The 72,089-nt window shown below is 45.8% G+C and overlaps 1 protein-coding gene across 1 annotated transcript; it reads right to left on the bottom strand.

Annotated features, from left to right (window-relative positions):
- Nucleotides 1-47,328: 47,328 nt before the first annotated feature.
- LOC120024499 (thrombospondin-1-like) lies at nucleotides 47,329-69,607 on the bottom strand. Its single transcript, XM_038968759.1, has 22 exons — nucleotides 69,445-69,607; nucleotides 69,066-69,147; nucleotides 68,249-68,808; nucleotides 67,888-67,963; nucleotides 66,685-66,777; nucleotides 66,383-66,492; nucleotides 65,605-65,730; nucleotides 64,848-64,944; nucleotides 63,195-63,368; nucleotides 62,717-62,893; nucleotides 62,195-62,368; nucleotides 61,610-61,890; nucleotides 61,088-61,306; nucleotides 60,731-60,838; nucleotides 59,570-59,729; nucleotides 59,183-59,301; nucleotides 50,314-50,548; nucleotides 49,935-50,162; nucleotides 49,512-49,783; nucleotides 49,326-49,423; nucleotides 49,073-49,212; nucleotides 47,329-48,918 (listed from the first exon to the last, which is right to left on the bottom strand). Exons 2-22 carry the CDS (start codon nucleotides 69,127-69,129, stop codon nucleotides 48,911-48,913), a joined length of 3,519 nt encoding a protein of 1,172 aa, XP_038824687.1. The 5' UTR covers nucleotides 69,130-69,147; nucleotides 69,445-69,607; the 3' UTR covers nucleotides 47,329-48,910.
- Nucleotides 69,608-72,089: the final 2,482 nt, after the last annotated feature.

Raw genomic sequence — 72,089 nt, 5'->3', positions numbered from 1 at the left:
CAGTGATTCTCCCTCCCTCATAGTGATTCTCCCTCCCCCACAGTGATTCTCCCTCCCCCACAGTGATGCTCCCTCCCTCACAGTGATGCACCCTCCCTCACAGTGATGTTCCCTCCCCCACAGTGATTCTCCCTCCCCCACAGTGATTCTCCCTCCCCCACAGTGATGCTCCCTCCCTCACAGTGATGTCCCCTCCCTCACAGTGATTCTTCCTCCCCCACAGTGATGCTCCCTCCCTCACAGTGATGTTCCCTCCCCCACAGTGATGCTCCCTCCCCCACAGTGATGCTCCTTCCCCCACAGTGATTCTCCCTCCCTCACACTGAGGCTCCCTCCCTCACAGTGAGGCTCCCTCCCCCACAGTGATGTTCCCTCCCTCACAGTGATTCTCCCTCCCCCACAGTGATTCTCTCTCCCTCACAGTGATTCTCCCTCCCTCACAGTAGTTTGGGCTTTGGTGGTTAAAACAATGCTTGGGATGACATGCAGTCAAAGCTATGTAGACTGAGACTCCAGACTCCAGACTCCTCCAAAATCAAAAACTCCCCTTTATTTTCAACTGCCTATATTTTAATTTGCCAAAAACAAGTCTACAAAAGGACTGTAATCTTTGAACTCTAATCTTTTTAAAAGCATATTATTAACATATAAAGATAGAATATCTTGTCATGACATGAGGTCGTCCGTGCATAACCTTTTCTCTCTGCTTCACTGTCTCTTCTATAAACTCTTCTATAACTGGTCCAGTTAGATTTTTCCTAAAAGATACAAAAACATATTTTTGAACAGGCATAAGGCTGGCTAAAGCCCCTAGAACAAGGACCCCACTGTTGGAATATCCTCTCTGACATGGCAGTAGCCTCTAAGAACTCACAGGAATGTATGTGATTAACTCAGTAATCACTAGCTTTAGGAAATATGCAAGAAAACATACTTTATCGCATTGGGAACGTCTCGTGTTTGCACTGTTCCTGAGCTGTTTAAGGGTCTTGAAAGATGAGGGCATTGTAATGTTAAATCAGCAACATGTCTGAATGTTTTGCACGGCGGTGTGAGTGTGCTAGTGAGTGTGTGTGTGTGTTCGTTTGTGATGTGTAGGGCTGGTAGCGTCTGTGACAGACCACAGAGAAATGGCACGACACACAGAGACATAATTATGCACACCCGCAAGCGCGCACACACACACACGCACACTCAGACGCACGCGCGCACACACACGCACACACACATCTATGTAAATGTACCATTGGAAGAGCCAAACATCCCGAAATGACCACAATGTTCAGTACACAACAAGATAAACATTAAAACCCCCTCGAGTCGCCCGGTGCGTCACATAGTAACGTCATTGTGAATATCTGCGTTAGTGCTAGGGACAACATTTTTTGTAGTGGGCTGCAGCGCAATCTTTCCTGCTGATATAAAGTTTACGCCTATTCCATTACGTGGGGATTGTGAAAGCCCGGACAAAAAAAACAACGTCACGAAATCTTCTGTAAAACCCGAAACCGTGTGAGCTACAAACTAACGAGTCACCACCATTGAAAGATTAGACACTCACGAATACGACAGTGTCGGTTGTTTGACTCAACGACATCCACAAGAGCTGAACTCTCTGTCGCGGGAAAAGTATTCCACACAAAACCGACTGTCCAGACTGAACCGTTGGCGCTACAAACTAATATGTCACCGATATTGAAAAAGGGGAGACTCTCACAAACACAAAAGGTGTTGATTCTACTGCTCTACGATATCTCAAAATATAGGACACTTCAAAACCTCTCTCTTTATGATACCGTTTTTGACTTGTCTATTTTGCCATGTACACGTGTTATTCAATGCATTTCTATGGGCTATAACAGTAAAGGCCAGATTCAAATAGTTTTAGGGTCCTAAAATTCTACAGGGGTCATTAAAATTCCAAATCAAATGGCTAAATTATCTAGTTTATTACCATCTAGTTTATTACCATCTTAAAACAATGAAATGTGTTAGCTTAGTAGATATTGTTATCTAAGGTCTTATTAACCCTTGTGTGGTGTTTTGGTCTGTGGGACACATTTTCAATGTTTACTCAAATAAAAATGATACAATTAATTATTTTTTCAACCTGAGGTGCAAATTGACTAATTTTCTGTGAAGAACTTGTAATATAACACATTTTCATCGAGTGCACACATTTATAGTACATCTCTGGTGTTCTGGTCCACTGGACCTAAGGATAATAGAAGTGTGGAAAAGTGTGTGTGTTGGTGAAAACAAGGAAATTTAAACTTGCTGTGTGCCTTCACTCTGTCTTCCTCCTCCCTGTGCCTGCTGTTTCAACATAGCACTCCCTGCCTGTCTGCCTGTCTGCCTGTCTCTCTGCCTGTCTGTCTGTCTCCTTGTCTCCCCGCCTGTCTGTCTCCTTGTCTCCCCGTCTGTCTCCTTGTCTCCCCGTCTGTCTGTCTGTCTCCTTGTCTCCCCGTCTGTCTCCCCGTCTGTCTGTCTGTCTGTCTCCCCGTCTGTCTGTCTGTCTCCCTGCTTGCCTGTCTGGCTGTCTCCCTGCCTGTCTGTCTCCCTGCCTGTCTGCCTGTCTCCCTGCATGTCTTGTCTGTCTCCCTGCCTGTCTGTCTGGCTGTCTCCCTGCCTGTCTGCCTGTCTCCCTGCATGTCTTGTCTGTCTCCCTGCTTGCCTGTCTGGCTGTCTCCCTGCCTGTCTGTCTCCCTGCCTGTCTGCCTGTCTCCCTGCATGTCTTGTCTGTCTCCCTGCCTGTCTGCCTGTCTCCTGCTTTTCTTGCACTCTTTACCCTTTGTAGTGTGTGAAACTACACAGTGTCTTGTGGGAACCTGCACAATGTTATTACAATATATTATATTGATACGTTATTTTGATACATAGTAAACAATTCAGAGTTCTCCCACACTCTACCCCAGCCAGGCACCAATTGGGGGAGGGACACAACAAATAAATAGATTTGCATGTGTGGCTCCTTACCACAATCAATCAATTTGGCAAAAATAATCTCTGCTCAGAGGGCCTTAGAAAAAGCTAGTGTGGAAGGAACGTCTTCCACTTTGGAAAATAAAGAATTTTCCAAACATGAGGATCATGTCTCTGTCAGTTCAGAGTCTGACAGTGAGTTGGAAGAAGAGGTTGAGATTGATCCTCAGCCACCCCCAGGACCAGCCCGTCAGCAACCAGGACCAGCCCGTCAGCAACCAGGACCAGCCCGTCAGCAACCAGGACCAGCCCGTCAGCAACCAGTACCAGCAACCAGGACCAGCCCGTCAGCAACCAGGACCAGCCCGTCAGCAACCAGTACCAGCCCGTCAGCAACCAGGACCAGCCCGTCAGCAACCAGGACCAGCCCGTCAGCAACCAGGACCAGCCCGTCAGCAACCAGGACCAGCCCGTCAGCAACCAGGACCAGCCCGTCAGCAACCAGGACCAGCCCGTCAGCAACCAGGACCAGCCCGTCAGCAACCTGGACCAGCCCGTCAGCAACCAGGACCAGCCCGTCAGCAACCAGGACCAGCCCGTCAGCAACCAGGACCAGCCCGTCAGCAACCAGGACCAGCCCGTCAGCAACCAGGACCAGCCCGTCAGCAACCATGTCATCAGCAGCCTGCAGGAGGAGAAATATGGATGTCAAACATTTTTTAAATTGAATGGTCTTCTTGTCCAAGGAATGAGCCACCCCGCATGGCTGCCAATGTGATAAGGATGCAACCAGGGCCAACCATCCGCGTGGATGGCGGTTACTCATGTAACAGGACATAGTCTTCTTTTGAACTGTTCATCCCAGACACCATCCAGAAAATCATTCTGAACTGCACTAATTTGGAGGGAAGGTATGTTTTTGGAGAGAGATGGAAGGAGATGGACCAAACTCATTTACATGCATACTTTGGGGTTCTTATCCTTGCTGGTGTTTTCAGATCCAATGGAGAAGCCACAGAATCCCTGTGGGATTCAGAAACTGGCAGAGGAACTTTCTGTGCAACAATGTCTCTGGAAAACTTCCACATTATTTCCAGAATTAACCGAGACACCAGACCAGCTTGGCGGGCAGAGAGACAAGCTAGCTGAAATCAGCTCAGTGTGAGACAAGTGGGTAGACTGTGATGCTGCTTCCTCATATACGTGGAACTTGCAAGTGTATACGGGGAAGCCAGATGGAGGAGCCCCTGAGAAGAACCAAGGGATGCTGGTTGTCCTGGATGTGACACAGGGACTCCGTGGCCACAACATCACATGTAATAACTTTTTTACTTCACACAAGCTGGGACAGGAGCTCCTCAAGAGGAAGCTGACGATGGTAGGAACAGTACGAAAATACAAGCCAGAGCTTCCACCTCAGCTGTTGAATATACAGAACAGGCCTATAAATTCCTCTAAGTTTGTGTTCATGGCAGACACGTCCCTAGTGTCCTACATGCCAAAGAAAGGCAAAAATGTGGTACTCAAGATTACTCTGCATAGGGATGGGAGAATCTGTGGCCAGGAACATCAAAAAACAGAAATCATAATGGATTACTATGCCACAAAAGGAGGGGTGGACAATTTAGACAAGCTGGTGACTGACTACAGCTGCAAAAGAAGAACCCTACGCTGGCCACTTGTGTAACGGTAGTCCTCCTCCTCTTCAACCGAAGAGGAGGAGTAGTGATTGAACCAAGGCGCAGCGTTTTGGAATGACATGATTTAATTAGGACAACGAAAACACGAACTTGACTATAAACTAACAAAACAACAAAACGGAGTAGACAAACCTGGACATGTGAACTTACATAAAACGCAGAACTCACGAACAGGAAAATGACTACACAAAAGACCGAACTCACAAACAAACCGAACAGTCCCGTATGGTGCGACAAACACTGACACAGGAGACAACCACCCACAACGAACACTGTGAAACAACCTACCTAAATATGACTCTCAATTAGAGGACAACGCAAAACACCTGCCTCTAATTAAGAGCCATACCAGGCAACCCTTAAACCAACATAGAAACAGAAAACATAGAATGCCCACCCAAACTCACGTCCTGACCAACTAACACATACAACAAACTAACAGAAATAGGTCAGGAACGTGACATAACCCCCCCCTTAAGGTGCGAACTCCGGGCGCACCAGCACAAAGTTTAGGGGAGGGTCTGGGTGGGCATCTGACCACGGTGGTGGCTCAGGCTCAGGACGAGGTCCCCACCCCACCATAGTCAATCCCAGCTCGCTAATCCCCCTCAGAATGACCACCCCTCTATTCCACCCACCTAATATATGCAACACAAAATAAAGGGACAGCTCCGGGACAAGGTAGCTCAGGACATAGAGGTAGGTGAGAATAGAGAGGTAGATAGAGAGGTAGCTCAGGATAGAGAGGTAGCTCAGGATAGAGGGGTAACTCCGGACTGAAAGGCAGCTCCGGACAGAGAGACAGCTCTGGACTGAGGGGCAGTTCTGGATTACTGGCAGCTCCGGACTGGCTGACGGCTCTGGACGCTCATGGCTGGCTGACGGCTCTGGACGCTCATGGCTGTAGGGCAGCTCATGACTGGAAGGCAGCTCATGACTGGAGGGCAGCTCATGACTGGAGGGCAGCTCATGACTGTCTGACGGCTCTGGCAGATCCTGTCTGGTTGGCGGCTCTGGCAGATCCTGTCTGGTTGGCGGCTCTGGCAGATCCTGTCTGGTTGGCGGCTCTGGCAGATCCTGACTGACGACTGGCTCTAGCGGCTCCTGACTGACTATCGGCTCTGACGGCTCGGGACAGACGGGCGGCTCTAATGGCTCGGGACAGACGGATGGCTCAGACGGCGCTGGTGAGACGGATGGCTCAGACGGCGCTGGGGAGACGGATGGCTCAGACGGCGCTGGGGAGACGGATGGCTCAGACGGCGCTGGGGAGACGGATGGCTCAGACGGCGCTGAGGAGACGGATGGCTCAGACGGCGCTGAGGAGACGGATGGCTCAGATGGCGCTGAGGAGACGGATGGCTCAGACGGCGCTGCGGAGACGGATGGCTCAGACTGATCCTGTCTAGCGGAAGGCTTTGGCTGCTCCTGTCTGGCGGAAGGCTCTAGCGGCTCCAGTCTGGCGGAAGGCTCTGTAGGCTCATGGCAGACGGGCGGCTTTGCAGGCTCATGGCAGACGGGCAGTTCATGCGCCGTTGGGCAGACGGCAGACTCTGGCCGGCTGAGACGCACTGAAGGCCTGGTGCGTGGTGCCGGAACTGGAGGCACCGGACTGGAGACACGCACTTCAAGCCTAGTGCGGGGAGCAGGGACAGGGCACACTGGACTCTCAAAACGTACTATTTGCCTGGTGCGTGGTACCGGCACTGGTGGCACCGGGCTGAGGGCACGCACATCAGGACGAGTACGGGGAGAAGGAACAGTGTGTACAGGGCTCTGGAGACGCACAGGTGGCTTAGTGCGTGGTGCCAGAACTGGAGGCACTGGGCTGGAGACACGCACCATAGGGAGAGTGCGTGGAGGAGGAACAGGGCTCTGGAGACGCACTGGAAGCCTGGTGCGTAGTGTAGGCACTGGTGGTACTGGGCTGGGGCGGGGAGGTAGCGCCGGAAATACCGGACCGTGCAAGCGTACTGGCTCCCTTGAGCATTGAGCCTGCCCAACCTTACCTGGTTGAATGCTCCCCGTTGCCCGACCAGTGCGGGGAGGTGGAATAACCCGCACCGGGCTATGTAGGCGAACCGGGGACACCATGCGTAAGGCTGGTGCCATGTATGCCGGCCCGAGGAGACGTACTGGTGGCCAGATATGAAGGGCCGGCTTCATGACATTTGGCTCAATGCCCAATCTAGCCCTACCAGTGCGGGGAGGTGGAATAACCCGCACTGGGCTATGCACACGTACAGGAGACACCGTGCGCTCTACTGCGTAACACGGTGTCTGCCCGTACTCCCGCTCTCCACGGTTAGCCTGGGAAGTGGGCGCAGGTCTCCTACCTGCCCTTGGCCCACTACCTCTTAGCCCCCCCCCCCAATAAATTTTTGGGTAGTACTCACGGGCTTTTCGGGCTTCCGTGCCAGACGCGTCCCCTCATAATGCCGGTTCCTCTCTCCCGTTTCCTCCGCTCTCCGAGCTGCCTCCAGCTGTTCCCATGGGCGGCGATTCACCTCCACTTTAGCCCATGGTCCTTTTCCTTCCATGATCTCCTCCCAAGACCATAAATCCTGCTTCGTGCGCTGTCCGTACCTCCCGTTACACCGCTGCTTGGTTCTGGTTATTTGGTGGGTGGTTCTGTTACGGTAGTCCTCCTCCTCTTCAACCGAAGAGGAGGAGTAGTGATTGAACCAAGGCGCAGCGTTTTGGAATGACATGATTTAATTAGGACAACGAAAACACGAACTTGACTATAAACTAACAAAACAACAAAACGGAGTAGACAAACCTGGACATGTGAACTTACATAAAACGCAGAACTCACGAACAGGAAAATGACTACACAAAAGACCGAACTCACAAACAAACCGAACAGTCCCGTATGGTGCGACAAACACTGACACAGGAGACAACCACCCACAACGAACACTGTGAAACAACCTACCTAAATATGACTCTCAATTAGAGGACAACGCAAAACACCTGCCTCTAATTAAGAGCCATACCAGGCAACCCTTAAACCAACATAGAAACAGAAAACATAGAATGCCCACCCAAACTCACGTCCTGACCAACTAACACATACAACAAACTAACAGAAATAGGTCAGGAACGTGACAACTTGTGATATTCCTCAACATCTTGGACATCTCGGCGTACAACGTGTTTGTCATCTGGATGGAGTTGAACCCAGATTGGAACAGAGGGAAGCTCCAGAGGAGACGGCTCTTTCTCGAGGAGCTGGGCAAGACATTGGTAAGACCTCAAATCCAGAGGAGGCAACATATCCCAAGGACCCCAGCTTCTACAGCCATCGTGAGGAGGATTCAGGAGGAGGATGCAGGTGCCCCATCCTCCCAACCCACAGAACCAACAACTCTAATACCGGAAGTAAGTGTGAGTGATGTTGTTGCATGTGTGTCTGACTCTCCTACCTTGGCCTGCTGTAACTATATATATATGAGTGAGTGAGTGAGATGTTAGTAAAATTCCTGAACTAAGTGTTTTCATAATTCTAGACTGCAGCCGGTAGCAACAAGAAGAAGCGCTGCTGTAACGTTCGTCATATTCCTCCTCCTCGGACGAGGAGGAGCATGGATCGGACCAACACGCAGCGAGGTATGTAGACATAATGAATATTTATTAAAGCAAAGACGAACATACGAAGAACACTTGAATAGAAAACAAAACAACAAAACGACGTAGACAGACCTGAACTTGAGAACTTACATAGACACGAAGAACGCACGAACAGGAAAGACTAGCCAAACGAACGAACAAACGAAACAGTCCCGTGTGGTGCAAACAGACAATGACACAGGAACAATCACCCACCAACAAACAGTGAGAACAGCCTACCTTCATATGGTTCTCAATCAGAGGAAGCGTCAAACACCTGCCCCTAATTGAGAACCATATCAGGCAACACATTTAACCCAACATAGAAACACATAACATAGACTACCCACCCAGCTCACGTCCTGACCAACTAAACAAAGTTCAAAAACAACGGAAAACAGGTCAGGAACGTGACAGAACCCACCCCTCAAGGTGCGAACTCCGGGCGCACCTCTAAAACTCAAGGGGAGGGTCTGGGTGGGCATCTGTCCGCGGTGGCGGCTCCGGCGCAGGACACCACTCCACCATTGTCTTTGTCCCCCTCCTTAGCGTCCCTTGAGTGGCGACCCTCGCCCCCGACCCTGGTCCAGGAACCTTCACCAAGGCCCCTCCTAAATAGCGGAGACAACTCAGGACAGAGAGGTAGCTCAGGACAGAGAGGTAGCCCAGGACAGAGAGGTAGCTCAGGACAGAGGGGCAGCTTAGGACAGAGGGGCAGCTTAGGACAGAGGGGCAACTCCGGACAGAATGGTTGCTCCGGACTATATGGCAGCTCATGACTGGAGGGCAGCTCATGACTGGAGGGCAGCTCATGACTGGAGGGCAGCTCATGACTGGAGGGCAGCTCATGACTGGAGGGCAGCTCATGACTGGAGGGCAGCTCATGACTGGAGGGCAGCTCATGACTGGAGGGCAGCTCATGACTGGGGGGCAGCTCATGACTGGCTGGCGGCTCTGGCAGCTCCTGACTGGCTGGCGGCTCTGGCGGCTCCTGACTGGCTGGCGGCTCTGGCGGCTCCTGACTGGCTGGCGGCTCTGGCGGCTCCTGACTGGCTGGCGGCTCTGGCGGCTCCTGACTGGCTGGCGGCTCTGGCGGCTCCTGACTGACGGACGGCTCTGGCGGCTCCTGACTGACGGACGGCTCTAGCGGCTCCTGACTGACGGACGGCTCTAGCGGCTCGGGACAGACGGGCGGCTCAGATGGCGCTGGGCAGACGGATGGCTCAGACGGCGCTGGGCAGACGGATGGCTCAGACGGCGCTAGGCAGACGGATGGCTCAGACGGCGCTAGGCAGATGGATGGCTCAGATGGCGCTGGGCAGGCAGGCAGCTCAGACGGCGCTGGGCAGACGAGCAGTGCAGGCGGCGTTGAGCAGACGAGCAGTGCAGGCGGCGTTGGGCAGACGGCCGACTCTGACCTGCTGAGGCGCACAGTAGGCCTGGTGCGTGGTGCCGGAACTGGTGGTACCGGACTGGAGACACGCACCTCAAGGCTAGTGCGGGGAGCAGGAACAGGGCACACTGGTTTCTCAAAGCGCACTATAGGCCTGGTGCATGGTGCCGGAACTGGTGGTACCGGACTGAGGGCACGCACCTCAGGGCGAGTGCGGGGAGAAGGAACAGTGTGTACAGGGCTCTGGAGACGCACAGGAGGCTTGGTGCGTGGTGCCGGAACTGGTGGTACCGGGCTGGAGACACGCACCACAGGGAGAGTGCGTGGAGGAGGAACAGAGTTCTGGAGACGCACAGGAAGCTTGGTGCGTGGTGCCGGAACTGGAGGTACTGGGCTGGAGACACGCACCATAGGGAGAGTGCGAGGAGGAGGAACAGGGCTCTGGAGACGCACTGGAAGCCTGGTGCGTGGTGTAGGCACTGGTGGTACTGGGCTGAGGCGGGGAGGTGGCGCCGGATATACCGGACCATGCAGGCGTACTGGCTCCCTTGAGCACCGAGCCTGCCCAACCTTACCTGGTTGTATGCTCCCCGTAGCCCGACCAGTGCGGGGAGGTGGAATAACCCGCACTGGGCTGTGTAGGCGAACCGGGGACACCATGCGTAAGGCTGGTGCCATGTATGCCGGCCCGAGGAGACGCACTGGAGACCAGACGCGTTGAGCCGGCTTCATGGCACCTGGCTCAATACTCAATCTAGCCCTGCCAGTGCAGGGAGGTGGAATAACCCGCACCGGGCTATGCACACGTACAGGAGACACCATGCGCTCTACCGCATAACACGGTGTCTGCCCGTACTCTCGCACTCCACGGTAAGCATAGGGAGTTGGCGCAGGTCTCCTACCTGACTTCGCCACACTCCCTTTTATCCCTCCCCCCCCCCCAGGAAATTTTTGGGCTTGACTCTCCGGCTTCCAGCCTCGCTTACGTGCAGCCTCCTCATACCACCGCTCCTGGGCTTTAGCTGCCTCCTTCTCCTCCCGAGAGCGGCGATTCTCTCCAACCTTAGCCCAGGGTTCTTTTCCCTCCAAAATTTCCTCCCATGTCCAGGAGTCCTGTGTAATGGGCCGCTGCTGTCGCTGCTGCCCGTTACCCCGCTGCTTGATCCTTTGTTGGTGGGTGATTCTGTAACGTTCGTCATATTCCTCCTCCTCGGACGAGGAGGAGCATGGATCGGACCAACACGCAGCGAGGTATGTAGACATAATGAATATTTATTAAAGCAAAGACGAACATACGAAGAACACTTGAATAGAAAACAACAAAACGACGTAGACAGACCTGAACTTGAGAACTTACATAGACACGAAGAACGCACGAACAGGAAAGACTAGCCAAACGAACAAACAAATGAAACAGTCCCGTGTGGTGCAAACAGACACAGGAACAATCACCCACCAACAAACAGTGAGAACAGCCTACCTTAATATGGTTCTCAATCAGAGGAAACGTCAAACACCTGCCCCTAATTGAGAACCATATCAGGCAACACATTTAACCCAACATAGAAACACATAACATAGACTACCCACCCAGCTCACGTCCTGACCAACTAAACAAAGTTCAAAAACAACGGAAAACAGGTCAGGAACGTGACAGCTGCGATGTGTGTGGACCCAAGAAATACAGGAAGACACAGTACACATGCATCTAGTGCAAGAAATACATTTGCAACACATGCACAGTAAAACTCTGTCCCTCGTGTGGTGTGTAGACCGGCTTTAAATTGTGTTCAATGGGGCTCAATTATCATTTCCATTGTCTCGTGTGCTCCCTCTCCGGCCTCTAGGTCAACAGGCTGCTCGTTATGGCGCACACCTGTCACCATCGTTACGCGCATCAGCGCATTATGACACTCACCTGGACTCCATCACCTCCTTGATTACCTGCCCTATATACACTGCTCAAAAAAATAAAGGGAACACTTAAACAACACAATGTAACTCCAAGTCAATCACACTTCTGTGAAATCAAACTGTCCACTTAGGAAGTAACACTGATTGACAATAAATTTCACATGCTGTTGTGCAAATGAAATAGACAACATGTGGAAATTATAGGCAATTAGCAAGACACCCCCAATAAAGGAGTGGTTCTGCAGGTGGTGACCACAGACCACTTCTCAGTTCCTATGCTTCCTGGCTGATGTTTTGGTCACTTTTGAATGCTGGCGGTGCTTTCCCACACAAGTGGCTCAGGTATTGCAGCTCATCCAGGATGGCACATCAATGCAAGCTGTGGCAAGAAGGTTTGCTGTGTCTGTCAGCGTAGTGTCCAGAGCATGGAGGCGCTACCAGGAGACAGGCCAGTACATCAGGAGACGTGGAGGAGGCCGTAGGAGGGCAACAACCCAGCAGCAGGAACGCTACCTCCGCCTTTGTGCAAGGAGGAGCAGGAGGAGCATTGCCAGAGCCCTGCAAAATGACCTCCAGCAGGCCACAAATGTGCATGTGTCTGCTCAAACGGTCAGAAACAGACTCCATGAGGGTGGTATGAGGGCCCGACGTCCACAGGTGGGGGTTGTGCTTACAGCCCAACACCGTTCAGGACGTTTGGCATTTGCCAGAGAACACCAAGATTGGCAAATTCGCCACTGGCACCCTGTGCTCTTCACAGATGAAAGCAGGTCCACACTGAGCACATGTGACAGAGTCTGGAGACGCCGTGGAGAACGTTCTGCTGCCTGCAACATCCTCCAGCATGACCGGTTTGGCGGTGGGTCAGTCATGGTGTGGGGTGGCATTTCTTTGGGGGCCGCACAGCCCTCCATGTGCTCGCCAGAGGTAGCCTGACTGCCATTAGGTACCGAGATGAGATCCTCAGACCCCTTGTGAGACCATATGCTGGTGCGGTTGGCCCTGGGTTCCTCCTAATGCAAGACAATGCTAGACCTCATGTGGCTGGAGTGTGTCAGCAGTTCCTGCAAGAGGAAGGCATTGATGCTATGGACTGGCCCGCCTGTTCCCCAGACCTGAATCCAATTGAGCACATCTGGGACATCATGTCTCGCTTGTTACGCACGCCTCTAAAAAGAGGGAACGCAACTCCCTGCTGCAACTCAACTCTCCGTGAAGCGAAAGAGGTATGGACCGTAGGTGCGAGAAAGGACGACAAAGGCAGAATTTACCGTTTCTAGGATTTATTTCCTACACGGTAATATGGGGGAAAGGGGCTGGACGGAACCAAAGGAAAGAAAGTAAATATCAAAGCTCCCCCTCTCCTATCTAACCTGCCTACCCACTTAACTTACCTAACTTAGCACCACCTGGTGCCCTAACCAAAATACAGGGGGTGGTCCGCCCAGGTCTTACCTAGTGTGCCTAGACATTGAATATACTACGGGTATATGTATGCTCTCGGGCCTCTTGCCTAAGCACTCCCTAAGTGCCTTCCCCTTCCCCCCTGGGAACAAATGAAACAGAATAATTATTAACAATTTCACAAACACTTTACAACAAAACTGAGTAAACTAACTCAGGCCACTAAAGAACTTTTGACAAAGCAACAAACACAGAACATATCAAAGCTTCTACCAACAACAACTAACACATTACATACCACACTTTCTGTTAAACAACCAACACTATATCACAATCTAATTCTCCAGCAAAAAAAATCTCTCTCTCTCTAATCTTTCTCATGATCTCCCTTCTGAACAGAACACTGGCTTTTATATATTCTGGTGGCAATGGTGATTAGAGTCAGCTGCTTCTTGACGAGGGGGCGGGGTCAGCTCCAATCATCAATTAGCCTGGGATCGACCAATCAGCTGCTTGGGGAGTTTTCAGGAATCTATCTCCTGAAACACACACACTTAAATACAACACAGAAACTGGGGAACGTAACACGCTCCATCCACCAACGCCACGTTGCACCACAGACTGTCCAGGAGTTGGCGGATGCTTTAGTCCAGGTCTGGGAGGAGATCCCTCAGGAGACCATCCGCCACCTCATCAGGAGCATGCCCAGGCGTTGTAGGGAGGTCATACAGGGACGTGGAGGCCACACACACTACTGAGCCTCATTTTGACTTGTTTTAAGGACATTACATCAAAGTTGGATCAGCCTGTAGTGTGGTTTTCCACTTTAATTTTGAGTGTGACTCCAAATCCAGACCTCCATGGGTTGATACATTTGATTTCCATTGATAATTTTTGTGTGATTTTGTTGTCAGCACATTCAACTATGTAAATAAAAAAGTATTTAATAAGAATATTTCATTCATTCAGATCTAGGATGTGTTATTTTAGTGTTCCCTTTATTTTTTTGAGCAGTGTATGTCACTCCCTTTGGTTCCTTCCCCAGGTGTTTCAGTTTCCTGTTTGTGCGTTGTTCCTTGTTTTTGGAATTATGTTTCATTTATTTATTAAAACACTCACTCCCTGAACTTGCTTGCCGACTCTCAGCGCACTTCTTTACAGTCCTTCCAATTTGTTTAGTTCAAAGCAATAAACATAAATTGTGTTGAAAACCTTGTTTAATTAATATTTTTTCAAGATCAACATGATTTATTCCCCCCATGTCTTGATTACATATGTAAAAAATAAAATAAAAAAATTGCGCTTTTATTGATGAATGTAATCTAGCAGAGGTAAATGGCAACTATTAACCATGTATGCTGTCTATATTTCTTGTAATTGATATAAGATTCTCCGGACAGGATTTTGGCAGGATTTCTGTGGCTAATTTACAACAGCAGTTACTTCAAAACATCCATGCGTCACTTTCTCTGAATATGAAATCACGGTAAAGTCTGAAGTTCAATTGTACTGTTCTCCAGCCCTGTTCGTGGAGAGCTACCCTCCTGTAGGTTCTCTCTCCAACCCTGTTCCTGGAGAGCTACCGTCCTGTAGATTTTCTCTCCAACCCTGTTCCTGGAGAGCTACCATCCTGTAGATTTTCTCTCCAACCCTGTTCCTGGAGAGCTACCGTCCTGTAGGTTTTAACTCCAACCGTGTTCCTGGAGAGCTACCGTCCTGTAAGTTTTCTCTCCAACCCTAATCTAGCACACCTGATTCTAATAATTAGCTGGTTGATAAGCTGAACCAGGTTAGTTACAACTGGGTTTGGAGTGAAAACATATAGGGGGCTTGGCCCTCCACTTCCTGCATCATGGCTGACCAATGTAGACTAGACCAGGGCAAGACCAGAGCCCGGCCAGGCCCAACCTGCCTTAGCCTTCCAGCCTGGAGAGAGTCCAGGAGATCCTGCTTTAGATGATTTACGTTAGAATGTCTTTGTTTTGCTTCCACGTTTACTACAGGAGATAACTACAGGAGATAACTACAGGAGATAACTACAGGAGATAACTACAGGAGATAACTACAGGAGATAACCACAGGAGATAACCACAGGAGATAACTACATGAGATAACCACAGGAGATAACCACAGGAGATAACTACAGGAGATAACCACAGGAGATAACCACAGGAGATAACTACAGGAGATAACTACAGAAGATAAACAGGCATTCCTTTTAACTCTCACTCCAGTCCTCTGTTATGTAACTGTGTTATGAGTCCTAAGGATTGGCTCTGGGGCGACAGGTAGCCTAGTGGTTAGAGCGTTGGACTAGTAACCGAAAAGTTGCAAGATCGAATCCCTGAGCTGACAAGGTCATTGAAAATAAGAATTGGTTCTTAACTGACCTGCCTAGTTAAATAAAGGTCAAATAAAAAAGGATTGGCTGAGAGTGCGAAGCTAATCACTCCTTAGGTTTAAAAAAAAAAACTTTGTTATTTTTCCTACTGAGAACTTGGCTCTTGTCAATCAAAACGGAAGTATTTGTTGTGTACTGTAGCTTATGTAGAGTGACTATGCGTTTTGTTTTGACAGCTTTGTAATATACGAAGGTTTTGACATAAAGGACATTGCGGCTCATGATGTTCTGCTGTGGGAACAATGGTTGTGCCCATTGTCTCTGAATACTCCTCCACTGGCATTGTCTGTGAGGACAGAGTGTGAACACAGAAACTTTTGGGTGAATTGGCAATGGTTAGTTACATCCCCTCAAAGTATTTGTGTCAGACCTCATAGCTAGCTACCCCCACGCTGAAAACCAAACCCAATAACAGTCACTCCGGTGGACTGCAGTTTCCAACAAAAGCCATGGTGTCAGATGAAACTGGAATGCCACTGTGGCTCTCACTCTCTCCTGCCTGTCGGTGCCCGGAAAGTACCCAAACAGACAAAAGAGTCAGACAACGGCCAGGACAGTCTCGCTCTCTCTCTCGTTCTGGCTGCCAGATGAGATCCTGAAGAGGTCCCTGTACATGTCCATTATCTGGGTAACCCATCTCCCCTCTCCTCTGAGTGCCTCTCTGAGGTGTACTGTACAGTTAGTCCGGCCCGGCTGGCAGGACAGAGAAAGGAGCCCATTCTTCTCCTCTCTGAGTCTCAGCAGCAGAGCAGTGCTACCTCAGGATTTGGTTTCTGTGGGGGCTTTTGTCTTGCGCCACCGAGTGAGGACACAGAATGGGGTCTGGAGGGAACCCAACACCACACCCTCACGTTTCTCATCGGCCCCTGCGCCTTGCTTTCAATGTTTCTGTTTCTAGCCCACAGGGCAGAGAAGAGAGAGCGAATGTTTTTGTGGAGAATGATTCAAACTTTGTAAACTTTTTTTGATTAGTTTTTTACTATGGCTATACCCATCCATTCCTGTCCAATGAAGTATTGCATTGACTTTAGTATTGCCCTTTAGAATGACACCTGTATTTATTCTTCAATAGAATGATCTTCTAAATCACACATGTTAAAATATATCAACGTGGTCTCAGGGCAATGCATATCATTCTGTACGTAAGTCTCAAAACCGCCTTTAGTATGATATATTATGTTATGTTAGATTACATTATGAATGGAATAGCAGTCATACAATATCAGACAAATTATGAGAAGGAAAGTATCGTACGTCATCCACATTCGTACAGTAGCATACAAACTGGACGATGTAACTTAGGAATCTTAGAGGACTTATAGTATTATACGTCTTTCTCTGAGACCAGGTTGCTTGTTGCATCATAACAGCAAATGAGAATTATGGGGAGAATTTACATTGGCAGATAGGATAGGGGAACTAATGACAAAGTTTAGATAAATGTACATAGCCAGTTAGGTGAATTGGGTGAAGTTTAGAATAAGGGTTAGCTAAAATGCTACAGTTGTCCCAAACGCGACACAAACAATCAACTGAAGCGGATTAAGTCCACCCATCCTCCCCGACCAACCTCCTTACTTTTGTTTCTTCAGTAACTAGACCATTAGTAGGTATCATAAAGTACCAGTCAAAAGTTTGGACACACCTACTCATTCAAGGTTTTTTCTTTATTTTTTAAAACTATTTTCTACATTGTAGAATAATAGTGAAGACATCAAAACTATGAAATAACACATATGGAATCATGTAGTAACTAAAAAAAGGGTTAAACAAATCAAAATATATTTTATATTTGAGATTCTTCAAAGTAGCCACCCTTCACCTTGATGACAACTTTGAACACTCTTGGCATTCTCTCAACCAGCTTCACCTGGAATTATTTTCCAATTATTTTCCAACGGAGTTCCCACATAGGCTGAGCAATTGTTGGCTGCTTTTCCTTCACTCTGCGGTCCAACTCATCCCAAACCATCTCAATTGGGTTGAGGTCGGGTGATTGTGGAGGCCAGGTAATCTGATTCTCAGGTGCTCAGAAATACGTAAAGTATGTTTCGTATGGCTCTGGGGCCAGTATTGAAATCAAATGTCCTTTGATAAGGAATTCCTGTTAACCACTCTGCCTGTGTCCCAGGTGTGTTGGCCAGTAAAGCAAAGCCATTGTCCCATGTAACGTGAGGAGCATACTTCCTACTAAAGTAGCTCGATGCCTGGGAGAGTGGATAACGTGGGCTACTCACAGCAGTAGGGGAATTCACAAAGCTAACGTTCTGGCCCCCTAACCAGGTTGACGTTGGCATTGAGTTTCACCACCTTGACTTCTGTAACACTGTGGTATTCTGAATAAAAAGACCAAGAGACCTTTAAATGTGAGCTGTTTAGAGACTTTATATCTCAGTAATCTGGCAATACCCTACTAACTGTACTGTTGTGGGTTGTGAAACGTCTTCAAAGCATATTTCAGCTGTGTGTGTTTTTCCTGCGGTTGGCACTGACAGATTGGCACCTCACTCTCAGTCTCTGCATAGGGGAAACTCTGCCAATCCACCTCTCAGCTCAGACACACAGACTGGCTTAGCATGGCACAGGCCCTGGGACTCTCTCCAGGCTGGAAGGCTAAGGCAGGTTGGGCCTTGCCGGGCTCTGGTCTGGCCCTGGTCTGGTCTACATCGGTCAGCCATGATGCAGGAAGTGGAGGATCGAGCCCCCTGTCTGGACTTCCTGATAGCTTCACTTCCTGTACGTCCTGTTCTCAGTAATCCCTGTCATCTTTAGTCTCTGCATGGTTTTGTGAAAGATCAGAGGAATTATATATTTTTAATTTTATTTATATATTTAAAAACAAATGACCTGTTTTTCTCCTCAATTAGTAGTTACAGTCTTGTCTCATCGCTGCAACTCCCGTACGGACTCGGAAGAGGTCAAATGTCGAGAGCCGTGCTTCCTCCGAAACACGACCCCCGCCAAGCCGCACTGCTTCTTGACACACTGCTCGCTTAACCCGGAAGTCAGCCGCACCAATGTGTTGGAGGAAACACCGTACACCTGCCAACCGTGTCAGCGTGCACTGCGCCTGGCCCGCCACAGGAGTTGCTAGAACGCGATGGGAGAAGGACATCCCGGATCTTTTACCAGTGACCTGTTCTCCAGGTGTTACCACTTCACACTCTCTTCACTTACAATTTAAGGCAATTAAATGAACGTGAAGAACTGTTGCACTTCATTCCCAGTGATACAGAAAAATTATCAGCCACCGTCTCTATGGCAAAGTGCGATATTGCCACTTCTCACGCAACAGGCCATAGGAGACTCATATGAGACTCATAGGATACTGAAACTCATAGGAGACTCAGGAGACTCATAGGAGACTCATAGGAAACTGAAACTCATAGGAGACTCAGGAGACTCATAGGAGACTCATAGGAAACTCATAGGAGACTCATAGGAAACTGAAACTCATAGGAGACTCAGGAGACTCATAGGAGACTCATAGGAAACTCATAGGAGACTCATAGGAGACTCATAGGAAACGCAATCATAGACTCATAGGAAATGCATAGGAGACTCATAGGAAACTCATAGGAGACTGAAACTCATAGGAGACTCATAGGTAATTCATAGGAAACTTATAGGAAACTCATAGGAGACTCATAGGTAATTCATAGGAAACTTATAGGAAACTCATAGGAGACTCATAGGAGACTCATAGGAGACTCATAGAAGACTCATAGGAAACTCATAGGAGACTCCGGCCTAGTGTGGGGATCTCTACATCACAGGGGTCTCTAATATTTAACATGTACCTGTGGACTGTGGGTGGTGGATATGGTGGCAAACCACAGAGCAGCGTAGCTCGGCTGCCGATTTCCTTCACTGGGGGCACGAGTTCAGAACCAGTCAGTCATCTTGTGTGTGTTCTGACATTTCAAGTCTTTTACTGACTCTGGAATGCCTCAGGCAGTATCACAGAGACAGACGGTTTGATCTACCCAGCAGTAGTTCACGTGTGGCCCACGTCTCCTTCCTTACAAGCTTTACTGTGATTTTGTTCCCTTGGCCAAATACTCAATTACTACATCTATAACCCAATATGTTACATTTTGCAAAGCCTTTAAATTCTGAATGTCTTTAAATATAACCAAACATCTCCACTGCTCACGATTCGGTATGAAGCATACTACATTGTATTGGTATGGCGTTTTGGTGTGGTCCAAACCCTCTTTAACTCAGTCCAGGTTAAAGGCTATAGGGCTATAGGACCATGGCTGAGAGAATTACAGGCTTTACAGGCCATTCTCTAAACAGAGGTTGTAGGGGAGTATCTGGGTTGTAGCTGGGCGTACTCCTTTCAGGAAATTAAAAGCTGGAGCTACTTCCTTCAGACTCCCTATACCCTCTCATCTGCTGCCAGTAATGAATAGCAAACTATTAGTCTTCAACTTCCTTCTTCCCCTTGTGTTTGTATGAAGGCACTCACCTTGGTACCGAGGCTATCAACGCAGACAACCTGTAGTTTGACGTTATATACACTGAGTCGACAAAACATGAAGCTCTTTCCATGACATAGACTGACCAGGTGAATCCAGGTGAAAGCTATGGTCCCTTATTGATGTCACTTGTGAAATCCACTTCAATCAGTGTAGATGAAGGGAAGAATACAGGTTAAAGAAGGATTTTTAAGCCTTGAGACAATTGAGACATGAATTGTGTGTGTGTGTGCCATTCAGAGGGTGAATGGGCAAGACACAAGACTTAAGTGCCTTTGAACAGGGTATGGTAGTAGATGCCAGAAACACCGGTTTGTGTTAAGAACTGCAACGCTGCTGGGTTTTTCATGATCAACAGTTTCCTGTGTGTATCAAGAATGGTCCACCAACCAAAGGACATCCAGCTAACTTGACACAACTGTGAGAAGCATTGGAGTCAACATGGGCCGGCATCCCTGTGGAACGCTTTCGTACTGTTATAATCTCCACCCGGCACAGCCTGGTTCCTCTCCAGGTTTCTTCCTAGGTTCCTGCCTTTCTAGGGAGTTTTTCCAAACCACTGTGCTTCTTCTATCTGCATTGCTTGCAGTTTGGGGTTTTAGGCTGGGTTTCTGTACAGCACTTTGTGCTACACTTGCATGTTAACATTAGAAGCCTCCTCCCTAAGTTTGTTTTATCCACTGCTTTAGCACACTCTGCCAACCCGGATGTCCTAGCCGTGTCTAAATCCTGGCATAGGAAGACCACAAAAACCCTGAAATTTCCATCCCTAATTATAACATTTTCCGACAAGATAGAACTGCCAAAGAGGGCGGAGTTGCAATCTACTGCAGAGATAGCCTGCAGAGTTCTGTCTTACTATCCAGGTCTGTATCCAAACAATTCGAGCTTCTACTTCTAAAAATCCACCTTTCCAGAAACAAGTCTCTCACCATTGCTGCTTGCTATAGACCACCCTCTGCACCCAGCTGTGCCCTGGACACCATATGTGAATTGATTTACCCCCATCTATCTTCAGAGAACATGCTTAACACCCCGGCCATCCTACAATCTAAGCTTGATGCCCTCAATCTCACACAAATGTTCAGGATCATGGTACAACCCCAAATCCGGAAACACGGGCACCTTCATAGATATCATCCTAACCAACTTGCCCTCCAAATACACCTCTGCTGTCTTCACCCAAGATCTCAGCAATCATTGCCTCATTGCCTGCGTCCGTAATGGGTCTGCGGTCAAACGACCAACCCTCATCACTGTCAAACGCTCACTAAAACACTTCAGCGAGCAGCCCTTTCTAATCGACATCCTGTGGCGTACTGCATTAGCATCGAATAGCCCCTGTGATATGCAACTTTTCAGGGAAGTTAGGAACCAATATACACAGGCAGTTAAGAAAGCTAAGGCTAGCTTTTTCAAACAGAAATTTGCATCCTGTAGCACAAACTCAAAAAAGTTCTGGGACACTGTAAAGTCCATGGAGAATAAGAGCACCTCCTCCCAGCTGCCCACTGCACTGAGGCTAGGAAACACTGTCACCACCGATAAATCCACGATAATTGAGAATTTCAATAAACATTTTTCTACGGCTGGCCATGCTTTCCACCTGGCCACCCCTACCCCGGTCAACAGCCCTGCACCCCCCACAGCAACTCGCCCAAGCCTCCCCCATTTCTCCTTCACCCAAATCCAGATAACTGATGTTCTGAAAGAGCTGCAAAATCTGGACCCCTACAAATCAGCCGGGCTAGACAATCTGGACCCTCTCTTTCTAAAATTATCTGCCGAAATTGTTGCAACCCGTATTACTAGCCTGTTCAACCTCTCTTTCCTATCGTCTGAGATTCCCAAAGATTGGAAAGCTGCTGCGGTCATCCCCCTCTTCCAAGGGGGAGACACTCTAGACCCAAACTGCCACAGACTTGTAAACTCTCCTTCCAGACTCACAATAAGCATCTCCAATCAAAAATTTTATCTAGAATCGGCTTCCTATTTCACAACAAAGTCTCCTTCACTCATGCTGCCAAACATACCCTCAAATAACCGACTATCCTACCGATCCTCGACTTCGGCGATGTCATTTACAAAATATTCTTCAATACCCTACTCAATAAATTGTATGCAGTCTATCACAGTGCCATCCGTTTTGTCACCGAAGCCCCATATACTACCCACCACTGCGACCTGTACGCTCTCGTTGGCTGGCCCTCGCTTCATATTCGTCGCCAAACCCACTCGCTCCAGGTCATCTACAAGTCTTTGCTAGGTAAAGCCCCGCCTTATCTCAGCTCACTGGTCACCATAGCAGCTCCCAACCGTAGCACGCGCTCCAGCAGGTATTTTTCACTGGTCACCCCAAAGCCAATTCCTCCTTTGGCTGCCTTTCCTTCCAGTTCTCTGCTGCCAATGACTGGAACGAACTGCAAAAATCACTGAAGCTGGAGACTCATATCTCCCTCACTAACTTTAAGCACCAGCTGTCAGAGCAGCTCACAGATCACTGCATCTGTACATAGGCTATCTGTAAATAGCCCATCCAACTACCTCATCCCCATACTGTATTTATTTATTTATTTTGCTCCTTTGCACCCCAGTATCTCTACTTGCACATTCATCTTCTGCACATCTATCACTCCAGTGTTTAATTGCTATATTGTAATTACTTTGCCACTATGGCCTATTTATTGCCTTACCTCATCTTATCTCATTTGCACACACTGTATATATACTTTTTTCTACTGTATTATTGACTGTATGTTTGTTTATTCCATGTGTAACTCTGTGTTGTTGTATGTGTCGAACTGCTTTGCTTTATCTTGACCAGGTCACAGTTGTAAATGAGAACTTGTTCTCAACTAGCCTACCTGGTTAAATAAAGGTGAAATAAAAAATAAAACATTTAACAATTCTGGTGGCAGCATCATGCTGTGGGGATGTTTTTCAGCGGCAGGGACTGGGAGACTAGTCAGGATCGAGGCAAAGATGAACGGAGCAAAGTGCAGAGAGATCCTTGATGAAAACCTGCTTCAGAGCGCTCAGGACATCCGACTGCGGCAAAGGTTCACCTTCCACCTGGATAAAGACACCTAAGCACACAGCCAAGAAAACGCAGAAGTGGCTTTGGGACAAGTCTCTTAATGACCTTGAGTGGCCCACCATCCCACCTGACAGCGCTTGAGAGGATCTGCAGCGAAGAATGGGAGAAACTCCCCAAATAATTTCCAGGTCTGACAAGCTTATAGCGTCATACCTAAGAACACTCGAGACTGTAGTCGCTGCCAAAGGTGCTTCAACAAATTACTGATTAAAGGGTCTGAATACTTATGTAAATGTGATATTTACTTTTTTTTTTTTTTAAACCATTTGCAAAATGTTCTAAAAACCTCTTCACTTTGCCATTATGGGGTATTGTGTGTAGATTGAGGGATTTCTTTTTTTAAATCAATTTTAGAATAAGGCTGTAACGTAACAAAATGTGGAACCTTCAAAGCTCATCACTAAGCTAAGGATCCTGGGACTAAACACCTCCCTCTGCAACTGGATCCTGGACTTCCTGACGGGCTGTCCCCAGGTGGTGAGGAAAGATAGCAACACATCTGCCACGCTGATCCTCAACACTGGAGCTCCCCAGGGGTGCGTGCTCAGTCCCTCCTGTACTCCCTGTTCACCCACGACTGCATGGCCAGGCACGACTCCAACACCATCATTAAGTTTGCAGATGACACAACAGTGGTAGGCCTGATCACCGACAAGGATGAGACAGCCTATAGGGAGGAGGTCAGAGACCTGGCCGGGTGGTGCCAGAATAACAACCTATCCCTCAACATAACCAAGACTAAGGAGATGATTGTGGACTACAGGAAAAGGAGGACCGAGCACGCCCCCATTCTCATCGACGCGGCTGTAGTGGAGCAGGTTGAGAGCTTCAAGTTCCTTGGTGTCCACATCAACAACAAACTAGAATGGTCCAAACACACAAAGACAGTCGTGAAGAGGGCACGACAAAGCCTATTCCCCCTCAGGAAACTGAAAAGATTTGGCATGGGTCCTGAGATCCTCAAAAGGTTCTACAGCTGCAACATCGAGAGCATCCTGACTGGTTGCATCACTGCCTGGTACGGCAATTGCTCGGCCTCTGACCGCAAGGCACTACAGAGGGTAGTGCGTATGGCCCAGTACATCAGAGGAAGGCCCTAAAAATTGTCAAAGACCCCAGCCACCCCAGTAATAGACTGTTCTCTCTACTACTGCATGGCAAGCGGTACCGGAGTGCCAAGTCTAGGACAAAAAGGTTTCTCAACAGTTTTTACCCCCAAGCCATAAGATTCCTGAACAGGTAATCAAATGGCTACCCCCCCAACTCCTCTTTTTATGCTGCTGCTACTCTCTGTTTATCATATATGCATAGTCACTTTAACTATACATTCATGTACATACTACCTCAATTGTGCCGACCAACCAGTGCTCCCGCACATTGCCTAACCGGGTTATCTGCATTGTGTCCCGCCACCCACCACCCGCCAACCCCTCTTTTACGCTACTGCTACTCTCTGTTCATCATATATGCATAGTCACTTTAACCATATCTACGTGTACATACTACCTCAATCAGCCTGACTAACCGGTGTCTGTATGAACCCTCGCTACTTTTATAGCCCCGCTACTGTACATAGCCTGTCTTTTTACTGTTGTTTTATTTCTTTACTTACATATTGTTCACCTAACACCTTTTTTACACTATTGGTTAGAGCCTGTAAGTAAGCATTTCACTGTAAGGTCTACACTTGTTGTATTCAGCGCACGTGACAAATAAACTTTGATTTGATTTGAAAAAGTCAAGGGGTCTGAATACTTTCCAAAGGCACTGTGTGTATATATATGAATTTAAATAGACCACATTTGTTTGGGTATCTGGATCCAGTTTGTACTGCTACAAACTGATGTGGTGGAAGTGGTCTCTATACTTAGTGACTGTGTGGTACCAGAGACACACCTTGCCCAACACCACTTTGTGATTCTAAATGCAACACGTTGAAAAGTCAGCTAGTTGGCATTTCTGTGTCGTGAAGAACCACTCCTTGAGTACGTAGCTTGGTTCTGAAGGCCCTGCATTAGATGGTATAAATAGAAGTCCATACACGTGTTTATCATTTTGAAAAAGTAGAGGTCTAGCAGGCGTCTGGCTTACCTCTCGAAGAAAACTACAAATTAGTTCCACAACCAGCATCATCGTCAACCATCCGACATGCTGAGCTGCCAATGTGGTCATTAGCAGCGTTGTTTTAGAAACACTGGTGTGAGGTATTCAAAAAATGCTTTCCCTGCTTCAGTTGTCTCCTTATAATGATAGTGTAAACAAATGTCCACACGCCAAAGAGGGTCTGTGAGAGTTCAAGAGGCTGCTGTTTGGCTACATTTTTACATTTTAGTCCTTTAGCAGACGCTCTTATCCAGAGCGACCTACAGAAGTTATTAGGGGTAAGTGACTTGCTCAAAGGCACATTGGACAGATTGTTTCACCTAGTCGGCTCAGGGATTCAAACCAGCAACCTTTCGGGTTACCGGACAAACGCTTTTAACAGTTAGGCTACCGGTCACCCACATATGCAATAAGAGGCCATTGTTTATTAGATCTAGAGGTATGGCTTTCACTGATATGGTGCCTTGACTTCTTGAACATTTCATACTTTCAACTTGCACTGGAGTTCCTACAGATTTCCCTGTGGGAACTGTGTCTACTGTAGACGATGAGGAAATATGTAGGACATATTTTTGTCCTTTCTTTGTCTTCCTCAATAGAACTCTTAGAATATGATTCTAAAATAACACACAGCCCACAACGTGTTCACTCGAGAGGCTGTTGACACAGTTGAGCACGAACTGAGATGTATGTTAGAAGACACTGATGAATTGATAAACTGTGTTATGATCCTGTACATCATGTTTCATTGGGGATTCATGGAAATAAAATCATTAAGGAACCTGATCCTTTCTCTCCAGGGAGGAGTCTTTCAAAATCGAAAACAAAACGAATGTTAATGTCAACTGTAATTTTCCAAAGGTATAGGATCAAACGTTCTGTAGTGGCAGCAGGTCCAAAAAACATGTATATTCTCCATCTCCCTGTCTTGAATTGGAACGTGCTACACTGGATGGAGGCCAACGTGTCACGCCCTGACCATAGAGAGTCCTTGGTTCTCTATGGTGTAGTAGGTCAGGGCGTGACTTGTGGGTGTTCTAGGTTATATATTTCTATGTTGGTGCTCTTGGTATGGTTCCCAATTAGAGGCAGCTGAGGTTCGTTGTCTCTAATTGGGGATCATACTTAAGGGTTCCCTGTTCCCGCCTGCTTTGTGGGATATTGTTTTTGAGTGAGTGCATGTTGCACCTCAGTACTTCACGGTCGTTGTTTGTTTTAAGTTTCACTAAAAATAAAGATGTGGAACTCCTTGGTCCGTCTCTCCACACGATCGTGACACAATGTAACAGTAGAGATTCCCAAATGGCCCCCTATTCCCTATGCAGTGCGCTACTTTTGACCAGGGGAGTAGACTACAGCATTTGATGTAAACAGAGTAGGGTCCATTTGGTACGCAACTACAGTAAAGCCTTCTTATTGGCCAAAACTCACAGTAAAGCTTCCTTTGTTTATCATATATCTTGATGTCTAGTCACCTTACCCTTATACATACAGTATCCTCACTTACCACTCCAGTATTCCACCACATTTTAAATATGGCACTAACCATAGAACTGACCCTATATATAACTACTGACCATGGAACTGGCCCTGTATGTAGCTACTGACCCTGTATATAACTACTGACCCTGGAACTGACCCTGTATATAACTACTGGCCCTTGAACTGACCTTGTATATAACTACTGACCCTGTATATAACTACTGACCCTGTACATAACTACTGACCCTGGAACTGACCCTGTATATAACTACTGACCCTGGAACTGACCCTGTATATAACTACTGAACCGGTATATAACTACTGACCCTGTATATAGCTACTGACCCTGTATATAACTACTGACCCTGTATATAGCTACTGACCCTGGAACTGACCCTGTATATAACTACTGACCATGTATATAGCTACTGACCCTGGAACTGTCCCTGTATATAACTACTGACCATGGAACTGTCCCTGTATATAACTACTGACCCTGGAACTGTCCCTGTATATAACTACTGACCATGGAACTGTCCCTGTATATAACTACTGACCCTGGAACTGTCCCTGTATATAACTACTGACCCTGTATATAGCTACTGACCCTGGAACTGACCCTGTATATAACTACTGACCCTGGAACTGACCCTGTATATAACTACTGACCCTGTATATAACTACTGACCCTGGAACTGTCCCTGTATATAACTACTGACCCTGTACATAAATACTGACCCTGTATATAACTACTGACCCTGTACATAACTACTGACCCTGTATGTAACTACTGACCCTGTATATAACTACTGACCCTGGAACTGACCCTGTATATAACTACTGACCCTAGAACTGACCCTGTATATAACTACTGACCCTGGAACTGACCCTGTATATAACTACTGACCCTGGATCTGACCCTGTATATAGCTACTGACCCTGGATCTGACCCTGTATATAGCTACTGACCCTGTATATAACTACTGACCCGGTATATAACTACTGACCCTGTATGTAACTACTGACCCTGTATATAACTACTGACCCTGTATGTAACTACTGACCCTGTATATAACTACTGACCCTGTATATAACTACTGACCCTGTACATAACTACTGACCCTGTATGTAACTACTGACCCTGGAACTGACCCTGTATATAACTACTGACCCTAGAACTGTCCCTGTATATAACTACTGACCCTGTATATAACTACTGACCCTGGAACTGTCCCTGTATATAACTATTGACCCTGGAACTGACCCTGTATATAACTACTGACCCTAGAACTGTCCCTGTATATAACTACTGACCCTGTATGTAACTACTGACCCTGTATATAACTACTGACCCTGGAACTGTCCCTGTATATAACTACTGACCCTGTATATAACTACTGACCCTGTATATAGCTACTGACCCTCCCTGGAACTGACCCTGTATATAACTACTGACCCTGGAACAGACCCTGTATATAACTACTGACCCTGTATATAACTACTGACCCTGGAACTGTCCCTGTATATAACTACTGACCCTGTACATAAATACTGACCCTGTATATAACTACTGACCCTGTACATAACTACTGACCCTGTATGTAACTACTGACCCTGTATATAACTACTGACCCTGGAACTGACCCTGTATATAACTACTGACCCTAGAACTGACCCTGTATATAACTACTGACCCTGGAACTGACCCTGTATATAACTACTGACCCTGGATCTGACCCTGTATATAGCTACTGACCCTGGATCTGACCCTGTATATAGCTACTGACCCTGTATATAACTACTGACCCGGTATATAACTACTGACCCTGTATGTAACTACTGACCCTGTATATAACTACTGACCCTGTATGTAACTACTGACCCTGTATATAACTACTGACCCTGTATATAACTACTGACCCTGTACATAACTACTGACCCTGTATGTAACTACTGACCCTGGAACTGACCCTGTATATAACTACTGACCCTAGAACTGTCCCTGTATATAACTACTGACCCTGTATATAACTACTGACCCTGGAACTGTCCCTGTATATAACTATTGACCCTGGAACTGACCCTGTATATAACTACTGACCCTAGAACTGTCCCTGTATATAACTACTGACCCTGTATGTAACTACTGACCCTGTATATAACTACTGACCCTGGAACTGACCCTGTATATAACTACTGACCCTGTATATAACTACTGACCCTGGAACTGTCCCTGTATATAGCTACTGACCCTGGAACTGACCCTGTATATAACTACTGACCCTGGAACTGACCCTGTATATAACTACTGACCATGTATGTAACTACTGACCCTGTATATAACTACTGACCCTGGAACTGACCCTGTATATAACTACTGACCCTGGAACAGACCCTGTATATAACTACTGACCCTGTATATAACTACTGACCCTGGAACTGTCCCTGTATATAACTACTGACCCTGTACATAAATACTGACCCTGTATATAACTACTGACCCTGTACATAACTACTGACCCTGTATGTAACTACTGACCCTGTATATAACTACTGACCCTGGAACTGACCCTGTATATAACTACTGACCCTAGAACTGACCCTGTATATAACTACTGACCCTGGAACTGACCCTGTATATAACTACTGACCCTGGATCTGACCCTGTATATAGCTACTGACCCTGGATCTGACCCTGTATATAGCTACTGACCCTGTATATAACTACTGACCCGGTATATAACTACTGACCCTGTATGTAACTACTGACCCTGTATATAACTACTGACCCTGTATGTAACTACTGACCCTGTATATAACTACTGACCCTGTATATAACTACTGACCCTGTACATAACTACTGACCCTGTATGTAACTACTGACCCTGGAACTGACCCTGTATATAACTACTGACCCTAGAACTGTCCCTGTATATAACTACTGACCCTGTATATAACTACTGACCCTGGAACTGTCCCTGTATATAACTATTGACCCTGGAACTGACCCTGTATATAACTACTGACCCTAGAACTGTCCCTGTATATAACTACTGACCCTGTATGTAACTACTGACCCTGTATATAACTACTGACCCTGGAACTGTCCCTGTATATAACTACTGACCCTGTATATAACTACTGACCCTGTATATAGCTACTGACCCTGGAACTGACCCTGTATATAACTACTGACCCTGGAACAGACCCTGTATATAACTACTGACCCTGTATATAACTACTGACCCTGGAACTGTCCCTGTATATAACTACTGACCCTGTACATAAATACTGACCCTGTATATAACTACTGACCCTGTACATAACTACTGACCCTGTATGTAACTACTGACCCTGTATATAACTACTGACCCTGGAACTGACCCTGTATATAACTACTGACCCTAGAACTGACCCTGTATATAACTACTGACCCTGGAACTGACCCTGTATATAACTACTGACCCTGGATCTGACCCTGTATATAGCTACTGACCCTGGATCTGACCCTGTATATAGCTACTGACCCTGTATATAACTACTGACCCGGTATATAACTACTGACCCTGTATGTAACTACTGACCCTGTATATAACTACTGACCCTGTATGTAACTACTGACCCTGTATATAACTACTGACCCTGTATATAACTACTGACCCTGTACATAACTACTGACCCTGTATGTAACTACTGACCCTGGAACTGACCCTGTATATAACTACTGACCCTAGAACTGTCCCTGTATATAACTACTGACCCTGTATATAACTACTGACCCTGGAACTGTCCCTGTATATAACTATTGACCCTGGAACTGACCCTGTATATAACTACTGACCCTAGAACTGTCCCTGTATATAACTACTGACCCTGTATGTAACTACTGACCCTGTATATAACTACTGACCCTGGAACTGACCCTGTATATAACTACTGACCCTGTATATAACTACTGACCCTGGAACTGTCCCTGTATATAGCTACTGACCCTGGAACTGACCCTGTATATAACTACTGACCCTGGAACTGACCCTGTATATAACTACTGACCATGTATGTAACTACTGACCCTGTATATAACTACTGACCCTGGAACTGTCCCTGTATATAACTACTGACCCTGGAACTGTCCCTGTATATAACTACTGACCCTGGAACTGACCCTGTATATAACTACTGACCCTGGATCTGACCCTGTATATAGCTACTGACCCTGTATATAACTACTGACCCGGTATATAACTACTGACCCTGTATATAACTACTGACTCTGTATATAACTACTGACCCTGGAACTGACCCTGTATATAACTACTGACCCTGGATCTGACCCTGTATATAGCTACTGGCCCTGTATATAACTACTGACTCTGTATATAACTACTGACCCTGGATCTGACCCTGTATATAGCTACTGACCCTGTATATAACTACTGACTCTGTATATAACTACTGACTCTGTATATAACGACTGACCATGTATATAACTACTGGCCCTGTATATAACTACTGACCCTGGAACAGACCCTGTATATAGCTACTGACCCTGGAACAGACCCTGTATATAACTACTGACCCTGGAACTGACCCTGTATATAACTACTGACCCTGGAACTGACCCTGTATATAACTACTGACCCTGGAACTGACCCTGTATATAACTACTGACCCTGGAACTGACCCTGTATATAACTACTGACCCTGTATATAACTACTGACCCTGTATATAACTACTGACCCTGTATATAACTACTGACCCTGGAACTGACCCTGTATATAACTACTGACCCTGTATATAACTACTGACCCTGTATATAACTACTGACCCTGTATATAACTACTGACCCTGGAACTGACCCTGTATATAACTACTGACCCTGTATATAACTACTGACCCTGTATATAACTACTGACCCTAGAACTGACCCTGTATATAACTACTGACCCTGGATCTGACCCTGTATATAGCTACTGACCCTGTATATAACTACTGACCCGGTATATAACTACTGACCCGGTATATAACTACTGACCCTGTATGTAACTACTGACCCTGTATATAACTACTGACCCTGTATATAGCTACTGACTCTGTATATAGCTACTGACCCTGTATATAACTACTGACCCTGGAACTGACCCTGTATATAGCTACTGACCCTGGAACAGACCCTGTATATAACTACTGACCCTGGAACTGACCCTGTATATAACTACTGACCCTGTATATAACTACTGACCCTGGATCTGACCCTGTATATAACTACTGACCCTGGAACTGACCCTGTATATAACTACTGACCCTGGAACTGACCCTGTATATAACTACTGACCCTAGAACTGACCCTGTATATAACTACTGACCCTGGAACTGACCCTGTATATAACTACTGACCCTGGATCTGACCCTGTATATAGCTACTGACCCTGTATATAACTACTGACCCGGTATATAACTACTGACCCTGTATGTAACTACTGACCCTGTATATAACTACTGACCCTGTATGTAACTACTGACCCTGTATATAACTACTGACCCTGTATATAACTACTGACCCTGTACATAACTACTGACCCTGTATGTAACTACTGACCCTGGAACTGACCCTGTATATAACTACTGACCCTAGAACTGTCCCTGTATATAACTACTGACCCTGTATATAACTACTGACCCTGGAACTGTCCCTGTATATAACTATTGACCCTGGAACTGACCCTGTATATAACTACTGACCCTAGAACTGTCCCTGTATATAACTACTGACCCTGTATGTAACTACTGACCCTGTATATAACTACTGACCCTGGAACTGTCCCTGTATATAACTACTGACCCTGTATATAACTACTGACCCTGTATATAGCTACTGACCCTGGAACTGACCCTGTATATAACTACTGACCCTGGAACAGACCCTGTATATAACTACTGACCCTGTATATAACTACTGACCCTGGAACTGTCCCTGTATATAACTACTGACCCTGTACATAAATACTGACCCTGTATATAACTACTGACCCTGTACATAACTACTGACCCTGTATGTAACTACTGACCCTGTATATAACTACTGACCCTGGAACTGACCCTGTATATAACTACTGACCCTAGAACTGACCCTGTATATAACTACTGACCCTGGAACTGACCCTGTATATAACTACTGACCCTGGATCTGACCCTGTATATAGCTACTGACCCTGGATCTGACCCTGTATATAGCTACTGACCCTGTATATAACTACTGACCCGGTATATAACTACTGACCCTGTATGTAACTACTGACCCTGTATATAACTACTGACCCTGTATGTAACTACTGACCCTGTATATAACTACTGACCCTGTATATAACTACTGACCCTGTACATAACTACTGACCCTGTATGTAACTACTGACCCTGGAACTGACCCTGTATATAACTACTGACCCTAGAACTGTCCCTGTATATAACTACTGACCCTGTATATAACTACTGACCCTGGAACTGTCCCTGTATATAACTATTGACCCTGGAACTGACCCTGTATATAACTACTGACCCTAGAACTGTCCCTGTATATAACTACTGACCCTGTATGTAACTACTGACCCCGTATATAACTACTGACCCTGGAACTGACCCTGTATATAACTACTGACCCTGTATATAACTACTGACCCTGGAACTGTCCCTGTATATAGCTACTGACCCTGGAACTGACCCTGTATATAACTACTGACCCTGGAACTGACCCTGTATATAACTACTGACTCTGTAACAACTGTCCCTGTATATAACTACTGACCCTGGAACTGTCCCTGTATATAACTACTGACCCTGGAACTGTCCCTGTATATAACTACTGACCCTGGAACTGAACTGTCCCTGTATATAACTACTGACCCTGGAACTGAACTGTCCCTGTATATAACTACTGACCCTGTATATAACTACTGACCCGGTATATAACTACTGACCCTGTATATAACTACTGACTCTGTATATAACTACTGACCCTGGAACTGACCCTGTATATAACTACTGACCCTGGATCTGACCCTGTATATAGCTACTGGCCCTGTATATAACTACTGACTCTGTATATAACTACTGACCCTGGATCTGACCCTGTATATAGCTACTGACCCTGTATATAACTACTGACTCTGTATATAACTACTGACTCTGTATATAACGACTGACCATGTATATAACTACTGGCCCTGTATATAACTACTGACCCTGGAACAGACCCTGTATATAGCTACTGACCCTGGAACAGACCCTGTATATAACTACTGACCCTGGAACTGACCCTGTATATAACTACTGACCCTGGAACTGACCCTGTATATAACTACTGACCCTGGAACTGACCCTGTATATAACTACTGACCCTGGAACTGACCCTGTATATAACTACTGACCCTGTATATAGCTACTGACCCTGTATATAACTACTGACCCTGGAACTGACCCTGTATATAGCTACTGACCCTGTATATAACTACTGACCCTGTATATAACTACTGACCCTGTATATAACTACTGACCCTGGAACTGACCCTGTATATAACTACTGACCCTGTATATAACTACTGACCCTGTATATAACTACTGACCCTAGAACTGACCCTGTATATAACTACTGACCCTGGATCTGACCCTGTATATAGCTACTGACCCTGTATATAACTACTGACCCGGTATATAACTACTGACCCGGTATATAACTACTGACCCTGTATGTAACTACTGACCCTGTATATAACTACTGACCCTGTATATAGCTACTGACTCTGTATATAGCTACTGACCCTGTATATAACTACTGACCCTGGAACTGACCCTGTATATAGCTACTGACCCTGGAACAGACCCTGTATATAACTACTGACCCTGGAACTGACCCTGTATATAACTACTGACCCTGTATATAACTACTGACCCTGGATCTGACCCTGTATATAACTACTGACCCTGGAACTGACCCTGTATATAACTACTGACCCTGGAACTGACCCTGTATATAACTACTGACCCTAGAACTGACCCTGTATATAACTACTGACCCTGGAACTGACCCTGTATATAACTACTGACCCTGGATCTGACCCTGTATATAGCTACTGACCCTGTATATAACTACTGACCCGGTATATAACTACTGACCCTGTATGTAACTACTGACCCTGTATATAACTACTGACTCTGTATATAGCTACTGACCCTGTATATAACTACTGACCCTGGAACAGACCCTGTATATAACTACTGACCCTGGAACTGACCCTGTATATAACTACTGACCCTGGAACAGACCTTGTATATAACTTATAACGTGTTCTTCTTATGTCTATTTCTCGTGTGTTTTTGTTCTACTTGACTTTAAATGTTTTATTGTATAAAACAATATCTACTGACCCGGTATATAACTACTGACCCGGTATATAACTACTGACCCTGTATATAACTACTGACCCTGTATATAACTACTGACCCTGTATATATCTACTGATATTGATTACTACATTGTTGGGAAAGAGCAACAAAAACATTTCACTGTACTAGTGCACCTGACAATCAACATGTGAAACTTGCAGACACGTTTTCCAACTCTCTACTCTCTACAGATCAGACATTTTTTATATTTCAATCCCACCATAAACTAGGAAAATAATAGCCAGACCAGACCATCCAGACCTCTTTTTATATAAAGAAAATATTATCCTAAATGTTACTCTAAATTGGATGAATGAAATGGGTCACTTACAACCACAAACAGATGATACCCCATAGGGCATAGAACTCCGTGGAGGTAAAGGAAGTGGGATCCAATGGGGGAGGGTGGGGAGGGAGGTCTCCCATCTTTATATAGTGCTTATTACTGTGTTGTAATAATGTACCTGTGTTGTAATAAGGTACAGTGCCTTCAGAAAGTATTCACACCCCTTAACTTTTTTCACATTATGTTGTGTTACAAGGTGGGATTAAAATGGATAAAATTGTTGTCATTGTCAAAGTGGAAGAAACATTCTAATGTTTGTAAAAAAAATAATACATATATATATATATAATAAAAATAAACTAATATATCTTGAGTACATAAATATTCAACCCCCTGACTCAATACATGTTAGAATCCCCTTTGGCAGTGATTACAGCTGTTAGTCTTTCTGGTTTCTGGGTAAGTCTCTAAGAGCTTTGCACACCTGGACTGTACAATATTTGCACATTATTCTTTAAAAAAAGTATTAATGCTCTGGTTGTTGATCATTGCTAGACACCCATTTTAAAGTCTTGCCATAGATTTTCATGTCGATTTAAGTGAAAACTGTAACAAGGCCACTCAGGAACATTCAATATTGTCTTGGAAAGCAACTCAAGAAGAGTGGTACTCTGTGATGTGTTGTAATTGCCCCAAACATAACACTTTGTATTCAGGACATAAAGTGAATTTCTTTGCCACATTTTTTGCAGTTTTACTTCAGTGCCTTATTGCAAACAGGATGCATCTTTTGGAATAAAAAAAAAAAGAAGTACAGTCTTCCTTCTTTTCACTCATTTAGATTAATGTTGTGGAGTCACTACAATGTTGTTGATCAATTCTCAGTTTTCTCCTATCACAGCCATTAAACTCTGTAACTGTTTTAATAAAGTCACCATTGGCATGGTGAAATCCCAGAGCGGTTCCCTATCGCTCTGCAACTGAATTAGGAAGGACGCCTGTATCTTTGTAGTGACTGGGTCTAAACTGTAATTAATAACTTCACCATGCTCAAAGGGATATTCAATGTCTGCTTTTTTGTTTACCCATCTACAAATAGGTGCCCTTCTTTGTGAGGCATTGGAAAACCTCCCTGGTGTTTGTGGTTGAATCTGTGTTTGAAATTCACTGCTCGACTGAGGGACCTTACAGATAATTGTAATGTGTGGGGTACAGAGATGAGGTAGTCATTCAAAAATCATGTTAAACACTATTATTGCACACAGAGTGATTCCATGCAACTTATTATGTGACTTGTTAAGCACATTTTTACTCCTGAACTAATGTAGGCCTGACATAACAAAGGGGTTGAATACTTATTGATGATAGACATTTCAGCTTAATTTCTTTGATTCATTTATGAACAAAATTGCATATTTCCACTTTGCCAGTGACACAAAATGTATGTTTAATACATATTAATACATATTCAGGCTGTAACACAACAACATTTCAAGTGGTGTGAATACTTTCTGATGGCACTGTATAATGAGTGTTGAGACAGGAGGGGAGGCTATTTTAGATGATTTGTCTGAGGTCCAACTTCCTCTCATGTGAAATCTCCAATTTTACTTGATATAGTATTTACTGTAGATACAGTACTTTATATATGATTTACTGTAGATATAGTACTGTACAGTGCCTTTGGAAAGTATTCAGATCCCTTAACATTTTCCATATTTTGTTACGTTACAGCCTTATTCTAAAATTGATTACATACATTTTAAAAATCTCAGCAATCTACACACAATACCCCATAATGACAACGTGAAAAACGATGTAATTATTATTATTTTTTTTAAATGTATTAAAAATTAAAAACAGAAATACTTTATTTACAAAAGTATTCAGACCCTTTGCTATGAGACTCGATATTGAGCTCCGGTGCCTCCTGTTGATTGGACATGTCAAAGCAACAACCAAGCCATGAGGTCAAATGAATTGTCCTTAGAGTTCCGAGACAGGATTGTGTCGAGGCACAGATCTGGGGAATGGTACCAAAACCTTTCTGCAGCATTGAAGGTCCCCAAGAATACAGTGGCCTCCATCATTCTTAAATGGAGGAAGTTTGGAACCACCAAGACTCTTCCTACAGCTGGCAGCCCGGCCAAACTGAGCAATTGGGGGAGAAGGGCCTTGGTCAGGGAGGATACCAAGAACCCGATGGTCACTCTGACAGAGTTCCAGAGTTCCTCTGTGGTGATGGGAGAACCTTCCAGAAGGACAACCATCTCTGCAGCACTCCACCAATCAGGCCTTTATGGTAGAGTGGCCAGACGGAAGCCACTCCTCAGTAAAACGCACATGACAGCCCACTTGGAGTTTGCCAAAAAGCACCTAAAAGACTCTCAGATCATGAGAAACAAGATTCTCTGGTCTGATGAAACCAAGATTGAACTGTTTGGCCTGAATGCCAAGCGTCACGTCTGGAGGAAACCTGGCACTATCCCTACAGTGAAGCATGGTGGTGGCAGCATCATGCTGTGGGGATGTTTTTCAGCTGCAGAAACTGGGAGACTAGTCAGGATCGAGGGAAAGATGAACGGAGCAAAGTACAGAGAGATCCTTGATGAAAACCTGCTCCAGAGCACTCAGGACCTCAGACTGGGGCGAAGGTTCACCTTCCAACAGGACAACGACCCTAAGTCAAGACAATGCAGGAGTGGAGTACAAGTCTCTGAATGTCCTTGAGTGGCCCAGCCAGAGCCCGGACTTGAACCCGATCGAACATCTCTAGAGAGACCTGAAAATAGCTGTGTAGCAACACTCCCTATCCAACCTGACAGAGCTTGAGAGAATCCGCAGAGAAGAATGGGAGAAACTCCCCAAATACATGCGTGCCAAGCTTGTAGCGTCATACCCAAGAAGACTCAACGCTGTAATCACTGCCAAAGGTGCTTCAACAAAGTACTGAGTAAAGGGTCTGAATACTTATGTAAATGTGACATTTCAGTTTTTTTTAATTTTTATAAATGAGCAAAAATGTCTAAAACTGTTTTTGCTTTGTCATTATGTGTAACGTCCTGACCAGAGTTCTTATGTGTTTTGCTTGTTTAGTGTTGGTCAGGACGTGAGCTGGGTGGGAATTCTATGTTGTGTGTCTAGTTCGTCTGTTTCTGTGTCCAGCCTGATATGGTTCTCAATCAGAGACAGCTGTCAATCGTTGTCCCTGATTGAGAATCATATATAGGTGGCTTGTTTTGTGTTGGGGATTGTGGGTGGTTGTTTCCTGTCTCTGTGTTTTGTGTTCTGCACCAGATAGGACTGTCTCGGCTTTCACGTTTGTTATTTTGTTATTTGTTAATGTTCACCGTTTATCGTCTTATTAAACATGTTGAACAATAACCGCGCTGCATTTTGGTCCTCTCCTTCATCCCAGGAAGAAAGCCGTTACAGAACCACCCACCTAACCCGGACCAAGAAGCAGCAGCAGGAGAGGCTGCAGCAGCAGCAGCAGCAGCAGCAGGAGAGGCTGCACTATTTGGAGAAATGGACATGGGAGGACGAATTAGACGGCAAAGGACCCTGGGCAGAGCCAGGGGAATATCGCCGCCCCAAAGAAGAGCTGGAGGCAGCGAAGGCGGAGAGGCGCTATTATGAGGCGCTAGCACGGCAGAGCGGCTGGAGGCCCGAGAGGCAGCCCCAAAAATGTCTTGGGGGGGGGGGGCACACGGGGATTGTGGCAGAGTCAGGAGTCAGACCTGAGCCAACTCCCCCTGCTTACCGTAAGGAGCCGATCAGGGCGGAATTGGAGGTGAGTGACGCAGAGACAGTGAAGGAGTTAATGGGGAAATTGGAGGAGAGAGTTATGAGGGAGGTGCTGGTTTGGTGCATGAGGCACGACATCCGCCCGACTGAACGTGTCGGGGAGTTGATGTCACCGGGAACAGCTCTCCATACTCGTCCTGAGGTGCGTGCTAGCCGTCTGGTTAAGACTGTGCCAGCCTCACGCACCAGGCCTCCTGTGCGCCTCCCTAGCCCTGCACGTCCTCTGCCAGCTCGGCGCTACAGCTCTCACAGCCATGCTTCCAGTGGAGAGAGAGGGCGTCGTACCGGGCAGGCACCGTGTTATGCGGTGGCGCGCACGGTGTCCCCGGTGCGTGTGCTTAGCCCGGTGCGCAACATCGCAGCTCCCCACATCTGCCGGGCTAGGGTGAAGATCCAGCCAGGGCGGATGGTGCCAGCCCTGCTCTCAAGGCCTCCAGTGCGCCTTCACGGTCCGGTCTGTCCAGTACCACCAGTGCCTACACCACGCGCCAGGTTTCCAGTGTGTCTCCAGAGCCCTGTTCCTCCTCCACGCACTCTCCCTGTGGTGCGTGTCTCCAGCCCAGTACCTCCAGTTCCGGCACCACGCATCAAGCCTCCTGTGCGTCTCCAGAGCCCTGTACGCACTGTTCCTTCTCCCCGCACTCGCCCTGAGGTGCCCTCTGTCCTGAGCTACCTCCTAAATCATGTGGGGGCCTTGGGGAGGATTCTTAGGCCAAGGTCGTGGGCGAGGGTCGCCACTCAAAGGACGCTAAGGAAGGGGACAAAGACAGTGGTGGAGTGGTGTCCTCGTCCTGCGCCGGAGCCGCCACCGCGGAGAGATGCCCACCCAGACCCTCCTCTTGAGTGTTAGGGGTGCGTTCGGAGTCCGCACCTCAGGAGGGGGGTACTGTAACGTCCTGACCAGAGTTCTTATGTGTTTTGCTTGTTTAGTGTTGGTCAGGACGTGAGCTGGGTGGGAATTCTATGTTGTGTGTCTAGTTCGTCTGTTTCTGTGTCCAGCCTGATATGGTTCTCAATCAGAGACAGCTGTCAATCGTTGTCCCTGATTGAGAATCATATATAGGTGGCTTGTTTTGTGTTGGGGATTGTGGGTGGTTGTTTCATTACATTTACATTTAAGTCATTTAGCAGACGCTCTTATCCAGAGCGACTTACAAGTACATACATTCATACTTTTTTTTTTGTACTGGCCCCCCGTGGGAATCGAACCCACAACCCTGGCGTTGCAAGCGCCATGCTCTACCAACTGAGCTACACGGGACATGGTGTCCTGTCTCTGTGTTTGTGTTCTGCACCAGATAGGACTGTTTCGGCTTTCACGTTTGTTATTTTGTTATTTGTTAATGTTCACCGTTTATCGTCTTATTAAACATGTTGAACAATAACCGCGCTGCATTTTGGTCCTCTCCTTCATCCCATCAATTAAAATTGGAGATTCCACATGAGAGGAAGTTGGACCTTGGACAAATCATCAGAAATAGCCTCCCCTCCTGTCTCAAAACATTAAGAACACCTGCTCTTTCCATGACATAGACTGACCAGGTGAATCCAGGTGAAAGCTATGATACCTTACTGATGTTACCTGTCAAATCCACTTCAATCCGTGTAGATCAGTGGTTACCAATCTTTTCTGAGTCAAGATCAGTTTCTCAGTCAAAAAGCAAGCCAAGATCAAGCGCTCAGATTTTTTTTTAAACATTACTTAAATGTAACATTAACTTAATTATTATTATTAATTTTGTAACGTTTATTTAACTATGTAAGTCAGTTAAGAACAAATAATTATTTACAATGACGGCCAAACCCAGACATCGCTGGGCCAATTGTTTGCTGCCCTATGAGACTCCCAATCACGGCCTGTTGTGATACAGCCTGGATTCAAACCAGGGCGTTTGTAGTGAAGCTGCAGTGCCTTAGACCGCTGCGCCACTCGGGAGCCCTAATAAAAACAGTTCTGTAGAAATTAGGTTTGTGCAGCAGGTCTAATACATTATCACAGCATATTGGCTATATGCCTGGTCTAATATATTTTTAAAATAGACAAGACAAGCAGCTAATAATAATACAACTCAGGGTTATAGATACACTTGGCTACTCATTCATTGCAGCTGCAGCGCGAGTGGAAGTTTTATAATAGTGTTGAATAAAAACAGTGTTGACAGTGCTGAAATAAACTTAGACATGAACTCACTCATAAAAACAGATGCTCTTTTCTGTATTATTTGGCAGCCTCTCTCTGGTCATGGTTTTAAAAGTTATGACATCTTACGTAGGCTAGTATCAAACTTAGCTGTAGCTAGGCACGGTGATTTGAGCTATCCGCTTGCCCAGCGCAGTAGACCGACTCAATTTGCCACAGATCTCCCGGTCCTCCGGGTTTGCGGAGTTAGTTTTTTTAAGACAAATGAAATGTTCAAAATTGGGAACACTTTGCCTACCCGGTGCGCAGGGCTTATGAATCTTGTGCACCTACCGAAAAGAGCGCAACACAAACATGGCTTTCTACAGCAATGTTTGGTGATCGACTAGGAATGAGAGACGGTGCCTTTGAACAAGGTATGGTAGTAGGTGCCTGGCGCAACAGTTTGTGTCAAGAAATGCAACACTGCTAAGTTTTTCAAGCTCAACAGTTTCACGTTTGTATCAAGAATGGTCCACCACCCAAAGGACATCCAGCCAACTTGACACAACTGTGAGAAGCAATTGAGTTAACATGTACCCACATCCCTTTGGGACGCTTGTAGAGTCCATGTTGCAACGACTTGAGGCGGTTCTGAGGGCAACTCAATATTAGGAAGGTGTTCCTAATGTTTGGTATATACAGCATATATTATTTACTGTAGATACAGTACTGTATATATGCTTTACAGTAGATACAGTACTGTATATATTATTTACTGTAGATACAGTACTGTATATATGCTTTACAGTAGATACAGTACTGTATATATCATTTATTGTAGAGGCAGTACTGTATATATGATTTACAGGAGATACAGTACTGTATATATGCTTTACAGTAGATACAGTACTGTATATATGATTTACAGTAGATACAGTACTGTATATATGATTTACAGTAGATACAGTACTGTATATATGCTTTACAGTAGATACAGTACTGTATATATGATTTACTGTAGAGACAGTACAGTGGTTGTTGAGGGACATTGAGGGCTTGGCGAGTAGTAGTCATCATTAAGGGAGTGCACTTCTTCACCCCCACAACAGGATAACCCAACCAGAGAGCTATAGACGTTCCAGTAATTCTAGTGTGAAAGACCTTTGATCCAGTAGCCAAATTTAGACCCCCGGTTTAGGCCCATTTGTTGATTCCCTGTTCTTATACTTACAGTTTGGGACTTGAAAGGAGTCTAATTTACAGACCTGTGAAGATAACTGTGATAATGGGACAGTTCCTCTGACCAAAATCGTTTGGTTTGCCATCACACTATACACTACCCGTTAGGGAAAAAAAGATTGCAGTATAACTGCAGTACACTGGAGTATAACTACAGTATGCTGCAAATACTGCGTCTAAAAATAACACCAATTTTTTTTACTGCAGTATAAGTGCAGTAACTGCAGTCGACTGTGATATTTTGGACCCAGTAATTGCAGAATAACTGCAGTTATTTTGCAATTACTGGGTCCAAAATATCACAGTCGACTGCAGTTACTGCACTTTTACTGCAGTTTAAAAACTACAATCTTTTTTTGTAAGGGTAATGACCACGATGACTTGGGATGTTTTTCTGAACAAATCTCCCCTCACAGAGGTGTCAAATCATTACTTTGTGTGTATGTTATGCATGGATGTCAATGGGAGATTTGGCAAAAACTTTGGTGAAAAATGATTACGGGTGAGTATTGTATCTCAAGATGGGATTCACCCTATACCGCCTCTGTATCTCAAACATCATACAGGCTACTTTTCCTGCTGGCCAAGTTACTATGTATTTATAAAATGTAACCTTTATTTAACTAGAAAAGTCAGTTAAGAACACATTCTTATTTACAATGAACAGTGGGTTAATTGTCTTGTTCAGGGGAACAGTGGGTTAATTGTCTTGTTCAGGGGAACAGTGGGTTAATTGCCTTGTTCAGGGGAACAGTGGGTTAATTGTCTTGTTCAGGGGAACAGTGGGTTAATTGCCTTGTTCAGGGGAACAGTGGGTTAATTGCCTTGTTCAGGGGAACAGTGGGTTAATTGTCTTCTTCAGGGGAACAGTGGGTTAATTGCCTTGTTCAGGGGAACAGTGGGTTAATGGTCTTGTTCAGGGGAACAGTGGGTTAATTGTCTTGTTCAGGGGAACAGTGGGTTAACTGCCTTGTTCAGGGGAACAGTGGGTTAACTGCCTTGTTCAGGGGAACAGTGGGTTAATTGTCTTGTTCAGGGGAACAGTGGGTTAATTGTCTTGTTCAGGGGCAGAACGACAGATTTTCTTACTTGTCAGCTCAGGGACTTGATCCAATCAAATCAAATCAAATGTATTTATATAGCCCTTCTTACATCAGCTGATATTTCAAAGTGCTGTACAAAAACCCAGCCTAAAACCCCAAACAGAAAGCAATGCAGGTGTAGAAGCAAGGTGGCTAGGAAAAACTCCCTAGAAAGGCCAAAACCTAGGAAGAAACCTAGAGAGGAACCAGGCTATGAGGGGTGGCCAGTCCTCTTCTGGCTGTGCCGGGTGGAGATTATAACAGAACATGGCCAAGATGTTCAAATGTTCATAAATGACCAGCATGGTCAAATAATAATAATCACAGTAGTTGTCGAGGGTGCAGCAAGTCAGCACCTCAGGAGTAAATGTCAGTTGGCTTTTCATAGCCGATCATTAAGAGTATCTCTACCGCTCCTGCTGTCTCTAGAGAGTTGAAAACAGCAGGTCTGGGACAGGTAGCACGTCCGGTGAACAGGTCAGGTTTCCATAGCCGCAGGCAGAACAGTTGAAACTGGAGCAGCAGCACGGCCAGGTGGACTGGGGACAGCAAGGACTCATCATGCCAGGTAGTCCTGAGGCATGGTCCTAGGGCTCAGGTCCTCCGAGAGAGAGAAAGAAAGAGAGAAAGAGAGAATTAGAGAGAGCATACTTAAATTCACACAGGACACCGGATAAGACAGGAGAAGTACTCCAGATATAACAAACTGACCCTAGCCCCCTGACATATAAACTACTGCAACATAAATACTGGAGGCTGGGACAGGAGGGGTCAGGAGACACTGTGGCCCCATCCGATGATACCCCCGGACAGGGATAAACAGGAAGGATATCCAGCAACCTTTTGTTACTGGCCCAACACTCTAACCACTAGGCTACCTGCCGCCCCCTACTATATTGATGTCAATTGAAAATTCTGTGAAATCTACTGATGCAGAAGCCAGGATTCACCTCATCCTGACTATGCATACACACTATATACTGTATACAAAAGTATGTAGACACCCTTTCAAATGAGTGGATTTGGCTATTTCAGCGAAACTCGTTGCTGACAGGTGCTTAAAATTGAGCACACAGCCATGCAATCTCCATTGACAAACATGGCAGTAGAATGGCTTTACTGAAGAGCTCAGTGATTTTAAACGTGGCACCGTCATAGGATGCCACCTTTCCAACAAGTCAGTTTGTCAAATTTCTGCCCTGCTAGAACTTCCCCGGTCAACTGTAAGTGCTGTTATTGTGAAGTGGAAAAGTCTAGGAGCAACAACGGCTCATAAGTTCACAGAACGAGACCCTTGGCGCATAAAAATTGTCCGTCCTCAGTTGCAACATACGCTACTGAGTTCCAAACTGCCTCTGGAAGCAACATCAGAACAATAACTGTTCGTTGGGAGCTTACTGAAATGGGTTTCCATGACTGAGCAGTCGCACACAAGCTTAAAATTACCAATGCCAGGCGTTGGTTGGAGTGGTGTAAAGGTTGGCGCCATTGGACTCTGGAGCAGTGGAAACATGTTCTCTGGAGTGATGAATCACGCTTCACCATCTGGCAGTCCAACAGACGAATCTGAGTTTGGCAGATGCCAGGAGAATGCTACCTGCCCCAATGCATAGTGGTAACTGTAAAGTTTGGTGGAGGAATAATGGTCTGAGGCTGTTTTTCATGGATCAGGCCTCTTAGTTCCAGGGAAGGGAAATCTTAACTCTACAGCATACAATGACGTTTTAGACAATTCTGTGCTTTCAAGTTTGTGGTAACAGTTTGGGGAAGGCCCTTTCCTGTTTCAGCATGACAATGCCCCCGTGCACAAAGCAAGGTTCATACAAAATGGTTTCTCGAGATCGGTGTGGAAGAACTTGACTGTCATGCACAGAACCCTGTTCCAACATCTAGTGAAAAGCCTTTCCAGAAGAGTAGAGGCTGTTATAGCAGCAAAGGACAGGACCAACTCCTTATTAATGCCCATGATTTTGGAATGAGATGTTCGACGAGCAGGTGCCCACGTACTTTCGGTCATGTAGTGTATTCCTCTTCTGAGCAATGAGGTTGATGTATCATCTGTGTAGGCTACATGGTAGTGCTTCTTCTATCGCAGGACCAGTAGAATGGGGGTCTGAACAAACATGGACCATGGCTTACACCCAAAAAGCACCCTATTCCCTATATAGTGCTCTATATTTGACCAGAGCCATATGGGGAATAGGTTGCCATTTGGGACAGCCCATGGCTGATGGGGCTAAGGCTGTTCTTCAACCTATTAGTCTCGAGAAAGCTATTTTCCACCCCAACATTGACATTATGCATGCAGAAGTTACAACAATGTCTGTACAGGAGATATCTTCCATTCGAGTAATATGTTTGTACATAATTGATCTCTCAGCATCACAAAGAGTGACGACATGGTGGTGTCCGATCTTACATTGACTTTCAATGTTCTTTAACCCTGTTTTCGGAGGGTTAGACAGCTCAAGGTACCATGCTACATTCCCCATGAGCCCCTGAGGAAGGCATGTGTGTCTTTAACAGGGACAAAGAAGAGGGTCTATAGACACAGCCCCATTAGGCTCTTTGAATAGGGGCCTAACACTGACTTTGAGACGGATAGCTGGGCTCATGTTGATGATGGTGACTGAATGTGTTCTACGTGGACCTTTAGCACTGGATGTTATTGTACTCGGCTCAGCTGCAAATCCATGCACTATATTTAGACTTTATGCAGTCAGTATTAGACAAAACTAAGACAAAATTATCAGTTCAATATGAAAATAATGGAATGTATGCATTGTGTTTGTGAAAAGACGTGAATACGGACAGAGAATGGATTTCAACAACTATTTATTGTTTCTGAAGTATATAACAAAATAATTGCTATGGATAAAAACATATATTTTTTTTTACATTGCACAACTAAGTAAAAATGTTTACAGACAACAGGCCTCACTAAATTGTACAAAAATAACGGTAAAAATAAAAAATCTAAACGATAAACAGAACATCCTCATGTCAGTGTGCAAACCGTTTATACATACGGACACGCCCCCTTCCTCAGGCAGCGAATCCTGATAAATTATTTAAATAGCATTTATCTACACAAATCGATCTCTCACACACAGAACAGCAAAGACAAAGCAAAACAGAACGATCATTTATCCATTAAAAGAGCACTGGACAAAGGACACATAAAAGCAAAAATAAAATATTTATATAAAAACAACTCTCCCATTTGACTGTTTTTTTTTTACTGTAGGGGGGTGTTGGATGGGGTGTTGGATGGGTCTGTTTTGAAAAGAAAAGTAATAATATTTACAGATTCACGGTACAGTAGCAATAAGATGTTGATCCATTTGTATTCTGTAAGCGTACAATAAAAAAATCACTTTTTTTTTTTAGATCAAATTAATTATACAACAGCAATGAGGTATTATGTGCACATCAAATGTTCCTTTGTTTTTAATCTCAGAATAAAAGGATACATTGGTCACATACACATTCTGAGTGAGATGCCTTACTTCTAACCATGGCTATAATGGGATTAGAGTAGGATCCCACTTCTGACACCAAAGGCACCAGTCTGACCGACTCTGGATCAGTTTACACTTTGAACACTGGGGAATAGTCTTTACTTCCTCAAAGTATTTGAATTGTTTGGTACCTACAGCGTAGGCAAAAGTTAACCTTTAAGGATCCGCCCCTTTTTTTTCCCTCTCAAATTTTCACCTAAAATGACATCCCCAAATCTAACTGCCTGTAGCTCAGGACCTAAAGCAAGGATATGCATATTCTTGATACCATTTGAAAGGAAACACTTTGAGGTTTGTGGAAATGTTAAATTAATGTAGGAGAATATAACACATTAGATCTGGTAAAAGATAATACAAAGAAAAAAACGTGTTTTATTTGTATTTTTTTGTACCATCATCTTTGAAATGCAAAAGAAAACCATAATGTATTATTAAAGCCCAGGCGCCATTTAGATTTTGGCCACTAGATGGCAGCAGTGTTTGTGCAAAATTTTAGAGGGATCCAATGAACCATTGCATTTCTGTTCAAAATGTTATGTCAAGAGTGCCCAAATGTGGTTTATTAATACATTTTCAAGTTCATAACTGTGCACTTTCTTCAAACAGTAGCATGGTATTATTTCACTGTAATAGCTACTGTAAATTGGAATTTAAGCTTTCTTCCAATATCAGATATGTCTATGTCCTGGGAAATGTTCTTGTTACTTACAACCTCATGCTAATCACAGGCTACCTTAACTTAGGCTACCTTAACTACTTCAACTCAACCGTCAAACAAAATTTCAATTTTTTTTAGCTTGTAAAGATGTTCAATGTTTCTAATTTTATCTTTTTACATTTGTAAAATAAATATAAAACAGAATATTTTTAACATTTAATGTTCGAAATGGAAAGTGTCTTAAATAGACAGAATGGCTTTGACTTACTGGCACAGGCAATGCCCTTTTTTAATTGGCCCTCCCATGTCATTTTTTGCAATGGTTTGATATGCTAAGATGGCTGCTCCCATCTTACCCTGAGTATCACTATGTTCCGTTTCAACTGGTCTATATCAATCTAATGCCAGCCACAAAGCCTACAAGCAATCACGTATTTGACAAAAAGTATTTTGGCTCGTTTTAATTTTGGTTTGTTTTCTTTTTGTCTTCCAAGGGAACATTTATAGAGGGGTAAAAGCAAGCGTTATATGTCTTCTTATTTACACACATAAACATTCGTATATACATCATACATACACCATCCTCCATATCTTGTTGTTACGCAACTGACTTTCAAGGGCTACAAGCCCTTTCCTGACAAAACTTAAAGTAAAAAAAGTCTTATTGCATTCTTCAACCACTGAGCCAAAAAAAACTCATCAGAGTTGTATCGTTCAGAACCTACATCCGCCTAGATTTGTTTTTATATAAACGGAACATTACATGGTCTTTCTTTGGGACGTCCATTCCAGAAGAAAAAAGAGATGGATAGAAAGAGGGATAGCGAGAGAGATGTAAAGGTTTGGAAGTGCATAGTCGTCTATCGGGAGACTTTCCCGCACAGGGATGAATGAGGTCTTTCAGATCAGAGAGAGATCGGCCGGTCGGTTGGGAACATCGGTCGGTTTCACTCAGGCAAAGCAAACGGGCTGTTTTTTTTCCGGCTCTACCTGCTCTGGGTGGGTAGGAGTGGCTTCTCTGATCTTCGACTGGCAGTCACCCGGATGGTTCTCTGTCCAAACCAGAAACAATTTACCCCGAGGCTGACCACAACAGGCCTTCCACCCTCGCTCCCTTCAGTGTGAGTGCCACAGAAGAAAAGAGTAGTAGAAAAAACAGTCCCTGGACTTTTCTATTGGAATACATATTGTTCATATTTATACAGAAAGGTGCATTGTTCCAAGAGCTTCCTGCTCCGTGCAATTATGCATCTGAAAAAAAAACGGACAAAAGTCAAGCATTAACTTAGAACAAAGCGTTAAGTTACGTGGTTTGGTATTTCACATAAGTCTATTGTGAAAGAGATTCCACTAAACAATTGTTGTTGGAGTCATAGTAAGATGTAGAAATGTCCTTGTTGCTTACCTCTGCATTCATACTTGAGGTCTGAGAAGTATACCATCTCTTGCGAGAAGACAAAGAGACCTAGTCTTCCGCCTGCATACGTCTTGTCGTATATGCTCCCAGAATCCTTCATGATCTTCTTCCCCTCGTACATGACCACTCTGAAATTAGAAACAAGACTCTTGAGACAAACCATCAGAGGACATACAGTAAATACTGGCATTATGGAAAGCCTCATAACTCTCCACCAGGCCAATGAGTCTCCAGTGCTTACCTGATGTGTCCTGTTCTTGGTCTGTGGATCAGGTGCCATCTGTAGGCTGTGAAGTCTTTCCAGCCAACTTTCTTAGGGTCGTGCCACAGAGTCCTCACCTAGAGAAGAAAGGAGAAATATAGGGAGAGTTAGGTGGTGTTGTCCTGAGGTTTTTCCAGTGTGTGTTTGTGTGTTTGTCCATCTTACCTGTCCTGGGGTGTTGCCCGTGTGCCAGAGAGCATTCCTGAGGTGCTCTCCAGGTCCAGTAGTAGAGTTGACCACCTTGATGGACAGTCCTGAGTATCCCTGAGCCTTGGTGGGTTTGTTGCTCCAGTAAGTCTGTGTGATCTGCTTCCACATCACCACGTAGAACCTAGAGCTGGACTGGTAGCCGAACACAAAGCCGGCGTAGTCATCATCTCTCTCTGTATTGATGAAGAAGGTTCCACTGAAGTCCATGGAGTTGAACTCATCAAAACCTGGGAATGGAGAAACAGAGAAGATGTCAGTGAGAGGATGGTGTTTTTTTAGTTAGGCTTGGGTTATTTTGAGATATCCCAAAGTCTAGAATCAATCAATCAAGCCACCCACCAATCAACCAACCTCCCACCACCCAACCAATCCACTCACCAACAGCAATGCCAGGGTCACAGTTGACGGTCTGGACCAGCTCTTTGCCTTGATGTCTGACCACCCAGTTGGGATCGATCTGGGAAGTTCCCTTGGGGTCCAGGGGAACCATCTGGAACTTCCTGAAGTCCGTCTCGCTGATGTCAAAGTTCTCCGGACACACGTCGTAGATGTCAGGGACGTTGTCTTGGTCGAAGTCGTCTTTGCAAACATCTCCGCGACCATCACCTGGAAGAAGATTGAAAGTTCAGTAAATAACATGTTTTAGGATGAAGCAGCTAATGAACTTAACCGTTAACTAATGTCGAACTTTATTAGTTGAATAAGAAATTGAACTCCAATTTTATCTCGTATCTCTCCTATTCTTCATCTAACTCACCATCAGAGTCGAGCTGGTCAGGGTTGAAGGCCAGTCTGCAGTTGTCTTTCTCATCAGGGATCCCGTCGTTGTCATCATCGTGGTCGCAGGCGTCTCCCTTGCCGTCTTTGTCATGGTCGGCCTGGTTAGCGTTGGGGATGTAGGGGCAGTTGTCCAGGTTATTCTGGTGGCCGTCCTCATCGATGTCCTGGTTGCTGTCACACTTGTCTCCCACACGGTCGTCATCAGAGTCAACCTGTAGAGGTAAATGGACATTTACATTAGCATGCTAGCTAATGTTAGCGGTTGCAACACAGTAGATACACCTGTTGGTGAAGATTATTTACCATATTGTGAGTTGGTGGAGATTACTTAACATATTGTGCGTTGACGGAGATTATTTAACATATTGTGCGTTGACGGAGATTATTTAACATATTGTGCGTTGACGGAGATTATTTAACATATTGTGAGTTGGTGGTATTTATTTAACATATTGTGAGTTGACGGAGATTATTTAACCTATTGTGAGTTGGCAGAGATTATTTAACATATTGTGCGTTGACGGAGATTATTTAACATATTGTGAGTTGGTGGTATTTATTTAACATATTGTGAGTTGTTGGAGATTATAACATATTGTGAGTTGGTGGAGATTATTGAGTCTCTGATCCACCTCTACGCAGACGACACCATTCTGTATACTTCTGGCCCTTCTTTGGACACTGTGTTAACAACCCTCCAGACGAGCTTCAATGCCATACAACTCTCCTTCCGTGGCCTCCAACTGCTCTTAAATACAAGTAAAACTAAATGCATGCTCTTCAACCGATCGCTGCCTGCACCTGCCCGCCCGTCCAGCATCACTACTCTGGACAGTTCTGACTTAGGTATTTGTAGTTGTCCACATATTCTAAGTGTCTGGTTAGACTGTAAACTCTCCTTCCAGACTCACATCAAACATCTCCAATCCAAAGTTAAATCTAGAATTGGCTTCCTATTTCGCAACAAAGCATCCTTCACTCATGCTGCCAAACATACCCTCGTAAAACTGACCATCCTACCGATCTTCGACTTCGGTGATGTCATTTACAAAATAGCCTCCAATACCCTACTCAATAAATTGGATGCAGTCTATCACAGTTCCATCCATTTTGTCACCAAAGCCCCATATACTACCCACCACTGCGACCTGTACGCTCTCGTTGGCTGGCCCTCGCTTCATACTCTTCGCCAAACCCACTGGCTCCAGGTCATCTACAAGACCCTGCTAGATAAAGTCCCCCCTTATCTCAGCTCGCTGGTCACCATAGCAGCACCCACCCGTAGCACGCGCTCCAGCAGGTATATCTCACTGGTCACCCCCAAAGCCAATTCCTACTTTGGCCGCCTCTCCTTCCAGTTCTCTGCTGCCAATGACTGGAACGAACTACAAAAATCTCTGAAACTGGAAACACTTATCTCCCTCACTAGCTTTATTAAGCAGCAGCTGTCAGAGCAGCTCACAGATTACTGCAACCTGTACATAGCACATCTATATTTAGCCCAAACAACTACCTCTTCCCCTACTGTATTTATTTATTTTGCTCCTTTGCACCCCAGGATTTCTACTTTGCATATTCATCCACTGCAAATCTACCATTCCAGTGTTTTACTTGCTATATTGTATTTACTTCGCCACCATGGCCTATTTATTGCCTTTACCTCCCTTATCTCACCTCATTTGCTCACATTGTATATAGACTTATTTTTCTACTGTATTATTGACTGTATGTTTGTTTTACTCCATGTGTAACTCTGTGTTGTTGTATGTGTCGAACTGCTGTGCTTTATGTTGGCCAGGTCGCAGTTGCAAATGAGAACTTGTTCTCAATTTGCCTACCTGGTTAAATAAAGGTGAAATAAAAATAAAATGTAAAAAAATTGTCTTAACATATTGTGAGTTGGCGGAAATTATTTAACCTATTGTGAGTTGGTGGAGATTATTTAACATATTGTGGGTTGGTGGAGATTATTTAACATATTGTGAGTTGGTGGAGATTATTTAACCTATTGTGAGTTGGTGGAGATTATTTAACATATTGTGAGTTGGTGGAGATTATTTCACCTATTGTGAGTTGGTGGAGATTATTTAACCTATTGTGAGTTGGTGGAGATTATTTAACCTATTGTGAGTTGGCGGAAATTATTTAACATATTGTGAGTTGGTGGAGATTATTTAACCTATTGTGAGTTGGTGGAGATTATTTAACCTATTGTGAGTTGGCGGAAATTATTTCACCTATTGTGAGTTGGTGGAGATTATTTAACCTATTGTGAGTTGGCGGAAATTATTTCACCTATTGTGAGTTGGTGGAGATTATTTAACCTATTGTGAGTTGGCGGAAATTATTTAACATATTGTGAGTTGGCGGAGATTATTTAACATATTGTGAGTTGGCGGAGATTATTTAACCTATTGTGAGTTGGCGGAGATTATTTAACCTATTGTGAGTTGGCGGAAATTATTTAACCTATTGTGAGTTGGCGGAAATTATTTAACCTATTGTGAGTTGGCGGAGATTATTTAACCTATTGTGAGTTGGCGGAGATTATTTAACCTATTGTGAGTTGGCGGAAATTATTTAACCTATTGTGAGTTGGCGGAGATTATTTAACATATTGTGAGTTGGCGGAGATTATTTAACATATTGTGAGTTGGCGGAGATTATTTAACCTATTGTGAGTTGGCGGAAATTATTTAACATATTGTGAGTTGGCGGAAATTATTTAACATATTGTGAGTTGGCGGAGATTATTTAACCTATTGTGAGTTGGCGGAAATTATTTAACATATTGTGAGTTGGTGGAGATTATTTAACATATTGTGAGTTGGTGGAGATTATTTAACCTATTGTGAGTTGGCGGAGATTATTTAACATATTGTGAGTTGGCGGAGATTATTTAACATATTGTGAGTTGGCGGAAATTATTTAACATATTGTGAGTTGGTGGAGATTATTTAACCTATTGTGAGTTGGCGGAAATTATTTAACATATTGTGAGTTGGTGGAGATTATTTAACATATTGTGAGTTGGCGGAAATTATTTAACATATTGTGAGTTGGTGGAGATTATTTAACATATTGTGAGTTGGTGGAGTTTATATAACATATTGTGAGTTGGTGGAGATTATTTAACCTATTGTGAGTTGGTGGAGATTATTTAACATATTGTGAGTTGGTGGAGATTACTTTAACATATTGTGAGTTGGTGGAGATTATTTAACATATTGTGAGTTGGTGGAGATTATATAACATATTGTGAGTTGGTGGAGATTATTTAACATATTGTGAGTTGGCGGAGATTATTTAACATATTGTGAGTTGGTGGAGATTATTTAACATATTGTGAGTTGGTGGAGATTATATAACATATTGTGAGTTGGTGGAGATTATTTAACATATTGTGAGTTGGTGGAGATTATTTAACATATTGTGAGTTGGTGGAGATTATATAACATATTGTGAGTTGGTGGAGATTATTTAACATATTGTGAGTTGGTGGAGATTATTTAACATATTGTGAGTTGGTGGAGATTATTTAACATATTGTGAGTTGCCCTGAGACACCGATGTGGGGTAAATTCTGTGCTCCTCTCCTAGACTCCTACTGTAGATCTCCTTTGACACTGATCGGGGGTCTGTTTTGTGTTTCCGTCCTACAGATAAGGTGTAGAACATGGGGAAGGTGAGCTGATCCTTTAAATGTACCTAGGGACAACTAACAGAGAATGACACCTGATGCTGATTTGATTTCCAGCTGTACCATTCGTTCAACCTCTCATTTCCTAATATCTCTCCTCTCATAATGGACTATCCCCAGGATCTGTTCATCTGTTTAATATCTCCTCCTCTTATCCTCCCCTCCTCTCATAATGGACCATCCCCAGGCTCTGTTCATCTGTTTAATATCTCATCCTCTTATCCTCCCCTCCTCTCATAATGGACTATCCCCAGGCTCTGTTCATCTGTTTAATATCTCCTCCTCTTATCCTCCCCTCCTCTCATAATGGACCATCCCCAGGCTCTGTTCATCTGTTTAATATCTCCTCCTCTTATCCTCCCCTCCTCTCATAATGGACCATCCCCAGGCTCTGTTCATCTGTTTAATATCTCCTCCTCTTCTCCTCCCCTCCTCTCATAATGGACCATCCCCAGGCTCCGTTCATCTGTTTAATATCTCCTCCTCTTATCCTCCCCTCCTCTCATAATGGACCATCCCCAGGCTCTGTTCATCTGTTTAATATCTCCTCCTCTTCTCCTCCCCTCCTCTCATAATGGACCATCCCCAGGCTCTGTTCATCTGTTTAATATCTCCTCCTCTTCCCCTCCCCTCCTCTCATAATGGACCATCCCCAGGCTCTGTTCATCTGTTTAATATCTCCTCCTCTTCTCCTCCCCTCCTCTCATAATGGACTATCCCCAGGCTCCGTTCATCTGTTTAATATCTCCTCCTCTTATCCTCCCCTCCTCTCATAATGGACCATCCCCAGGTTCTGTTCATCTGTTTAATATCTCCTCCTCTTCTCCTCCCCTTCTCTCATAATGGACCATCCCCAGGCTCTGTTCATCTGTTTAATATCTCCTCCTCTTCTCCTCCCCTCCTCTCATAATGGACTATCCCCAGGCTCCGTTCATCTGTTTAATATCTCCTCCTCTTATCCTCCCCTCCTCTCATAATGGACCATCCCCAGGTTCTGTTCATCTGTTTAATATCTCCTCCCCTTCTCTCATAATGGACCATCCCCAGGCTCTGTTCATCTGTTTAATATCTCCTCCTCTTCTCCTCCCCTCCTCTCATAATGGACTATCCCCAGGCTCTGTTCATCTGTTTAATATCTCCTCCTCTTCTCCTCCCCTCCTCTCATAATGGACCATCCCTAGGCTCTGTTCATCTGTTTAATATCTCCTCCTCTTCTCCTCCCCTCCTCTCATAATGGACTATCCCCAGGCTCTGTTCATCTGTTTAATATCTCCTCCTCTTCTCCTCCCCTCCTCTCATAATGGACCATCCCCAGGCTCCGTTCATCTGTTTAATATCTCCTCCTCTTATCCTCCCCTCCTCTCATAATGGACCATCCCCAGGCTCTGTTCATCTGTTTAATATCTCCTCCTCTTCTCCTCCCCTCCTCTCATAATGGACCATCCCCAGGCTCTGTTCATCTGTTTAATATCTCCTCCTCTTCTCCTCCCCTCCTCTCATAATGGACTATCCCCAGGCTCTGTTCATCTGTTTAATATCTCCTCCTCTTCTCCTCCCCTCCTCTCATAATGGACCATCCCTAGGCTCTGTTCATCTGTTTAATATCTCCTCCTCTTCTCCTCCCCTCCTCTCATAATGGACCATCCCCAGGCTCTGTTCATCTGTTTAATATCTCCTCCTCTTCTCCTCCCCTCCTCTCATAATGGACCATCCCCAGGCTCTGTTCATCTGTTTAATATCTCCTCCTCTTCTCCTCCCCTCCTCTCATAATGGACTATCCCCAGGCTCTGTTCATCTGTTTAATATCTCCTCCTCTTCTCCTCCCCTCCTCTCATAATGGACCACCCCCAGGCTCTGTTCATCTGTTTAATATCTCCTCTCTTCTCCTCCCCTCCTCTCATAATGGACCATCCCCAGGCTCTGTTCATCTGTTTAATATCTCCTCCTCTTCTCCTCCCCTCCTCTCATAATGGACCATCCCCAGGCTCTGTTCATCTGTTTAATATCTCCTCCTCTTCTCCTCCCCTCCTCTCATAATGGACTATCCCCAGGCTCTGTTCATCTGTTTAATATCCCCTCCCCTCCTCTCATAATGGACCATCCCCAGGCTCTGTTCATCTAATATCTCCTCCTCTTCTCCTCCCCTCCTCTCATAATGGACAACCCCCAGGCTCTGTTCATCTGTTTAATATCTCCTCCTCTTCTCCTCCCCTCCTCTCATAATGGACTATCCCCAGGCTCTGTTCATCTGTTTAATATCTCCTCCTCTTCTCCTCCCCTCCTCTCATAATGGACTATCCCCAGGCTCTGTTCATCTGTTTAATATCTCCTCCTCTTCGCCTCCCCTCCTCTCATAATGGACCACCCCCAGGCTCTGTTCACTCTCCCCTCTCTAAACCTGCCAAGATCAATTTGTCTTCTGGTGGAGCTTTTCATCTGCTGACAATCAAAGTATTCTATAAACCCTGTACCCTATCAACCCTATACCCTATAAACCCTATACCCTATAAACCCTGTACCCTATCTACCCTATACCCTATAAACCCTATACCCTATCAACCCTATACCCTATCAACCCTGTACCCTATCAACCCTGTACCCTATCAACCCTGTACCCTATCAACCCTGTACCCTATCAACCCTGTACCCTATCAACCCTATACCCTATAACCCTATACCCTATACCCTATAACCCTATACCCTATAACCCTATACCCTATAACCCTATACCCTATACCCTATAACCCTATACCCTATAACCCTATACCCTATAACCCTATACCCTATAACCCTATACCCTATAAACCCTGTACCCTATCAACCCTATACCCTATAAACCCTATACCCTATCAACCCTATACCCTATCAACACACCCCTTCTCTCTTCCTTCTTCCCTCCTTCCTTCCTTCCCTCTCTCCTCCTCCTTCCCTCCTTCCTTCCTTCCCTCTCTCCTCCTCCTTCCCACCCTTCTCTCCTCCTCCTTCCCTCCATTCTTCCCTCTCTCCTCCTCCTTCCCTCTCTCCTCCTCCTTCCCTCCTTCCTTCCTTTCCTTCTCTCCTCCTCCTTCCTTCCCTTCTCTCCTCCTCCTTCCTTCCCTTCTCTCCTCCTCCTTCCCTCCATTCTTCCCTCTCTCCTCCTCCTTCCCTCCTTCCTTCCCTTCTCTCCTCCTCCTTCCTTCCCTTCTCTCCTCCTCCTTCCTTCCCTCTCTCCTCCTCCTTCCCTCCATTCTTCCCTTCTCTCCTCCTCCTTCCCTCCTTCCTTCCCTTCTCTCCTCCTCCTTCCCTCCATTCTTCCCTCTCTCCTCCTCCTTCCCTTCTCTCCTCCTCCTTCCCTCCTTCCTTCCCTTCTCTCCTCCTCCTTCCTTCCCTTCTCTCCTCCTCCTCCTCCTTCCTTCCCTGCTCTCTTCCTCCTTCCCTCCTTCCTTCCTTCCCTCTCTCCTCCTCCTTCCCACCCTTCTCTCCTCCTCCTTCCCTCCATTCTTCCCTCTCTCCTCCTCCTTCCCTCTCTCCTCCTCCTTCCCTCCTTCCTTCCTTTCCTTCTCTCCTCCTCCTTCCTTCCCTTCTCTCCTCCTCCTTCCTTCCCTTCTCTCCTCCTCCTTCCCTCCATTCTTCCCTCTCTCCTCCTCCTTCCCTCCTTCCTTCCCTTCTCTCCTCCTCCTTCCTTCCCTTCTCTCCTCCTCCTTCCTTCCCTCTCTCCTCCTCCTTCCCTCCATTCTTCCCTTCTCTCCTCCTCCTTCCCCTCCTTCCTTCCCTTCTCTCCTCCTCCTTCCCTCCATTCTTCCCTCTCTCCTCCTCCTTCCCTTCTCTCCTCCTCCTTCCCTCCTTCCTTCCCTTCTCTCCTCCTCCTCCTCCTTCCTTCCCTTCTCTCCTCCTCCTCCTCCTTCCTTCCCTGCTCTCTTCCTCCTTCCCTCCTTCCTTTCCTTCTCTCCTCCTCCTTCCCTCCTCCTTCCCTCCCATCTGCTCCACTAGCACCAGTAGGCAGGTCTTTCCACAGACAGAAGCATGCTAGCCATATTCCTGCAGACATGAATCTCCTGTGCCTGCTGCTTGGCAAGACTACACACAGATTTCATTGCCTCACACGAGGCGAGGGAGGGAGAGAGGGAAGGATTGGATTGGTGTGAATTCCGCCCATTTCCCCCCTAACTGAGTCCTGTTGTTCCGAACACATTCCTGGTCGTCAGTCTAGCATGGCACAGGTGGGATCCACACGGGGCTTGTGTGTGTGCCGACGCCCGACGGGGCACGCATACAGCCAGGGGCGAGCCCATTCCTGGGTAATAACAACCAGCCCGGAGCCCCACCCTGGCCTCTACCCCTCCATCACTCCACCTTTCCTTCTGAGCAGACAAAGTCAATGTCAATGCCCCATTGAAAAGCCTGGCTCCCCATGCATGCTGTATGTGCCTCTGAGCTGCAGAGGATTTAACTCCACCTTAACATGGCACGATACAGCCTAGACTTACAGCTACCCAGTACATCTACCCAGTACATCTACCCAGTACAGCAACCCAGTACAGCGACCCAGTACAGCGACCCAGTACAGTGACCCATTACATCTACCCAGTGCAGCGACCCAGTACAGCGACCCCGTACAGTGACCCATTACATCTACCCAGTGCAGCGACCCAGTACAGCGACCCCGTACAGCGACCCAGTGCAGCGACCCAGTACATCTACCCAGTACATCTACCCAGTACATCTACCCAGTACAGCGACCCAGTACAGCGACCCCGTATAGCGACCCAGTGCAGCGACCCAGTACAGCGACCCAGTGCAGCGACCCAGTGCAGCGACCCATTACATCTACCCAGTACAGCGACCCAGTACAGCGACCCCGTACAGCGACCCAGTGCAGCGACCCAGTGCAGCGACCCAGTGCAGCGACCCATTACATCGACCCAGTACAGCGACCCATTACATCTACCCAGTACAGCGACCCAGTACAGCGACCCCGTACAGCGACCCAGTGCAGCTCTCACACAACAGAGAGAGTTCTTCTAGAATGACAGACAGTGTTTGTGATAGTGGCATGCGTGTGTACCCCTACGTGCACGCATCTCTGACTGCACATGTGTGTATGTATGTGTATGTGTGTGTGTGTGTGTGTGTGTGTAGAATAGGTTGTAAGTGTATGTACACACACCTGGTCAGGGTTGTGTTCCAGAGGACAGTTGTCACACATGTCTCCCACACCGTCCAGGTCAGTGTCTCGCTGGTCCACGTTGTAGACGTACGGGCAGTTATCTTTCTCATTCAGAATACCTGTTGGACCAATCACAGTAGTTGTTATTCAGGGGAAGAGGAGGAAGGTGAGGAAAATGACTTGTAGTTGAGTTAGTAATGGAATGCATGCTTGTGCATACAGTCAATTTGCACTTGGTTTCAAAGCGTTCTCATTGAACGGTGTGGGGCCTGCATTCAACACCAATCTACAGCATGTACATTATATCGTATAGGTCTTAAATAGGGACAGATAAGCAAGGTTAGAGTCTCTTAGGTCAGAGTCCACTAAGCAGGTTTAGAGTCTCACCATCTCCATCAATGTCCACAGAGCAGGCGTCTCCTTCCCCGTTGTTGTCTGTGTCGGTCTGGTCAGGGTTGCTGTTGTAAGGACAGTTATCACAAAGATCTCCAACATCATCTCTGTCATAGTCATATTGCCTGGGGTTGTACACAAACGGACAGTTATCCTGTAGAGAAGGGAGAGAGAGGAAGGGGGGATAGGGGGAGGGAGAGCGAGAGAGAGAGGGGGGAGAGGGGTTGAGAGAGAGAAAGAAGGGTAGATGGGGAGCGAGAGAGGGAGGGGGAGAGAGAGAAACAGAGCAGAGAAATTGAGGGGGGAGGGAGAGAGAGGGGGGAGATGGGGAGAGAGAGAGAGACAGAGGAGAGAAATTGAGGGGGGAGGGAGAGAGAGAGGGAGGGGAGAGAGAGAGAGAGCGAGAGGGGGAGAGGAGAGTGAGGGCGAGGGCGAGGGCGAGAGGGGGAGGGAGAGGAGGGGAGAGAGAGGCAGAGAGACGGAGGTTGGAAAGAGAGAGAGAGAGGGGAGAGGGGGAGAGAGAGAGAGGGGGAGGGAGAGATTGGAGGGAGAGATAGAGGGGGAAAGAGAGAGAGAGGGGGAGGGAGAGATAGAGAGAGGGGGAGGGAGAGATTGGAGGGAGAGATAGAGAGAGGGGGAGGGAGAGAGAGGGGGAGGGAGAGAGAGAGAGCACTGTTCAATTAGTCCAGCCTCAGAACCGCCAGAAGAATCAGTCCAGTGTCCACTACCTTGCTTAGCAAAACATCTCTGACATGATATATTCATTTCAGATACTGTGCTTTTAACTTGCTGTGGTCTGTGTAACCTATATAGAGAGAGGAGGGATGAAAGCATGTTTCCTATTTAGGCCCTGTCCCAAATATAATGTTAGGACTAGCAGATTACACCGCGGCTCGTTCAGAGTGGGACCTCTGTGTTGGGATTTGAGATTTGTCTCTGAAGGCTTTCCTTCCCCTTATTTCACAGCATGAATGATGAATGCAAAACCACATTTATGTCTCACTGCCAAAACTGAACACATACACACACACTCGCTCGTACACACACTGACTACCCAAGCGGTAGCATAAGCTGGATTAATTTCTCTCAGTAAGGGGTAGGACTTCAGACCTTCAATGACTCAATGAGTGAATCAATGATTAATTCTTCACTTACCCTGTCGTCAAGAATGGCATCATTGTCATCATCGTTGTCACAAGCGTCACCAACACCATCCTTGTCGTAGTCTTCTTGGCCTGAGTTGGGAAGGTTGGGGCAGTTGTCCTACAAAAAGGAAAGGTGACGTCATACGTTTACAACAATGTAGTCAACAAGCATGAATATTATATTGAACTATAGTAACAGTCCTTTAAGACATTAAATGTACCAGTTTTTGTTTTTCTTTCAAAGAATAATTGTTCTTTCTAATTGCAGTCAGCATTGGCACATCACTCAAAAGGGATGTGTGGCTTTTACTAGTTAAACAGCAAGCTGGACCTATTCAGGGATATATACGAGTCAGGAAGTGCATACCTTTTTGCAGTGGTAGGTGGCGTTCTCCACACAGACCAGGTCTTGGTTGGGCCATCCGTCCAGGTCCGTGTCCTCACCACAGATGTGTCCGTTCCCAGCATAGCCAGGCTTACACTCACAGCGGTACATGGGGTCGGCAAAGTGTCCCAGGTAGTTACAGCGGGCGTTCTTGTTGCAGTCGTGGCTCCCATCCAAGCAGGGGTTACGTGGTGTACACACCTGGAGTAAACGGAATGGAAGAGGTGGTCAGACAAGCCAGGGAATATTGTGGCTACCTGTCTTTGTTTTCAAAGGGCACAATCTGCTGACCGCCATGTAACAGAGTTGGCAGTGTGATCTGGACAAAGAAAAGCTAGGCTTTTGTAAAGCGATCTTTGATCTTGTAAATTCCAAATTCTAAATTCTAAATTCTTAATTCTAAATTCCATATTTCTAAAGTTCTAAATCAACTGAGGACAGATATACAGTATGACAGGACTATCATCACAACACTAGTCCACAGCACCAGGTGATGCTACCAACCTGTTTCTTGGCGGCAGCCTCCTCCACTCCCCTGCCGAAGGGCTGAGGTCCAGAGTAGCGTGCGGGACAGGGCAGACAGTTGTAGCCAGGGTCAGTGTTCTCACAGCGGTGCACTCCGTTGAACACGAAGCAAGCGTCAGGAACCTCTTTGCACTCGTCAATGTCCTTGCACTTGATGCCGTCACCAGAGTAACCAGTGGGACATTTCCCACAACTCCATGTTCCATCGGGAAAGCTGGTGCACTTGGCCCCAGGAAAGCAGGGGTTAGACAGACAGCCATCTGAGGGGAGAGACTGATTACTGACTGTTTTTAAGTACTAACTGCGGTCTGTGTTTAAGTAGACTCTTATGGCGTTAATAAGCCCTAAAATAATTAAAAGTCATATTTTGAAAGTGTTACTGTACTAACTAAACTGTCTAAAAACTACAATTTTAGCAACTAATTCACAGCATGTAGGAGTTATAAGAAACGTCAGCTGCCATTTGAGACATTGGGTGCCATTTGAGACATTGGGTGCCATTTGAGACATTGGGTGCCATTTGAGACATTGGGTGCCATTTGGTACTCATCCAGTGCTACTCACCGACGGGACAGGCGTTCTTGTTGCACAGCTGAGTGGCCTTGGAGTCACCCTGGCACTCCTTACCACCATATTTGGGGGCGGGGTCATTGCAGAGACGTTTACGTGTCTGGGCTCCTCCTCCACAGGTGGAAGAGCAGGTATCCCATAGCGACCAGGGTCCCCAGTTACCGTTGACTGAGAGAGAAGAAGAGACAGGTAGAGGTCAGTACAGGTGTACGTGATGTCCCTAGTAGGGTCTGTGTTGTATTAAATAGGCACAATGACAAGTAGCCCGGGTGGCAGTTTTTTTTTTCTTTAGACAAATTCTTGTTTGTTGACTTGCCAAACAAGAAACAGTGACAATCTGCTCGGGAAACTCACTATGTAGAGATAAGATGAGGATTGAGATGATGTATTTGACTAGAAACATCTCACGGTGTGGTGTGCATAAAAAAAGGCATTTGACTAATGTCAAATGGAGATAATAGCATATGTATTTGACCCAGGTCTTGTGCATAAAAGCCTGTGACTAATGGTACTCACTGGGGCAGGGTGACTTGGTGCACTTCTCAGTCTGTCTTCCCTCTCCTTGGCAGTCCTTGCCTCCCAGCTGGGGTGTGGGGGAGTTGCAGAGACGGATACGGGTGATGACACCCGCCCCACAGGTGACCGAGCAGGAAGACCAGGGGGACCAGTGGCTCCAGGCACCGTCCTGCTTGACTGGAGGGACACAGAGCAGAGGTCAGAGGTTAAAGGTCAGGGGTCAATAAGAAACTTGGTTATGGGTCATTATCATGCTATATAGGTCATTGTCCAGTCAAAACAGGGTAAAATAAGTTATGGCAGTGAGTTGTTGCTCTGTGGAGTCACAGGTGGCTGATCTGTGGATGGATACTTAGATGTGGGTGCAGGTCTATCGTTTCTGTCACCATGGATACAAATCTGTGATACAAGTTTCCCTGTGTGACGATTGATGAATGTGATTTGTTTGGTCGTTTTGTCATGTGAACACTGAACTCACAGCGTTTGTCACACTCCTGAAGGTAGCAGTCCCTGGTTTGGACGGAGGTTCCTTCGCAGTTGTTGTTAATGCGATCGCAGGAGCGGCCTCTCTGCTGGATGCCCCGCCCACAAGACACGGAACAGTGTGTCCATTCAGACCAGAGGGACCAGCCGTCCTCCGCATAGTCACTCACTATGGAGACAGAGAGAGAAGGAGGGAGAGAAGGAAGGGAGGGGAGGAGTGAGAAAGAGCGAGGATAGATGGAAGGGTAGGGAGAGGAGGAAGAGGGAGGGAGGGGAGGGAGAGGAGAGGAAGGAGAGGAGGGAGAGGAGGGGAGGGGAGGGAGAGGAGGTAGAGGAGGGGAGGGGAGGGAGAGGAGGGGAGGGAGGAAGAGGAGGGGAGGGAGAGGAGGGAGGGAGGGAGGGGAGAGAGGAGGAAGGAAGGAAGGAGGGAGAGGAGGGAGGGAGGGAGGGAGGGAGGGAGGGAGGGAGGGAGGGAGGGAGGGAGGGAGGGACGAGAAAGAGCAAGGATAGATGGAAGGGTAGTGATGGAGGGAGAGGAGGAAGAGGAGGGGAGGGAAGGAGCGAGGAGGAGGAGAGAGAGGGAGACAATGAGAGAGCTATTGGACTGCAGAGTCCCCAAGCAGAAAATTAGGGTTATAAGCTCTTAAAGTTCTTAAAGCTCCAGTCTAATGTACTGAGTTTAGCCCCGGGGTGTGTGTGTGTGTGTGTGTGTGTGTGTGTGTGTGTGTGTGTGTGTGTGTGTGTGTGTGTGTGTGTGTGTGTGTGTGTGTGTGTGTGTGTGTGTGTGTGTGTGTGTGTGTGTGTGTGTGTGTGTGTGTGTGTGTGTGTGTGTGTGTGTAGAGTCAGAGAGATGGCCCACTCCAGGGATTTCAGGGGCAGGAGAAAACCCAAAGGGAAGCCAGTGGGAGTGGATAAGTCCTTCTAGGAATATGACTGGGATCCCCCATTGACTGTTGTTACTTTAATTAAAGAGCCAATTGCATTTGCTCATAGCAGGGTTCTTGATCATGTCAAAATGTTTGAATGACCGAGGTAGAGGTTCTCCATGTGTCTTTAGATTTCAGGGGCCACTGCTGTCTTAGGTATGTGGAAAATGTCACTTGTTCTTGAGTGTAGGATGGCAGCGCTGAACAGCCCACCAATTTTCCATCCCACTTCAACCAATTTGGCCAAATTATAGCCATTAAAAGTTGAAGATTCAAAGATATTTTGGGGGTGGACAACGCGCCAATGTTCCGACACACTCATACGTTGACGAGCTAGGGAACTTAAATCACCCTTAAAATGAATTTGGTTTTCTTGAATAGAAACCTTTACATCCAGAAAAGTTGTTGTGGTTTCATGCTTTATTTGGTGAAGCAGGTCCAAATAGCTAACAGTAAATGGAGTGTTGTTTGAAATGGCCTGTTGGTCTTAGAGACATTAACCCTTAGGACAACTCAGGCCATTCATAGATTTACAGTGAAACAGAACAAGCTTTGGGTTCATAATACAGTAGTATACTGCAAACCTTTGTTTGTATGTTTTATGTTACTTCCTGAGAGGTGAATAGTTTTGTTGGAAGTTGGAAAGACAGAAATGGAACCCTAGAATCAGAACCATTCATTCTAATTCTAGGGTTGGAACATTGGAGAATAGAGGAACTTACGTGTTCCACAGCGCGGACAACACTCTCCATCGGACACGGTGGCGTTGGCACAGGGGATCAGCGGGCAGGAGATCTTGCGGCATACTGTGGCAGAGTTCTACAGAGGGGCGGAGACAGTGACAAAGGACTAGGTCATTTCCTGAACTTGAAGAGCATGTAGTCACTCAGGTAGGTGGTAAAAAAAGAATCTATAAAATGTATTTTCTAAAGACCTTTTTACATTAGCAGCCACACTATGACAACAGCACGGTATACACTGAGTGTACAAAACATGAACACCTGCTCTTTCCATGAAGAAGGGGAGGAGACAGGTTACAGATTTTTAAGGCTTGATAATATTGAGACACGGATTGTGTATGAGTGCCATTCAGAGGGTGAATGGGCAAGACAAAATATTTATTAAGTGCCTTTGAACGGGGCATGGTAATAGGTGTTAGTGGCGTATGTGTGTATGTTTGTGTGTGTTTGTGTGTGTGCTGAGAGGAACAGCCCTCCTGTTCAGGCTCTGTCTGTTCACTGCAGTGGTAGGCCTGGGCCATGCTCAGATCATTACAGAGCCACTGTTGGCTTATTGGCCTGATTCAAGCCTCCTCCTCCTACCCAATTACTGGCCAGATGTAGTGAGAAGGCGCTTGCTGAGTGGGGGATGGGTGTGTGTTTGCAAGTGGCTGTCTGCAAGTGCAAACACACAGGCTTGAACAACCCCCCCCCCCCCCACACACACACACACACACAGTCTCTCGACTTCGGTCCTTACCTGACAAGTGCACTCGGTACAGTCGTCGACGGTCCACTCGGCCTTGTTCTTGTGGACGATGCCGTTGTGCAGACAGACTCCACTGTGGATCCCCACTCTGTTCATCAACAGCTTGTTCTCATCCGTCTGAAAGCAGCAGACAGATGTGAGACATTCAGTGTGAATACGACGTGAGCAGAGTGCTCAGTCCCTCAAGGGTTCAGGGTTTCAAATCCACACACTGTTTCACTCTTCATTTCTTAATAGCCTGAGTGGTTTGGAGGAGACTCAGGTGTTTGAGAATGTCTGTCACCATCTCATACTGGTTTATCATTAAGAAGACTTCCAAGTGAGAGTAAATTAAGAAAAGATGGACCTAATTTGATGTAATGAATGAATTAACATGCAGTTTGTCAGACTAGCTGGTGCTGGGAGACCAGTATGCTAAGCAAGATACACATGCACTGGCAGAACAACTGGTTGTTGCAGAGTCTCATGCCACAGACAGACAGACAGACAGACAGACAGACAGACAGACAGACAGACAGACAGACAGACAGACAGACAGACAGACAGACAGACAGACAGACAGACAGACAGACAGACAGACAGACAGACAGACAGACAGACAGACAGACAGACAGACAGACAGACAGACAGACAGACAGACAGGAAGGAGGGAAGGAAGGAAGGAAGGAAGGAAGGAAGGAAGGAAGGAAGGAAGGAAGGAAGGAAGGAAGGAAGGAAGGAAGGAAGGAAGGAAGGAGTCTGGCTCCAGGAGTCAGGTGTGTTTCCTCACCACTTTGCGCAGCTCGTTAGACAGCTCCTTCACCACCACTCCCAACCCCTTCAGCTCCTTGAACATGCCAGCCAGGTCCTCACAGGAGAACCCACAGATCATCTGCAGGTCTGGAGGGAGACAAAACACCATGGAGATACATTCATTCCAGACTTACTTTCAACTCCCTACAGCTACAGACAACTGTTGACAGTAGAATAGAATAGCTTTCACTTTTTTCTAACAGATCTGTGCTGTACTATTCTTATTGAGGAGACTTTAACAGGGTTTTATATGGAGACCAGCAGTTTTGTTGCGTTTACCTTTAGTTTTGTGGCCAGTGTAGTCAGTCCTAATGGCAGGGCTGGACCCATTGATGGGGTTGTCCATAATGAGGATTCTATCAGTCAGAACAGCTGAGGGGAGGGAAGGACATGAGGGGAGAAGAAGGTAGACATAGAGGGAGAGGGAGGGGGAGACAGAGAGGGGGGAGTGAGGGGGGAGACAGAGAGGGAGAGGGAGGGGGGAGTGAGAAACGGGGGAGAAGGAGGGATACAGGAGGATGGGAGAGAGAGGGAGAGAGTATGAGAGAGGGAGGGAGGGGAGAGAGATAAATGAGATGGAGTGGGAGAGGGTTGGGAGGGAGGGAAAAAGGGATAGAGAGGAGGTTTGGAGAAAGAGGGAGGGAGTAAGAACACACAGAGAGACAGTTAGAGCACTGTAGACTGTAATGCTAATACCCACTAGACCACATCAGACCACAACAGACACACTGTAGACTGTAATGCTAATACCCACTAGACCACATCAGACCACAACAGACACACTGTAGACTGTAATGCTAATACCCACTAGACCACATCAGACCACAACAGACACACTGTAGACTGTAATGCTAATACCCACTAGACCACATCAGACCACAACAGACACACTGTAGACTGTAATGCTAATACCCACTAGACCACATCAGACCACAACAGACACACTGTAGACTGTAATGCTAATACCCACTAGACCACATCAGACCACAACAGACACACTGTAGACTGTAATGCTAATACCCACTAGACCACATCAGACCACAACAGACACACTGTAGACTGTAATGCTAATACCCACTAGACCACATCAGACCACAACAGACACACTGTAGACTGTAATGGTAATACCCATCAGACCACAACAGACACAGTGTCCCCAGGGCTCATTGGTGACATAACTACAGTTGGGAATACGTAACTACACTCAGGGTATTACAGAGCATTGCAGCATCATACTATCTTGAATCACCAATGAAGTTAATGAGTTAATGTGCCCAGCCCCGAGGAGGCATTGAATTGCTTGTTAACTTCCCAGCTTTCCCATAGCAATATAAACGTGATTTTTTCCCTTCTCAACTTTCCCATGAGGCTTTTAAACAGTCATGCATATTCTTAGGAATGGCTTGCTGGCATTAGCATAACAACCAGTGATGTACGGATAAACACACACATATGCTTTCTGTTAATGATTATGCTACTTACAGTTTTGGCATCCTTTGTTGCGCAGTATCGCTTCTAAACTGGTTCCAAAGACAAAGCGAACGTTTTGGAGCACCCCCTGCAAGAATCATTGGTACATTTTACCTCTAGTACTGCACAGTTACTATCACTCTACTTTATGCAACACATATTGGTCTTTATGGATCACTTACATGGGTTTTCAATACAGCGTATAACTTTTACGCATAGGTCTATAGGTTTTACGCACGGTAATATTTACGCATGTACGTGTCACACAATCCTATATTCAACAATTACTAAACATCTAAAACAACTCGACAACGTATATTATCTGGGTCCATCATGCGTCGTCGCGTGAGCTCTGCATGTGAGCTTCACTTACCATGAACCGGTCCTTCACCGCTCCCTTCCCGATTCTGAGACGCGCTGTGATGGGAGTCTCCTGAGTGAGGATGCTCTGGATGGGAGCGTCCAGTTCCGCCGTGTTCACCTCCTCACAGCCAACATACAGCTGCGCCCGGTCCTCCTGCACAAACAGCGTAATATTCTTCCAGTGGCCCGTTGCCAAGTCCACATCTTCTATCGACACCACCTGTTGCTTATTAACGGTGGAGAAAACCACATCCAGGGTGTTCGCTTTCCCGTTGGAGACGATCTCGAACACGGCTCCGGAACCGTCCCGCTTTTCCACCGTCAGAAGGGAGCCCCTGGTCCGCTTGAACTGCTTGAAGTTGAGGAGGAGAAGGAATCCCCTCTCGGCGTGGATGGAATCAATGAGGTCCCTGAAGGAGCTCTCGGGGACCTCGGGGATCAGGTCCGGGTTGAGGATCTTGTAGGCGGGACTGTATGGGTCGTCGCCCTTCACTAGGGTCACTCCGTGGTTCTTCTTGGGGATTTGGACCAGCTCGAACAGGTCGTACACGCTATTGTCGTCTCGGCTCTCTGTATGCAGGAGACCGGGGAATGAGCGTAAACAGTTAGTCTTTGACTACATGTCTTTGGAATGGATTATTGTTGTTGTGAGGAATAAACCCTAAAATGATCTCTATGTTAAACCATTGTCAGTGTAAATCAATACATTAAGAGGATTTAATAATACATTGAAAAACTTTGATGTTTTTCTATAGTTTAATGTTCAAATCGAAGCACAAACTCCTTTCAATCTAGTGTAGACGAACACATCAGGCAAATGATTTCACCTGCAACTCGTACGCTCTCGCAGGTCCAAAGCATCAATAGCAGAAATATTCCTGTCAACTTCATGGTGAAACTGGTTTTTACCTATGAAAAATAAACATAGAAACGTCAAAGGTCCACTTTTCACAAAAGTGAATGTATGCACGCATGATTGCAAGTCGCTTTGGATAAAAGCGTCTGCTAAATGTCAAATATTATATTATATTAATATTTATACATAAAATAATGTTTTAAATATCTAAATAAACAATCATCAAAACACATTATTTCACACTTTATTATGTCACATTATGTATTTATAATCAAATATAATAGAATATAATAAAAATATATATATTTGGATTGATTCCTTGAAAGAAAATCGAAATATTGCTCACCCACCTGTTGAATGAAAACAGCAGAGAGAAACAGTAAAATCCAAATAGAAATCCAATAATAATCCACAAGATTTAAGCGTTTCTTGATCTTTTTTTAACCGAATTGGGGTCCGATTTAAGACACAGAAATGTCGTTTCTTTTGTTGCTTTAATTTAATGGTAATTCTCTCCGGTATCGGACGCTAGAACCTAACTGTAAACCAGGGGACAAAGTGCTATTTAAATAGTTTCATGACATTCCTAAGAACGAGTCTCGCCCAATCAGATGGTGGAAGGAAAAAGGGACGAGCTTATGGCGAGAGGGGGGAGAAAAAAAGCGCCACATTCCAGGGGCCAAATTCCATGACTGGATACATACTTAATAGACCATCGTTTCCGGTTATTGTCTCACACACCAGTCTGAAATGTTCTCGTTTTATAACAAAAATCCACCTCTCCATCTTTGAACCTTTTGCGCATGTTTGATACATTTTGTTTCAATTCTCAATCCCAGGATTGTCATTATCAATCAAGTTTTCTGGCCAAGTGGCAAGTCATGCACATGTCTTTATCACCAGACTGCTGTACATCTATGTGAAAAGTTTAATGAAAATAGAGGTGCTATTAAAAATCGAATAGAAACGGGTCCTTATTTGTTTCCCCGACTGCGCTTCAGAGACTTGGTAGAGGATGCTCAATCAGGCAACGGAAGGGATTTTATTCCCTACTGCTGTTCCAAGTTTGTCCGCTAGGAGTCATTGTGAGCTCACTAGAGATGCGCCGAGGGCCATGCTGCAACGATACGGATGAGAACACGTGGATTTCCACACAATCCACACACACAGATGTGATGTACTATTACCGGTTGTTATTTTTATCAGGTCATATAATACAATTATATTCCATGTGACCTATGGCCTAAATGCATTTGTGGATGTTCTGGGCATAGTCATTTATAGGATATCTGTGGTTCGGTGTCACTATTTTTGTACTTGTATAGCCAACATTGACTATAGTTCGAACTATATGTGAAAATGAATATAACTTTAGTTTAGTTGCAGAAGATTGTTGTGAGTACTCTCCAATCAATGCAATTTATTTCATTCAACTCCTTAACATTCTCTGAAAGTAAAGACGAGTGTGTATGCAAAAAGGGACATGATGAATATGTCTGGGTATTGGTGCAGGTGAACTATCATTGACTATGACACATCTGGGTCAGACAGATGATGTGGTCGTTAGGAAGGTCTGGGTCAGACATGATGTGGTCGTTAGGAAGGCCTGGGTCAGACATGATGTGGTCGTTAGGAAGGACTGGGTCAGACATGATGTGGTCTTTAGGAAGGTCTGGGTCAGACATGATGTGGTCGTTAGGAAGGTCTGGGTCAGACATGATGTGGTCTTTAAGAAGGTCTGGGTCAGACATGATGTGGTCTTTAAGAAGGTCTGGGTCAGACATGATGTGGTCGTTAGGAAGGTCTGGGTCAGACATGATGTGGTCGTTAGGAAGGACTGGGTCAGACATGATGTGGTCGTTAGGAAGGTCTGGGTCAGACATGATGTGGTCGTTAGGAAGGTCTGGGTCAGACATGATGTGGTCGTTAGGAAGGTCTGGGTCAGACATGATGTGGTCGTTAGGCAGGACTGCGTCAGACATGATGTGGTAGGTAGGAAGGACTGGGTCAGACATGATGTGGTCGTTAGGAAGGTCTGGGTCAGACATGATGTGGTCGTTAGGCAGGACTGGGTCAGACATGATGTGGTCGTTAGGAAGGACTGGGTCAGACATGATGTGGTCAATAGGAAGGTCTGGGTCAGACAGGATGTGGTCGTTAGGAAGGACTGGGTCAGACATGATGTGGTCGTTAGGAAGGTCTGGGTCAGACATGATGTGGTTGTTAGGAAGGTCTGGGTCAGACATGATGTGGTCGTTAGGAAGGTCTGGGTCAGACATGATGTGGTCGTTAGGAAGGTCTGGGTCAGACATGCTGTGGTCGTTATGAAGGTCTGGGTCAGACATGATGTGGTCTTTAAGAAGGTCTGGGTCAGACATGATGTGGTCGTTAGGAAGGACTGGGTCAGACATGATGTGGTCGTTAGGAAGGTCTGGGTCAGACATGATGTGGTCGTTAGGAAGGACTGGGTCAGACATGATGTGGTCGTTAGGAAGGTCTGGGTCAGACATGATGTGGTCGTTAGGAAGGACTGGGTCAGACATGATGTGGTCGTTAGGAAGGACTGGGTCAGACATGATGTGGTCGTTAGGAAGGTCTGGGTCAGACATGATGTGGTCGTTAGGAAGGACTGGGTCAGACATGATGTGGTCGTTAGGAAGGTCTGGGTCAGACATGATGTGGTCGTTAGGAAGGACTGGGTCAGACATGATGTGGTCGTTAGGAAGGACTGGGTCAGACATGATGTGGTTGTTTGGAAGGTCTGGGTCAGACATGATGTGGTTGTTAGGAAGGACTGGGTCAGACATGATGTGGTCGTTAGGCAGGACTGGGTCAGACATGATGTGGTCGTTAGGAAGGTCAGACATGATGTGGTCGTTAGGAAGGACTGGGTCAGAAATGATGTGGTCGTTTGGAAGGTCTGGGTCAGACATGATGTGGTCGTTAGGAAGGACTGGGTCAGACATGATGTGGTCGTTAGGCAGGACTGGGTCAG

This window comes from Salvelinus namaycush, chromosome 29, assembly GCF_016432855.1.
Source record: "Salvelinus namaycush isolate Seneca chromosome 29, SaNama_1.0, whole genome shotgun sequence".
NCBI classification, from domain to species: Eukaryota; Metazoa; Chordata; class Actinopteri; order Salmoniformes; family Salmonidae; genus Salvelinus; species Salvelinus namaycush.
This window is presented reverse-complemented; position numbering and strand designations above follow the sequence as displayed.

Bases quoted from the DNA above. Each gene is read 5' to 3' on its own strand.
- LOC120024499 (XM_038968759.1), bottom strand. From the start codon at position 69,129: ATGAAGTTGACAGGAATATTTCTGCTATTGATGCTTTGGACCTGCGAG. The intron at 64,945-65,604 runs GTAAGGACCGAA...GCCCCTCTGTAG, and splicing joins GTACCGAGTGCACTTGTCAG to AACTCTGCCACAGTATGCCG. The intron at 62,894-63,194 runs GTGAGTTCAGTG...GTGTCCCTCCAG, and splicing joins TCAGGAGTGTGACAAACGCT to TCAAGCAGGACGGTGCCTGG.